Source organism: Spermophilus citellus, assembly GCF_964194105.1.
Source record: "Spermophilus citellus genome assembly, chromosome: 18".
Taxonomy (NCBI): Eukaryota; Metazoa; Chordata; class Mammalia; order Rodentia; family Sciuridae; genus Spermophilus; species Spermophilus citellus.
The window spans coordinates 631,279-703,367 of NC_138200.1; the positions used below are offsets into that span (position 1 = coordinate 631,279).

At 43.5% G+C, this 72,089-nt stretch overlaps 3 protein-coding genes across 3 annotated transcripts; all 3 read right to left on the bottom strand.

Annotated features, from left to right (window-relative positions):
- Window positions 1–257: 257 nt before the first annotated feature.
- LOC308637299 (uncharacterized protein) lies at window positions 258–20,713 on the bottom strand (the record flags this gene model as incomplete). Its single annotated transcript, XM_081273615.1, has 6 exons — window positions 258–1,135; window positions 3,914–4,035; window positions 4,176–4,330; window positions 4,623–4,718; window positions 11,692–11,845; window positions 20,702–20,713. 6 exons carry the CDS (start codon window positions 20,711–20,713, stop codon window positions 1,030–1,032), a joined length of 645 nt encoding a protein of 214 aa, XP_081129741.1. The 3' UTR covers window positions 258–1,029.
- An 8,872-nt stretch (window positions 20,714–29,585) lies between these two features.
- On the bottom strand, window positions 29,586–35,673 carry ZIK1 (zinc finger protein interacting with K protein 1; the record flags this gene model as incomplete). Its single annotated transcript, XM_081273616.1, has 4 exons — window positions 29,586–30,877; window positions 32,681–32,807; window positions 34,894–34,932; window positions 35,437–35,673. The coding sequence occupies 4 exons, from the start codon at window positions 35,671–35,673 to the stop codon at window positions 29,628–29,630; spliced, it is 1,653 nt and encodes a 550-aa protein (XP_081129742.1). The 3' UTR covers window positions 29,586–29,627.
- Window positions 35,674–41,138: 5,465 nt separating this feature from the next.
- Window positions 41,139–42,033, bottom strand: VN1R1 (vomeronasal 1 receptor 1; the record flags this gene model as incomplete). Its single annotated transcript, XM_081273617.1, is given in 3 exon segments — window positions 41,139–41,365; window positions 41,368–41,853; window positions 41,856–42,033. Coding segments are annotated over 3 exon segments (891 nt in total).
- Window positions 42,034–72,089: the final 30,056 nt, after the last annotated feature.

Below are 72,089 nucleotides of genomic sequence, written 5' to 3' on the forward strand. Positions count from 1 at the left end.
GGAACCACCATTTGACCCAGCTGTCCCTCTCCTCGGACTATACCCAAAGGACTTAAAAACAGCACACTACAGGGACACAGCCACATCAATGTTTATAGCAGCACAATTCACAATAGTTAAACTGTGGAGCCAACCTAAGTGTCCTTCAGTAGATGAATGGATAAAGAAAATGTCACACACACACACGAATATTATTCAGCAATAAAAGAGAATAAAATCATGGCATTTGCAGGTAAATGGATGGAGTTGGAGAATATACTGCTAAGTAAAGTTAGCTGATCCCAAAAAACCAAATGCTGAAAGTTTTCTCTGATTTAAGAATGCTGGTTCATAATGTACTTAGGGGTTCATGGGAGGATTAGGTGAACTCTAGATAGGGCAAAGGGGAGAGAGGGGAAAGGGGAAAAGAGGGGACATGGGATACAAAGGACAGTGGAATGAGGTGGACATCATTACCCTAAGTACATGTATGAAGACCCAAATGGGTGACGCTACTTCGTGTACAATCAGAGATATGAAAGATTGTGCTCTATACATGTGATATGAATTGCAATGCATTCTACTGTCATATTTAACAAGTAAAAATTTAAGAAGTTCCATAGGCCTGTATTATACATGCACAAAATGCAAATATCAAATATAACAATGATAAGAAGACACCAAAGAGCAAAGTTACTTTAAAGTTGAATTTACTGAATGCTTGAGTGTCTCCATGTTAGGATGGCAAGAGAAGATCCTTAATGTAGTTGGAATGAAATGAAGTGTAATTATTAATTCCTAGAAATAGCCAACAAAATTGCATCTGTCTGAAAATGCCAGGTACGGAGTGGAGATGATACACGTCTTGTGAACAGTGTGCTTCCTACAGAGATGACATCCTCCATGTTGTACTGTGGTTTGCTAACTGACAGGCGAATAAAAATGTGACACTTCTGTAAGGTGCCCAGACTCTGGGTAAGCCCAGAGGGACAGTGGAAGCAGCAGAGATGTGGGTGCTGAGGTCTGGGTGACACTGGGTGAATTCACTGGTCACAGAGACCTCAGCAGGATCTTCTGAAATGGAAACCACAGGTATCTGATTTTTCTGCTTCTTATGCACATAATTATGAGAATGGCCTCCTGGTGCTCCTGTCCTCTGAGAAAGAAAAATAGCGTCTTGCTCTGCCACCGGCACTGGTGCATCCAACAGAGAAAGTAACTGTCATCTCCCTCTAAACCCGGAGTCATAGATGTAAACAGGCACATCCCGTGAATGTCCTCAACTCTGTGGAAACAGTCCTCACAATTCTCTCTACATTCTGGGAGAAGTGACAGCTTCCTAGTGAGCACCCTGAGACTGCCCTGGGAAATGGAGCGCTGGTGAGTTCTGAGACAGTCAGGGGCTTGGTGGGAGGAAGCACCGTCAACCGTGGGCAAGAGCCTGGGAAGGGGGCTCAGGGGCATCTCACCATGGGCTCCCTCCAGCCAGCCTCAGCCAGCGGGAGGGCCCTCCCATTGTGTGCACTCAGCCCCTGCTGCTCCTGGGCCCCAGAAGGGAGGAGACCCCTGCAGACTGCAGCCTTGCCCAGACTCCAGGACACTGTGCTTGCCCTCTGCACAGTGTGGGCCTGCAAGAAAGGAACTCACCTGGGTAGACGGTCTGCCTGTGTGGTGCTGGCCCAGGCAGGTGGAGGGCCAGAGGGACACAAGGCAGGTGCACAGACCTGGGGGAGGCAGCAACCTCTCCCACCTCAGCCCTGAGAGAGCAGACTGAGCTGCTCAGGCCCAGGGCTGACAGCCTCCGCTCAGGAGTCGGGTCATCCTGGTAGACGCTCGCTCCTTCAGCAAGCAGGGGGAGCCTGTAGCTGAGTCCTGGGCATCCGCAGAGGGGCAGGCTGCAGGTGTGCAGTGCTCTCCTCCCCTGGGAGCCAGGGCAGAGTGGGAGTCCAGGGAGAGGGTGTGGACAAATGGACACTGACCAGGCCTTCTATAGAGACAGAAGACTGACCCCATCCTGCAGTCCAAGTAGCCAACCCCAACTGCAGAAACAGGAGGCCAGACGCCTGCTGTACTTGGACATTAGGACACATTCCTTCAATCTCTTTCTCACTCTAGGACCAACCAGAGCTGAAGATGCTGAGAGCACCCAGCTTCCTTGTGTCTACTGACTGGCTCAGAGCGCCCATGCCAACAGCCCTCCCCTTTCCACGGAGGGCCTCTCGCTTCCGGCAGGACTCCACTTGTGTGCCAAACACATGAGGATGGGGACTCCCTCACCTAGTGTCTAGTCACCTTTCTCACACCCGCGACTACAAGACCCGACCAGAGCAACCGCAGAGGAGGAAAAGTCCATTTGGGGGCTCACGGTTGCAGAGGTCTCAGTCCCTAGAAGGCCAGCTCCCTCCGTCGGGGCTCGAGGTGAGGCAGGGCATCATGGTGGAGGAGAGCGGCTGAGGGAAGCCCCGCACGTCAGGGTGACCAGGAGGCAGAGACGCCCCGCTCCAGACACAAACATCTACCCCAAAGGCAGGACCCTGAAGGCCACCTCCTCCAGCCTCACCCTTGGCCCCAGTCACCACTCTGTTAACCCCACGGGGGTGAATTCACTGAGTGGGTTGAGGCCCCCACCAGCCAATCATTTCTCCTCTAAGCCTTGCATTGTGTCGCCGTGAGCCTCTGGGGGACACCTCACATCCGAACCCAACACCTGCTAAACTGTATAAATGCCTCTGCTTGCTTTCCTTTGGGTGGTCTGTTTCCTGCGCTCTAAACGGATGGATTGGTGTGGTTTGGTCACTTTGGCAAATACTGGAGAAAACCACCAAGAGGAGGAAACACTTATTTTAGCTCATGGCTGCAGGGGGCTCGCAGGCTCCATTGCTTCGGAGGTGAGCCACAACCTTGCAGTGGAGGGGAGAGCGCAAGGCCCGAGGGCCAGGACACCTTTCCAGGGCAGGACCTGTGACCCACCTCCTCTAGCCGTGCTCACTGTACACCAAAGCGGCCCCAGAGGGCCTCCGTTCTTGGACAGTGAGTCCTCGCATAACGAGTTGTCCCCTAACTTTGAGCAGCGAGGAATTTGCCTCGCCCTGGGCCTCCGCCCCCTCACCCCCAGTTCCCCCAGTCTCACCCCCTGCGCCCCCCTCGACCCCAGCCTCTCCCCCCCTTGCCCCCTGCCCCCCCAGCCTCGTCCCCTTCCCCCTTGCCCCCCCTTCCCCCCCCCCCCCCCGGCCCGCCTGGGCCTTGCAGGCTCCCCGCTGTGTCCAGGAAGGCCTTTCAGACCCCTGCAAGCAGGCATCTTCCCAATCTGCTGCGTCCTGGGGACTCCCATTCGCAATGTCTTCTTGACTCTAGGAAACTCCACTCAATGTAAGCGTCTGCGTCTTCTCTTGCTGTTATTGATTCAGAGAGGATAAGGCTCCTCTAAGTGAAGACAAGTAGGAGGCTCTATCCGAAATGAGGGTAAAACCCGTGGGTGACACCGCAGATCAGCACAGAATCAGGAGCATGGGCCAGGGGACCTGTGTTGAGCTTAGGAGATCACACCTGTTGGGACACCTGATGTGACAAAAGAGGTCCTTCAGAGAAAGAGGTGGGGCCGACTTTTCAAAGTACTCTTCTAGGTCAATGAGGCCATTACGGGACAGTGTGACAGACCCCCATCTTAGCCCGCGGGAGCTGGGCCCTCCTGAACCACAGACCCTGCTCTCAGGTGTGCGGACCAGAATCCAAGATCACCACCACAGTCCAGCGTGGGTTGGGTCGTGACCTCGGGTAACAGGGGAGCAGACATTTTAGGACACTGGTATCCTGAGGGTGGAGCCCGCAGACCTAAGCATGAGTGTGACGGAGAAGCAAATGCGACATCTACAGTGAAAGAAGGTTGACCACGGGGAGTGACCTTTAAAGCGAGGGCTCGGGGAAGGGTCCTTACCTGAGAGCGCACTCCAGCCGCCAGGGAAAGGTCGTCCGTGGTGGGAAACCATCCTGGTTCCCCTGGGTCTGGGAGGAGACTGACTGCCAGGAGGGGGCTGGGCGGGGCTGCGCCGGTGCAGCCTGGTGGGGACACCCAGGGGTGCACACCCGTCTCAGCTCCAGGAACGCTCACTTGAATTGTGCATTTTATGGTGTCTGAGTTTTATATGAAAATGGACTGTGAAGAGACACTGAATTCTAAGATACCAACACCAAATTACCTGAGAGTGTGCTGACTTGATGTGCCTTGAAATGAAGGCAACGCGAGGTGGGTCTATGACCCCCGGACCTTGTCTGCCACAGCAGCAAGCGTCCCACAGACTCTGGCAGCGGTTGGACTCAAGTATTTCAAATACTGGAAAATCAATACTCAATACTGGAAAATAAAGGATGCAATTTTTTTCTTAAATTTTCACCTGGTGGCCAGAGAGAGGTTGTTTGGCACTGTCTGCATCTCAAGTGGCCTCCAGAGGCACAGGAGAGACCCCACGATTCTCTTTTTAACACAGCATTTACCGGGTTTTCCTGTAGCTTTCTTTATAGTGTGTAAGTCCCCGGTGCGTAGTTAGAATCCCCGTCCCTGGCCGAACACTTCCTGTGTGATGGAATCGGGACACTGTCTTGTGGGCTCTGCTTAGTCGGGGGCACAGTAAATGCCTGGGACTCACCGGGCTGTTGCACATCTCGCCTGTGTCCATAGCTGTTGAGGATCCTACGGCAACTTGTCAGCTTCTCCTGCCGTTGAGCTCTCCGGCTGCTTCGGGCTGGGGAGCCACGACAACGCCCCCGTCAAGCACCGTTGGTCTCCCTGACAAGTTCTTGTCCCTGTTCTGATTCACAGGGGGAAATCTCTATCTAGGCCAGGGATTCTCAAGACTCTTGATGTCAGGCCATCATCTCACCACCCCTGCTCAGCTGGGACAGTCCCTAAGCCTGGAGTCCACGGAGAAGATTCAAACCAGCGAATCCCAAGCCTGCGGCCAACCTGGCTGCTCCCCTGCTACCTCTGCTCCAGTGCCTCCCTTGCAGGGTCCCCGAGGCTGCCTGGGCTTTCTTCTTGGGATCTGTGCACACAGAACTTCCTCACAGCTATTTCTGTGTCTACAGTCTTACCTGATTAGAACAAACCCCCATGGAGACCAGAGAACTGTGGACACACCACCTCCAAGGTGGAAGAGAAAGGCGCTCACTTCCAGGGGCAGGCCCCGCGGTCAGGCAGCTGGCTGCCCTCTGAACTCAGGCTTCTCACAGCAGAAGAATTCCCATTAATGATGCCAAAGCCTTTGTGGGAGAAAAGTCATTGTCCTATGGAAAACCCATGTAGATGGAGTGAAAATGGGGAATATCGATCTTTTTTTCCTAAATAGCAGTTTAGTATCAAAGGCACTTCTGTTTTTATCATGATAAATTTTATATACACAGTATGATTAAATACACAATGCAATTTCTAAAAGAGTGTATCAGCTAAAATTGCCCCAGTTTGACACATTCCCCCCTTGTTAGTCTTTACTGCACATGTGCAAGCACTCACATGCACTGCACCCCACTTCTCCACTGAAATCACATTATGCACAGCATGCTCCACACATCCGTTGCATGGAGCCACACTGTGTGCTGCTTCTGAGTTCATGATTTTAAATGCTGTCAATAGGACAATCTTCACTTCTAGCTTGTTTATACTTCCAACTAATCTCAGAGAGACACTTCCGAAAGTTGAATTAAAAAAAAAAACCAAAACACAAGTAGCCTCAGTGCCTAGATACAGACTGCTCTGCGTGCTTCCATTCATCTTCTGTTGTCCCCAGAACATCATCAATGGATTTGTCCAAGATGTAAGATCTCACAAGTTTGATATTAATAAAACCAAGATTCAGAAAATATAAAGTACCCACTTATGTGTGTTGTATACACAACAATTCAATCTAGTTTTGGTGATTTTTTTTTTTGTACCAGGGTTTGAACTTAGGGCACTCAACCACTGAGCCACATCCCCAGCCCAATTTTTTATATTATTTACAGACAGAGTCTCACTGAATTGTTTAGCGCCTCACCATTGCTAAGGCTGACTTTGAACTTATGATCCTCTTGCCTCAGCCTCCTGAGCCACAGGGATTACAGACGTGCGCCAGCTATGGGCTTAGTTTTGGTGATTTTAATATAATCATCTAAAGAATAGCAAGAACCAGGCGCTATGGCCACACCTATAACCCCAGTGACTTGGGAGGCCCAGGCAGGAGGATTGCAAGTTCAAGGCCAGTCTCAGCAACTTAGTGAGGCCTTGTCTCAAAATAAATAATAAAAGGGTTGGGGATTTGGCTCAGTGTAGAGTGCCCCTGGGTTCAGTCATCAGTATTGGGGGGAAAAAAAAGAAAGGCAAGAAATTGATCATAAAAAATAAGAAGAGCAGTATATCTAGGGAACAGAAATGGGTAGATGGGGATCACACAAAATCATAAAACACGTCCTTCTTTGGGCAGGAGCTGGTAAATAAATTAGTGTTGTTTTACTATTAATCTACATACATTATTTATAACTTTAACGTTACCTGGAAGTGTGGCCAGTTCAAATGAAGCATTGGTCATTAAATTGAATTTAGGCAGCCACAGTAAACTTGAGGCTGATGCATTGCACAGCACTGTCATGTGGCTCATGTTTTACTGTATTTACAGGAAAAGTGATTTCGGAAATGCCATCGGAAAAGCAGCTGTTTTAGAGCTGGGGACGTAGCTCGTGGTAGAGTGCTTGTCTAGCGTTCACCAGGGTCTGGGTTCCATCCCCAGCACCACAGTCAAAAAGCATGTGTTCTAAGAGAACGTACCACGAAGGGGAGTGACATGTGACATACAAAAGGAAAATGCAGGGAGAAGTCAGTCACAAAGCACCAGCACGAGGAAGCAGAGCATCAAAAGGAAGGAAATTCGGCATGAATTGAAAACCTTACTGAAGCGGTGCCTCCCAAGAGGAGCCGTGGAGCCCAGGCTCCACAGGACAGGGCAGGTGGCAGGACAGGGCAAGCGGTAGCGGTGGGCTCTGCCAGGGCTCCTGGGGGGAAGGGCTGGCAGGAGCACGCGCTTTGCCGCCCGGCGAGGCTTGGCCACCTGCTCTCGCACCTGGCTGGCCCTGCTGTCCAGGCGCTCCTGTCTGGGGATTCCCTCACCGCCCCATGGAGCTATCCCGCAGCTCTAGTCCTGCCACCAGGAGTGCGAGGCTCACCCCAAAGATGGCCTGCACCTGTCCTTCCTCAGACCCACATCCCTGCTTCTTTCGCTCAGCTACCGGGGCCTTTCGTGTGTGGACCTCCACCAGGGCTCCAGGTTCTGGCCAAAAACCTGGATAGTTCTCTAGGCCTGGACCCTGCCTGGTTCAAATTCTTAGCAGGAGCGAGCATTGTGACGCCACTCTATCACTTTAGCTGCTATAACCAGGCAACCTAAGGTTCATTTACTGTCACATAGGGATGGCCTTGGAGCCATGGGCGGAGCCCAACTCCTGGGCAGAGACAGGCCTCCTAGAGGTCTCCCCAGGTCAAGGGGCCCAGTGCGGCTCTCTCCTGCTCTGGCTGCCTGGCATCCGCTGTCCATCTCTGCCCCAGAGCCACTTCTCCAGACCAGTTTATCGTGATCCTGGGCAGCTGGTGTGGGCCAGCCCCAGGTATTTCTTAGTAACATGTGCCATCTACCCTGATTCTACAGAACAGAGGGCAGGCAGCATTAGATGGGCACAGAGGCCAGAATGGGGAAGGGCACCTGGGAACGAGTCACCTAGGCAGGGAGCAGCATGTGGGAGGTACACGGGGCCTTCAAAGTATGGAACTCAAGAGGGTGGGTGGCCTGGGGCGGCAGGGTCTCCATGCAATGTACATGGGGCTCTGTCAGGAAGTACCCAGTCAGGTAGAGGTCAGGGTGTTGCACTGGACAGTCGGAACACTATAGGCAGACTCCTGCTGCCACTCCTGCTTGTCCCCTCCTGTCCCTCACCCACTTCTGACTGTGGCAGAGCAGCCCACTCAAGCCCTTACCACAGCTCAGGCAGAGGTGGCTCTTGGGCTTCCCATTTCTCTTCGCACGTCCTTGTTCATCCAAGGTCATGGCGGGGCTGCTACGTCCAGTGCTTTTCTAACTTACTGATGCTCCTGTTCTCCTATCCAAGTCCACATGTGGCACCTGCATAAGTTATGTACAGGTATCCTGGGTGGCAATGGCTGTTTGGAAGATCTGAAGTGCTTCAGGGAGTAAAGGACACAGCACTAACTTCAATGCAAATGACACACGAGGGACATCAGCCATCAGTGGAATGTGGAAGAATTACCCAAGAACCACTAAAGAGGAGGAAATAAAGACCAAAAGGATTGAACTGATACAGGGAACAAAATAAGTAAGGGTCTTTTCCCTACAGAGAGAAACTGGACACCAGAGAATAAAACTGTCCCAATCTGCAAGTGTCCCTTTGTTACAAACCCATATTTAGAAGTTCATCCCATGAAAAACCAATGTCTGAGAAACATGAATTGGGAAGAATTAACATCAAAGCTGAATGGAGAACTTCTCCACCCACACCTTGTCCCACAGAAAGCTGGAGGTCCCCACATAGGCAGGGCTTAATTCTGTTCTCGATCCATTCTAGAAAATGAAAAGACCCCCAAGGTTAAAGGTGGCTTAAATCATAAGGCCTTTATTATTACAAACCAGAGCAACATGAGGAAGTACTTTTCCAGGCTAGGTGACTTGGGAGGCTGAAAACATCCATTGAAACTTCAAGTAAAAGCTGGGCACAGTGACATGTGCTTGTGATCCCAACTACGTGAGGGCTGAGGCCTCAGAATCATTTGAGCCCATGAGTTCAAGGCCAGATTTTATGTAAGATCAACAATGTCCATCATGAAAGAAAACATCTGAAAGCCACCAGAGATGGGTCACATTCACACCCTCTAGTCGCACAAAAGGGAACGAGGACCCTCTGAACTCCAATGTCCCATGGCTCACCCTGGGCATTGGAGAGAGTACAAGTGCTACTGTCCCTGAAGATGTTGGGTAACTAAGCTGGAGCAGTTGAGATGAGTTCAGGTATGAGTTCTGGCAGAAACTTGAGGTGGTCAGGAAGTGCAACACAGACCTGGAAAGCCACTGAATACCTGGCAAACAAGGTGTGTCCCTGTGTGAATGTTCATGTGAGGCCTGACATCTCACTGACGAATCCTGCTGTGTGAACAGCTCAGCTAAAGCCTGCCCGCCGCATGTATTTTCTGGTGCCGAATGAGGTGGGAGCTTAAGCTGTAGGCCTTCCCACACTCACTGCACTCATAGGGCCTTTCTCCCGTGTGCACTTTCTGATGCCGAACTAGGTGGGAGGTCCTGATGAAGTCTTTCCCACATTTACTGCACACAAAAGGCCTTTCCCCTGTGTGAACCCTCTGGTGTGCAATAAAGTCAGAGCTCCGACTAAAGAACTTGCCACATTCAGTGCACTCAAAAGGCTTAGTCTCAGTGTGAATTCGCTGATGTTTAATAAGAGTGTATTTGTGGCCAAAGGATTTCCCACAATCACTGCAATCATAAGGATTTTCCCCTGTATGGATGCTTTCATGCTGAACAAGTGTGGATTTGTGTCTGAAGACTTTCCCACAATCATTGCACTTGTAAGGCCTTGCTCCGTTGTGCACTCTCTGGTGTACAATTAGGTTAGAGTGATGGCTAAAATATTTTCCACATTCACCACACTTATAAGGCATTTCTCCTGTGTGGATTCTCTTGTGCTGAGTAAGATTGTCTTTTCGACTAAAGGCTTTTCCACATTCACTGCACTCATACGGTCTTTCTCCAGTGTGGATCCTCTGGTGCTGGACCAGTGTAGCTTTTCGACTAAAGGCTTTCCCACACTCGCTGCACTCATAAGGCTTTTCCCCACTATGGATCCTCTGGTGCTGGACAAGTGTATCTTTGCGACTGAAAGCTTTCCCACATTCACTGCACTTGTAATGCATTTGTCCCACATGCAGGATCTCCCTGCTTGCAGTTCTCTGGGCTCTGACTTCCTCTTGTTATGGGTGATCTTTTGTTGGCAATGGCCCAAGCTAGCCTGGAAGTTCTTCTGCTCCACCTCACATTTAAAGGGGTTTTCTAATAAGTGAGCTCTTCACAAACTCTGCAGTTCTTCACCAATGAAGTCTTGCCTTCATCTCTTTGTGAAGGTTTCTCTACACTATAAGGCTTTAAGTTCCAGTTAAAGTCTGTAATGAACGACAACTGTCTCCCATATACCCCTCATGTGTAAGTCTGAAGTCCACAGTGTGTTCCTTCCAGGAACAAAATATGTTTCAAGATGGGGCCACATAAACCACAAGGGTGAGCTGCTTGCGTGGACGCACCTAGTAGATGTAGAAGTGCTATCATGCAATACTCCTACAGAAATGCTCTGCTTCCATCCTTCACTCTGCACCAACACCCTGAAAGCAGAAAAATACTGCTGACACACAAGATGACTTTGGTAGAGGGGGCAATCCATCACAACTGTGAGTCTAGTACACTCAGGGTTAAGTCTATAGGACTATTGGCTGGATGGGGCTCAGATTTGAAAGTCTGCTGTATAGGGACCTAAAGTTTACAGAATGGAGAAGGCCTCACAAGGAACAAAGACAGGATGATGTAGCACAGGCAGAAAAGGTCAGCAGGCTACAACCTCATCCTCTGCAAATGGCTTTCAGCAAGGCCTTGGCTGGTTGTTGGTGACAGATAAACACTATGCAGGAATGCATGTCTCTGCCCAGGAAATCTATTAAAAACAAAGGATGGGGGTGCAAGGACTACTGAAGGGTATCTGCACATCTCATGCGTTCATGTATGTTGGAAAGTACTGCAGAGAGAGGGGTAGAAACAGCCCTGGGTCTGAAATAAGAAATGACAAGTGTCCAGAACAGGGAGGCAAAGACTGAAATGAGGCATGGCCTCTGGCTTTGGAATCAAATCATGGCAAATTCCTGGTACCAACACAACACAGCACGGAAGTCGTGCCTTCCCCACCAGGGAACCATCAGTGTCGGTCCAAGCCTCTCCTGCTGTGGGAGCGTCCTAACCTCTGAGGAACCCAGGGTTCTCTCTCTCATGACAGTAGGCAACCTCAAAGGATCTGGAGGATACAAGTCACCGGGGAAGATGGGACAGGGAACTCAAAGCACTGGCTCTGAGTAGCCCACCAAAGAAACGAACATAACAAAATAAAAATGTCTTGCTGGTACTACCAGTAGGGTCCACAAATGGCGACATGGCACAGGTGGACCCAACGAAAGGTCAACTAGACAAAGGTGGCAGAAGCTGGAGCCCAGAGGTGTCAAGACAAGAGACTCGCCAAGGACTGGTGGGATGCACAGGGCTGACCGCCTGACCCCCAGGTCCCCCTGGAGCAGCTGCAGAGGAGTTAGGGAGCACACGGAGCGGGGCGACCAGAAACCCCGCTGGGAAGTGGCACCAGAGAACCCAGGCGACGGGCTCGGGGAGAAGGGCGCTGCCTACAGCGCCAGCCCCGGCGAGGCCGCCGCGGCACCAGCGTCCTCACCGCCCTCCCCAAGTCGGATCCCCGGGGCGGCAGCCTCGCCCGCGGGCCAGCGGCTCCACCCTCCAGCCCGACACCCCGCGCCCGCCTGGGCCGCGTCGCCCCCGGGTGCGCCACCAGGGCGCGGGGGACCGGCTCGGCTCCGAGGGCACAGCAAACCCGCAACGCCCGACCAGCCATCCGCCTGCTCACCCGTGGGTTCGCGCCCGCGGCTCGCCGTCCCACGACGCCGCGGCTCCTCGCCCCACGCTCGGCCGCACTCCGGCCCGGCGCTCCGCCCGCGAGCCGTGGTGAGGGGAGCGCAGCGCCCACCCACTCTGCGGCGGGGACAGCGTCCCCTCCTGGTCTCCGGCGTCCGTCAGCGCGGAACCGGCCCGGCGCTGCAGAGCCCCGCCTCCCACGGTCGCGCTGGGCGCCCCACAAGATGTCCGCGAGGAAGATGCCGGATGTCCCGCCCACACGCCCCACGCGCGCACGGAAGTGACTTTACAGCACCGGCTCCGCAGCGCCTCCTGGGTAATGTAGTCTCCAGAAAGTTAGCGTCCCCAGAGACGCCGGGCGGGGCGGGGCCTCGCTGCTATTAAAGGGCCCACACCCCGAAAGCACCGAGTGCTTCCAGCCAGGATCCCAGAAATGCCGGGAGGCAAATTCTTTCAGATGTTCCCCAAATGGGCATGCCACATGAAATGTGACTCGGAGTCCATTCATAGTCCATCCGTGTTTTTTGTGGAAATATGCGAAGAGGAAAGCTTTAAGTCATGTTGTTACAGCCGTAAAGTGGAAGAATGGGCCGCAGACCGCCACCTGGGGCAGACTTCGTGCTCCCGAATGGACTGAAGTGTAGCTCTTCCACTGCTTCCTCGGAGAAGACTCACCACAGGGAAGGGGCCACTGGGCTACCCTGGAGCGGGGGTGGAGGAGGGCCTTTCCTGTCTGCAGAGTCAGGTTGCTGATCCACCAAGGGGGCAGCTTTCACCCGAGTGCTGATTCCCAGCCCGAGGTACAGGCATTTCCTTTTAGTGATATTCCGCCTGTCCGCAAAAAAGGAGACCATGATAGAGCCCCTGTGCCTGGACAGGCTGACGAGGCCCTAGAGGCCGCACAGAGCTGAGGTGTGAACCTGGAAGTGCAGTTTGGGAATACCATCATCCTCTCATTTGTTCGCTGGGAGGTGATTCTTGACCCCTGCAATTACAGGGGCAGTATTTGAATTGAAAGTTGAGATGACTTAAGGAGAAGAGGAGGAGATTTGTGAATTGTTTAAATTACTAAAAGTTCATCTTAATTCCACAGCTTTCACAGATACATGCAGAAATGCCTCTAGTTAAATGAATATGTGATAGGTGAGAACAGTTAAGATGTCTGCAAAATCTTGTATGGCCAGGCTATATGGGCAATGACCAAACAGACTCCATTTTACCCTGAGACCCCATATCATGTAAGATAAGGCTTCTCCCATGGGAAAGCCCCCCCTCTGTACCCATTACTAATTGCCTAGCATACCATACTTAGCAACACAAAATAGCAATTCTTATACAATGTAAAATCATTCTCTTTGGTTCCCCTTTTCCTTGGGCAGTGTACCTTGTTGGAAAATCATTAGTAGCCATTCTTTAACTGGTACTCAACTGGGGTCATTTTGATCCATTTCTCTTTTGATTATGATTATGGAAAAATCCCATGAGAAATACTGAATGAGAATGAAAATATGATTAAGGACATTGCAATTTTTTGCTAATGGCTTTATTCAGCTTGCTTGCTTATTAGTTGCTATGCCAACCTGGATGTGGTTTTTCTGGTTTCCTAAAATGTTTCCTGCAGAGACACTGTGGCCCTTTAGGGAGCAGTCCTGACTAGTTGGACAATAAAGACTCTTCAATTTGGACAAAACTGGGATTTGGTGTCTTCTGAGTGACCTCCCCCATAAAAATCTGAGCAGCAGGTACTGAAGTCTGAGAAGGGAGAAATGCAGAGCTGTGCTGGACCTTGCCCAAGCATGATTTAGTTATCCAAATACATTTTCCCCATTATTCAAACCCTTGAGTGCTACTTACTCAGAGGGAGTATTAAGGCATTTATGACCTACTGCTTGGGTGGTGAAGATGAACTTGGTGCTGGAGTAGTGTGTTTATACATGGCCCCAACAAATGTTCATTGAACACTGCTGCATTTCAGGTACTCTTACAGGCATGAAACAAACCGGAAAACAAAGACTCCAGCTATCAAGGAGCTAACACTGTATTCCAGGAACACAGAGGAATAAATACAAAATCAGGTGCCGAATCCTATGTAATATTAGAATGTGGTCAGCACAATGGAAAAGAGGAGATGAAGGCATAAGAGGAGCAGGGATGAGCTCTTATGCCTATTTGGGCTGATGGGAGGGCGGTACACTGTCTGAATGTTATGAATGGTTGGTTGGATCCAAGATGGGGGCTGCTTTGAAAGGAAAGGAAATAAAATATTATTACAAGACAAAAGTGGCCCCTGCCTCCTCAACCCATCTTCAGTCCCATCAGAGCACAGAAAACTTTTAAGGGGCATCTGTCATGGTCTACTGAGATTGCATTCAAAAGCAATGGCAAATTCCAGCATTCAGCTTTCTGTACAAATGCTGTGTGCTTTCAGAGCAGATGGGGCATCACTCGATTAGCAGGGAGGTAATTAGGGATTTGTAAAATAGGACAAAAAGCCCCTACACAAAGTGGACAGAGGTGTCTCAGCTTGGTACAAATCCCACCCCATAGTGGTGGTGAGGTTAATATGACCCTAAAGGAACCTGCAGCCTCTGCTGATGCGCTTGGCCGTGACTCTTATTTCTGAAGCTACTCTGTGTCCCTGGTGCTCCTTGTGGGAACTCTCTTTGAACCACTGCTTAGTGACTAACTCGGAAAAAGAGTTTTTAATAGAAAGGTGACTCTCTACTCTTTATTTCTTCTAGGAATCACGTCAGAAGGCTCCGTTTTCGCCCAGCACTTGTTTTGCGATATGGTGTGCTAGAGCCTTCTCTGTTGTGGATTTTCATCTGTGCACTCCATCTGTTTCCTTATCTGTTATCTCTGTGTTTTTCTTCTTAGGCATAATTCTGAGTCAGGATATTTCACCGGACCTTTCCTCTTCCTTTACTCTTTTAAATTCTCTTCTTTATTCATTTCTGTCTGACTCTCTCTTACTCTATATTTGTTAATTTTTAACATGTGTTGTCAACTTGAATATCATTTTTGTAGAGTGATTTATACAACTGACTAAAAACCAAGTCATAGTTATTTTTGTATAGATGCATCAGCAGTACTTTCCAGGGTCTAAAATTTTTTTCCCTCATTCCCTCTTTTCCTGGAAGATTCATACCATGTTGTTTGAGCTCTTTCTCATGTGGAGTTTGCACTTGGCCAATATGGTCTTCATCCTCCCTCCTCCCTTCTCTCTTTTTTCTAATTGATAAGTACTAATTGCATATGTTTTGGGGGCATGATGTGATAATTCAATACATATAAACCTGGGTAATCAGTATTTCCTCTTTTTTTCTCTGTCTTTTCTTTGTAAGTTGGGGGAGTTCCTATCACTTTACCTAATGTCTTTCTGACATTAGGTATTTTCACATTGTATATTTTTACAAATGTGGTGTGAAGTGAAATTGTTTTTCTCCTTGTGAGGTCAACCTCTCCCAAATCATTTCACATGAATCTTGAATTTATAAGATTCTCTAAGGAATGTGAACAGAAGTGCTTGAATCAAGACATCCTGTGATCTACAGGGTAAGTCACTTGGCTTTACTGGCACTTCAGGAAGAAAAGGAGATATTGCAGGTGTGCTTCAGTCGGGAGAATTAATAGAAGCTTGGGTATTTTTTCTTTGAGCTCAAATCTCACTTAGTTTGGTCTTTGATGGAGACTTTTTTGGTTGACTCTGTGGTACTAAATCTCTATTTGATTCCTTAACTCACTTATGAAATTGGTCTCTCTTTCAGAGTCAACAGAGCAGACTAGTCTTTTCTATTCAAATTAAAATAAGCCATTTATCCTAAGCACCCTGATACAGAGTGAACTTTCTGTTCCTTGGAGACTCACACACCTCTCTGAAAGTGTCATTAACACATTGTGTGTTTTACAATAATTACAATTATTAACATTGTATATTTTTACAAATGTGCTGTGAACTGAAAGGACAATGAGTTGGTTTTTTAATCACCTAATATAGGAATTCGAACTAATTGAGGTAAAAGGTGAATTGCTTTAGATTTCTCCCAGAAACAATGGTCTGAACTTGAACAGATTCATCATTTAAACGTTTCCATTCTCTAAAACACCTGGCCATCAATCCACAAAAAGGCAAGTCCATAAAAGACAAAGGCTGAGGAAGTGCCCCAGACTGAAGGAGGCTGAGAGATAAATCACAAAATGTGAGAGGCTGTAACGGGTCCCCAGTCAGTAAAGAAGACACTATAAAGGGAATATTTTAACCAACTAGTGGAAACAGAATATAATGTATATTAGATGACAGTGTTTATTGAAGCTAATCTAACTAAATTTGACTTTAAAAAAAACATGTGGCTGTGAAGAATAATGTCCTGGTCTGAGGAGATAAATTTTAAAGTATAGACGGGACGTTGGTAACACATAAACAGTAGGTAAACCCAGGGAATGGAACATATTGGTGTCAATTAAACAATTATTAGGACAGAACCATTTTTCTTTCTTCTGCAATTGTGTTTGGAATTTATTTGAGGGTATACTACTTGCCACAGATATTTTTGGACTCAGTAGTTGTAAACATAGTGGTCACTCCTTAAGTGACGTAAGGGTCCTTTCCCAGTGGAATGGGGAGGGGTGCATTTGTCAGTGTACTCTATTTATGGCTACTTTATGAGAACTAAAAGAAATATCCAAACAAACAGGAAGAAAGCACAGTTCATCTAATCACATTGTTAGCACTGAAATCCACCCATACTACATCAAGATCTATATTTTTAAGACTCCCTCAGCCCCTTCCCCTCTACTTCCATCCTCCATCACAAAGAACAATAGAAGTAATCACATGACAACTCCCCAACTTTCTGCCTCAGAATCTACAAAGTCACCCCTCACTGAGGCATTTCTTCCTTATTTTCTGCCCAGAATGAAAGCGATGTCCCTTTTGCAGCCCTGGGACTGACTCCATGTCCATGAAAGAAGTGCTCTCCCTTCTGAGCCCGGCACCCCACACCTCTACCCACTCTTCCAGTTCGAGGACATGTGCTTGGCTCCTCCTTTTCAAGAGTAACAATTCCTTGGTATGTGGCTCCCAAAAGATTCTGGAATTTGTAACCTTTTCCTAGTCCCTAAAGGGAAACTTCTTTAAAGAAAGGCTACTTTCTCTCCTCCATCTTAATAATTTGCTTACCCTCAACTTACGTAGTAGCTCACTGCACACCAGGGTAATGTGGCGACGTGTCAAGTAACTCCCACAGCCTGGACACCAATGCTTCCCGCCAGTTGTCATGTTCTCTATGTGCGTAGTCCACCTTTTAGCACATTTCTCCTTTTTATCTCCGGATCAAGTCTGCTCCTCATTGGAACTGCATCTTTGGGAAGGTTCCATCCATTCTCTCTTCTTATCTTAACCAATCATCATCAGGATTCCAAAAACTACAGGGAAGTGTTTCCCTAGTGCTGACCCCCATCAGGGAAAGATCAGAACTGACCCGTGCTCATGTCTCCTTGTAATTTTCAGTCCCACGCCTGTTCCTGCTCTTTTCAGGCTCCTGTGAATTCTGTCTGGCAATTAAGTGACTGAAGGTGTACTTTCCTTCCGCGGAGGTCACTGTGGACTAGTCACTCTGTGGGAATCACAGGAGATGCCTACTGTGTCTACACATTAGGTCCTCTTCACACATCTATTTCCTGGTGGAATGCTTCACCTGGCTCATTTCCCCCTCTGGGGTATCTGTCTTCTGATTATCATAATTTTTCTAAGATGATCTTTTATTCTATTCAAGTTTGGGTTTGCACATTTTTACATTTCTACATGTATGTGATTATATTAACTGCACATTTATTTTACTCCTTGCTTCTATTTTTCTTTAATTCTTTAATGTGAGCAGATATACACACATTTTAGGGGAGCCTTTCTTTTTTTTGAATGCTTGCCCCCACTCCCATGATTCTAGGCACGTTCTCTACATTCCCTGTGATCCCTTTTATCAAACTTATGGCATACCTCTTTATATGAATTTAAGTGCTAATTTCTCATTTAATAAAATGGGTTAATTTATATTATTGCTAGCTTACTTGCAGTACTCCATTGTATTTCACATAATCTCGGTGTATCAATGTATTACATTTATGTCAGTCACATGTTGTTTTGGGTCCTACTTACAATCCCAAGTAACCATAGAATAAGCATTTTTGTACATCTTTATACAGGGACGCTTTTATTCTAATGAATAGATTTTTCTAAAATTACTTGGAAGTAACTGTGCATCTGTAACAGATGTCCACATGTTGTGCTCTAACACTGAGTAGCACCTTTTCCCACATTCCACCCAGAAAATGCATTATGGCACTTTAAGGTTTTGCCCCAGAATCGTATTAAGCCAACATGCATTTATAGGTTATTAAAAAAACTAGCGGATCTTTCAGGTGTTTCTCATCAAGGTTTGTTTTTCTGTGACTTGTCCGCTTCTCTGCCTCTTTTCTATTGTACTGGGTTCTACTTATGATTCCAAGTAACTAGACCAAAACTGGAGCAAAAGCTACATTCTTCCTCAGCAGCATACAAAGTTGGGGTCCCCACAAAATTGTTTACTATTACAAGCTACCAAAATCCTTTTTTAACTTCAATCTATACCACAGTGAAAAGAACTTCCCAAACTAAAGAAACTCGTGCAAAAAAAAAAGGCTTTATTATTGCACAAACAAGTGCAATGTTCAATAGGCAGCTCCTAGTTTGGAAACTTGAAAGTTAAAAAATGTCACAACTATCACCTAAGTCCAAATATTTGTTGAAAAGGTGGAGTTTTCTCTGCAAGTTGGCAGCAGAGTTCTGATTGAATCCTTTGAGCCAAAAGAGGGTTAGATACATGTCACAATAGGTCAGAAAGAAGAGAATAAGAACTTTCCTAACAACTCAGACTATTCATGATTTCTTCCAACAAATGGAAGAGTATAGAGGTCTGATTCCCTGAGCACAGAGAGATGGAAAACAATGTACACTCGGTGGATCTGCCTGATTAGAATAACATGGCTTCAGTCACAGAAACTGTCAGTGACATTAATATTAAGATCCCTGGGCAAGTTTTAAAAATATGACACAGCTACTCGTGCTTCTCATGTACCTGAATCTTATGAGGAATCCTTGGATGCTGGAAAACACCATATCCCAATACACACACAGCTGAGGAAGACTCCCCACAAAGTTTCCTCCAGGGTCATTATACTTACCTGGGCTTATTTCTCATTTAATAAAATGGGTTAATTTATATTATTGCTATCTTTCTTGCAGTACTCCATTGTATTTCACATAATCTCAGTGTATTTATGTAATACATGAATATTGAAAATGGTAAAAAGCACAATCCCTAAATACTTAAGGCCTCCATCCTATGTAAAATCTCAGTGCTATATAAGGTCAGATCTGCTGCTAAAAGATTCACCATATTCATTATCTATGAATCTTCCTGTTTTAAGGAGGCGATATCTTCAACTAAAGACTTTCTGACCAGGCACAGTGTGGCACCTTGGTGGGGTGGGAGGCTGGGGCAGGAGGAGGGTAAGTTTAAGTCAGCTTAGACGACTTAGTGAGTCCCTATCTCAAAATTTAAAAGGGCGGGGAGTGCAGTCTGGTGGTGGAGCACTTGCCTAGCATGCATGTGTGTAGCATGCATGTGTGATGTCTTGGGTTTGATCCCCAGTACTACCAAATAAACAGACAAAAATAAAATTAAAAAACTTCCCATCTTCACGACTTGGTAAGGCCTTTTTAATGTGAGGACTCCCTGAGGTCAAATATGGTAGCTTTTGTGGCTAGAAGATTTCTCACATTCATAAGGCCTTTCTCCAATGTGAACTCTTTAATGTTGAATGAGAATAGATTTCTGGCCTAGGGATTTTCCATGCAATGTATTCATAAGGCCTCCCTCCAGCATGAACTCTTTGGTGTTGAATGAGGACACATTTACCCTTGAAAGATTTCCCACACTCAATACATGTATATGGCTTTGATCCAGACAGAGGGAACTCTCCAGTGTTGACTGGGGTTGGATGTGTACATACATAATGTCCCATGTTCACTGCACTCATAAGGACTTCCTTGAGTGTGACCTCTTTGATGTTCTGTGAGGATATTTTTTTCCTGAAAGATTTCCACACTCACTGCACTAGTGTGGGTTTGCTCCAGTGTGAAATCTCCAGTGTTGACTCAAGTGGAACTGATTCTTCATAGGGTCTTTCTCCAATGTGAATTTTCTTTTGCTGATCAAACTGGATCTGCAGCTTGAGACTTTCCCACTTTTGCTAAACTCACGGAGACCTCCAGCACATTTTCTTGCTAACTATTTTCCTTCCTTCACCCAGTTGGTCATGCCTTTTTTCTCCATTAAAGAGCTCTGCACCCTTAAGGCTGCTGCTCTCCCCTTATAACAGGATGGCTTGCTGGTGTAGAAGGCCTGAGGTGACTGGGAAGTTCTTTCCAATCTCCTCACAGGTGAAGGGTTTCCCAGAAACATAGAGTGCAGTCTGTCACAAACAAGGGCTTGTCCATGCCCAGTATGAGGGGTTTATCTTCACAATAATGCTTTAGAAGTTGCAGGTTTGCATTGATCAGGAGCCTCTTGAAGTTCTACCCAAATATGATTTCTGCCAAGAGTATGTTGCTTGGAGCTCAGCCAGGTGCAAAATGTGTTCCAAGGCAGGGAATACACTTCACAGGCATGAGATTTCTGGGTGGATGAGCCTGCCTTTGAAGTACCGATTTGTGACATTCTTCCTATAGAAAGCTCTGTTTAGAAGGTGTCTCCTTATCCTTGGCTCCTATGCCACTGAACTAGACCCCCAGGCATAAGGACTGTTTTCTGATCATAGGAACCTGACCTATGTCCCATGTTTGGATGTCTACACCACAGGACACACTTAAACCTTGATGGTTTCCTGACTTCATCTGTAACTTCTGATCTCTAGCTGCTATTCCTTTATGGCCTTCATGAGCCACTTCTTTTTCTCCACTGTACCTTCTGCAACATTGTCCTACATATAAGTATATTCATCTTTAGGCCCTCAATACTGAGACTCTTGGGTAAGTATCACACTCCTGTGGGGACAAGTGCATGGAGTACTGCATACATGGCATATGCTAAGGGCATCTGAGTGGCAAACCACTCCCCTGTGCTAGGCATGTGAGCAGCAAACCACTCACCCCCTAGGCACAGCCCTGGGTGTGAGGCCCTGTGCTGCAGTCCCTGTGCTTGCTCCATGGCCCACTCCTCAATTGGTCACTGCAAGGACAGTTGGCAGAAATTGCATTGGTGGCTGCCTGTCATCTGCTTAGCTACTGCCTGAGTACATATACATGGTAACTGTGCAATAAAATCAGACCTCTTCCGGCTGGGTCTCTGGAGGTCTTGATTGGCGACTGCAGCCGTACTGTCTTCTACCCTGTTCTGGGGACCTCCTCGCTGGATGAGTGAGAGCCCACACACTCCCTCTTCTTTTTTTTTTAAAGAGAGAGTGAGAGGGGGGGAGAGAGAGAGAGAGAGAGAGAGAGAGAGAGTGAGAGAAGAGAGAGAGAGAATTTTAATATTTATTTTTTAGTTCTCGGCGGACGCAACATCTTTGTTGGTATGTGGTGCTGAGGATCGAACCCGGGCCGCACGCATGCCAGTCGAGCGCGCTACCGCTTGAGCCACATCCCCAGCCCACACTCCCTCTTCTTATGCACACCAGTCTTCCTACCGCACCTCTCCCACAAAGACCCAATCCCACAGTGACCTCTACCCTGCCACTTAGAGGCCTCTCCGTGGGCTCCTACATGCCATCAGCATGAGATAACCACAAAGTGCTTGCAGATTCAAAGAGAATACAGTACGAATCAATCCACAATGGTTCTGTTGCCCAAATCCTAGTGAAGACCTCCCAACCTGAATCTGCTCCTCACTTCAACCTCAGCCACACAGAGCTATCTGTGAATCTCAGATACCCATGGCCCATTCCAATCTGCATTGCACTTAGAAATAAATGCCTGCCTTACCTTCTAACCCAGTGGCCCTCTACTCCAGGACCAGTGACTCTCCCAAATGACCATCTGGGCCTTAAAAATAATCTACTCACATGACTGAAACTTCCCACTCAAGAGTCATAAGAAAAATCCCAGTAATATCACATTAACTCTAGTCCTGACCTCCACATCATCATGTCTGAATGAATCCTGAGACTCCTCAGAAGCATTGGCAACATGATAGGTCATCCTCTCTCCTCTACATGGCCACAACCCCTTCTCTGCCCCACCTGTGTTTGGGATTTCTGCAGGCCCATTAGGGTATCCAAGTATGAGACACAGTTGTGGCTTCTATCCATACCCTTCCTGCCCTTCTATTAACACGATTATCATGATCAGGAATTCCTCTGCAAAGTGTGACTCATACTTTTCTAGGCTGGGTGTCCTCCCAAATTTCTTATGTTGAAGCACTGACACAATAAAGTCTAATACAAGAGTATTAGGAGGGGGGACTTTGGGTGGTGATTAGATTCAGAACAGGTCAAGAGAGTGGGGCCTTCAAGGTGGATTAGTACACTTACAGGAAGAGGAAGAGACACGTTTTGTTTTCTCCACAGGCTCCCACCCAGAAAAGGCACAACAAAAAGGCAGTGGTTCCAGCCAGGAAGCAGGCCCTACTCAGAAACTGAAGGTGCTGGCATGTTCATCTTAGACTTCCCTGTCTCCAGAACTGCGAGAAAAAATTTAATTGGGCCAACAGTGTTTTATTTTGTATTCAGTCCAAAGACACAACTCCATCCTGTTCTTGTACTGTCCCTGACTCTTTGTAAATTTCTCTATCTTGACCCCCTTCACAGAACTTGACCCCCAAGTTCTGTGTGTCTGTCTTCCCCTGATTCTTCTATGCATTTGTTCCCTAAAACACATACCTTTAATGTAGACAAGATAAAACTGATATCCTGAATGAAAATTTATCATACTAATTCCCCATCCCAGTACATGGAACTTCAAGCTCCTAAATCCAAAAATTTGCAGTCACCTTTTATTTTCCCCCCTCTTGTACTCAAATAATAATAAAAAATTCGATCAGACCTACTAAAAAAATCTAAAAATCAACCTTCTACCACACCCATGGCTACCACACTGCTGTCCTCACCTGGACTACTGCAGTAGCCTCCTCCTCGTCTTGCTACCACTTCCCTCAGACCTGGTCTTCTCCAAGCTTAGTCACAGGAAATCTGAAGAGATCTAGAGGAGGCTACCTACCTCCTCTGTTCCAACCCTCCCATTGCTTCTATCACCTCCAAAATACTCATAAAATTTATCAGGGAAGGTGAACGCCTGTAATCCCAGCAGCTTGGGAGGCTAAGGAAGGAGGATCTTAAGTTCAAAGCCAATCTCCGCAACTTAGCAAGGCACTTAGCAACTCAGCAAGACCCTGTCTCTAATACAATATAATAAATGGGGCTGGAGATGTGGCTCAGTAGTTGAGCACCCTTGATTCAAGCCCTACCCAGTACAAAAAAAAAAAAGTATCCGAGAGCCATTCTAGACCAACTCTTGCCCCTGCTCTCAGTTCTGAGTAAGAAAGGAGATTCCAATTTACCTGGCCCAGTTCAGTCTCACCGACAAGCATCTGCAAATACTTGTACCTATACTTGGAATAACTTCTATATCTCATTTCATTGTCAGCAGGAATGATCTGTAAAAACCCCAGCCTGAACTCGGATATGTTTAAGGTCCTAAGGCTCAATGACTGCAAGAAAATCAGGGAAAAGACCTAGGTCCCAGAGATCACTGGGAGGCATCCAAACCAGTGATGTTCTGGACACTCTCCACTTACCTTTGTATAGTCTAAGCACTTCTGTACCAGTGGCAATCTGTGGGAATTCTGAGATACAAGTTAGCACAGTGGTGCTCCAAAGGCTCTGATATCCCTACTTCTCTGCCCAGCGCTGGAGCCAGAGTACATGGAATGACCAAATTATCTCTGGGCTTTGGTCCATGCTTCTGACTTTCACCCACTATATGACCCTGTAGGAGGGGTGAATCCCTCTGTGCTTACTGTCATTACCCCTCCAAGCTGTTCCTCTGGGCAGCTTTTGTGGGACAAGGCCCACGACAGGCCTTTTCCCTCCCTTGCTTTCAACCCAGGCTCCCGGTGTTCTAAAACAGTACCACCGGGCCACTGAAGGCGATTCTCACGCCATCCCCGAGGACCGTGAAGCACCAGGGCCCTGCCTTCCATCTGTCCATGGTGCCCTGGGCCCTGCAGTCACCTTTCTAGTGTGGTTGACTCCAATTTCCTAAACCAAGACCAACCAACAGAAGCACCCTGCACCTCGCCCTCAGTGGCTGGTGGCAGAGGCGGTGCACAGTGGGGACCAAGGGCCCGTGGGTCTTCTCTAATAGGACTTTTTTCACTTCTTACCTGACGTCCACTGGCCTACTTGTATATGACTTAATTTTAAGAGATTTAGATGAAAGATTACCACATTTTTTCCATTTCAAATTTCTCTTATTGTACTTCATTCTACACAATGGGCTGCTTTCTCAAAAATTGCCTGTTTGCCCAATATTTTATGACTTAATGTAATTTGTATAGGTACTAAAATGTTATGAAAATTCCTATTATAGTTCCTTTATGATTATTTTATGATCCTGTTTTGCTTTTTAATTTTTGAAGAGACCCATAAAAATACATTTTTACTTTAAACTTGAGCACCAATTTGTAATGACTTACACACTCGTTTATTTAAAAAGAAAATAATCCTTTTTAATATTTTAGTGCATTTATTTTTCTTCTTTTGCCAGCTTGTAAGTTTGGCATGAGATATAAGCTGTGAGTTTCATCTCAATTTGCGATTCATTTTATTTCCAAGCTGATAATCAACTCAACAATGCAGTCCCCAGGGATGTCACAAACACTCTAGGAAGGGGAATCTTCCCCTAAGGCTGTGATACTTATCTAGGAATAGTATTCACTCACTAAACTGGCATTTGCTGCAACAATGGCAGCTGAGATGTTGGATTTCCAAGTATGGAATATGGACAGATGAACATAGAGTTTGGACTTGATTATCTCATATTGCTGGGAAATCATTATGTCACCTGTTAGTGCAGTGACACTGTCTACAAGAGGTCTGGAGACTATCTGAGAAAGACTATCTGTGGAGTGAAGCAAATTACAACGAATACAGATTAATAGGATTACCCAGTGAGAAAGGTAGGTGAGAATCCTGAGAACATGAGTCTTGATTGGTGGTAACTAAGAAACACAGTTCTAAGAACATAGTTGAGCCCACCATATGTTGAAAATTTTGTTAACAAGAAATTGATACGTATATGGTCACCCTGAATATTTAGTCTTCCACACAAAATAGATAACCAACTCCATCTGGGAAACTGGAGATTAATTGTCTAGATGGTAGTAACCATTCTCTAACGTACTTAATTAGGGTCATTTTGACCCACTTCCCTTCTGCTTGCTTGATGCTATGCCAACCTGGAAAGCCCCATTGGAAATACTTATGTACCCATCGCATTGCCTCGTTAACTGCCCAATGCAGCTTCTGTACCTCCTTGCTTGCAGCTGCATCAACCAGATGTGTTTTTTGCAGTTTTTGCCTTCAAATATCCTAAAAAGATGAGGCTCAAGACTGTTTCCTGCAGAGACAACTTGGTCCTGCAGGGAGCAGTGCTGGCTGATCAGAATAAAGACTCTTCAATTTGGACATAACTCGGACTTGCTGTGTTTTCTGAGCAACCTGCCCCACAACACTCCAAAATTCAGTACCTGAGATATTTTGTTTCCATGAAGGCCTATGGCGTGCTGGCAAATTGCGGAATATGAAGATAATCCTTAAAGTATAGAGTGTCTTATCTTTTAGATAGGCCTATCTGAATAGATAGGCCAAAAGGGGGAAAAAAGACTGCACAGGTGTGTCACTATTACATACTTACCTGTGGAATCAGACTTCAATCAAACCTCTTATTAATATCTGTGGCAGTGCTGGGTATAATGGCACATGACTGTAATGCCAGCAACTTAGAGACTGAGGCAGGAGGACTGCAAATTTGAGATGACCAATTTAGTGAAATCGTATCTCAAAATAAAATTTAAAAGGGCTTGGGATGTAGATCAGTGATAGAGCACCCCTGGATTCAATACCTAGTAACAAACAAAACAAAACAAAAAACCCTACAAGATCAATGATAGTTAATTTTGGTTGTAGCTTGACTAAATCAAGAGATGCTTAGAGAATTAGTAAAGCACATTTCTGACTGTGTTTGTGTGAGTTTTTCCAGAAACAATTGTCTTGTGGGTCAGCCAACTGAGGGGAAAGACCCACCCTGATATGAGAAGCACAATCTAATAGGCTAGGGGCCCAGATAGGACAAAAAGCAGACAAAGGGGGAAGTTCCCATATGTGCAAGCTTGTTTTTTCTTAAGCACATGCTGCTGCTGCTGCTGCTGCTGCTGATTTTGGCTGCTGCCTCACCCGTGAACATCAGATTACAATTCTTCAGTCTTTGAACTCAAACTCCCATCAGTGACTCTCCAGGGGGCTTTCAGGCCTTCAACTTCTGGCTGGGTCTGCAACATTAATTCATCCCCTTTGTGGGGGTTCCGGTTTCTTGGACTGGATAGCTACTGTTTTCCCCACCTCTCCAGCCTGTCAATAGCCTTTGTGGGATGATCCAGCACCTATCATGTAAGACAATCTAACAAATTCCCTCTTTTATTTTGGTTCTCTTCATCTAATTAAATATCTAGTGCAAAGGGTATATAGAGAGTTAGTATGTTTAGTGACATCAGAAAAATGCAAAATAACCAAATACAGAATGTGGGAAATTTTGATGAACAAAAGACCCAGAAATCTCAATAAATGAACAATGTTTTAAACCCTAATGGTATTTGTAGATAGTAGGGATTTACGAAACTACTAAAATTATGTATGTAAAAGTCATATATAATTAACTGAAATCAAACAAATATGTCTTAAGGAGCAAGTCAATTTTGTAGGAAACTGAAAAAAAAAACCCTGAGTACTGACATAAAAACAGGAATTATACACTTTGAATATGCATAGTTTATTGTATGACAATTACACATCAAGCTACCTTGAAAAATCTAAGGTGATACTCAAAAGTTGTTACTTTCTAATTATTTTACTGTTTTACACCTGTATATTTGTGACTACTATATCAGTATGATGAGAATAAAACATAATTATGTGCTATTGCATATCTCTTCCCAACTCTATGTTCAGTGACATCATTTTAGAACTTGAATTGGCCATGGTGAGAGTATTTTACTAGGGTAATTGACAAATTCTAAAAAGAGGGTTTGCTGTTACTAATAATGCACAAAATGCTTAAAACATAGTGTCTGTGACTGCGGTTTACTGTAAGTTCCTGCACTGTGAATAGGCAAAAAAATTTGAGAAAATATTTTTCCAACATTCAAAAACAATTTCCTATTTAGCAAAGACCCTCATTTACTGAAGAATGAATAAGTTCCAACATGTTCTTGTGATACATGTCTATTTGTTAATGGAAACTACATCACCAACACACATTTTAAAATAGGCAAAAAGATAGCCTTTTTTAAAAAGAAGATACATAAGTGGCAAACAAAACATGCCCAACATTATGAAACATCAGAAAAATGCAATTAAAACTACAGTGAGATGCCATAATACATTAAAACAGCTCAAATTTAAAAGACTAATCATTTCAAGTACTGGCTAGAAGGTGGAAGGACAGAAATGTTCACATATTGTTGGTGGGAGTTCAGTGAGTACAATATGTCTAGATCAGTTTGACAGTTTTTTTAAATGCAAAACACTACTCTGAATTATTTTCACAGGAGAAATGAACCACATTTGCACATTAAGAATCCTATGCCTGTATTCACAGTAGCTTTGTTTTTAACATCCCCAAACAGGAAATGATCCAACTGCCCATTAAGTGATGGGAACATAGCTCAGTTGGTAGAGTGCTTACCTTGCATGCACAAGGCCCTGGGTTCAATCCCCAGCACAAATAAATAAATAAATAAATAAATAAATAGACAGAAAATAAACAATGCATATCCATAGAACTGAATATGACTCAGCAACAAAAAGGATGAACTGTTCATATAAGCAGTAGTGATGATTCTTAAAATAATCATGTAGCAAAAAATGTGTAATTGCATTCATAAAATACCTCATTCACAAGTTATTGTCATGTGAATAAAAGTAAATTACTGGATACTTGCAAACCTGAGGAATACGGGGAGATAATATGGTATGAGGTAAATTGTAGATATATTTATGACCACTATAATGGTTTCAGGAATTTATGAGACAAAACTTTTCAAATTATACACCATAAACATCAGTTATTCCAAGTAACTATATATAAATAAGTTTATAAAAAGTGATTCCAAAACCAAATTCAAAGCCTAAACTATTTTTCTGGTAATAACCCATGTTGATTCCACTATCTCCGTCCTCATGCATGGGAAAGGGCAGCTCTATATTGGTGCAGTCAGGAATGCTGTTGTGATACCAAACAACAGAACACTGACAGGATCACCAGAGCTAGAACCCTGGACTGTAGGGTCACCATGATCTCCTTATTTTCCTGCTTCTACAGCAATGCACTTCAGGTGAACAACCCAGAAAGACAACGTGAATCCCAAAACCCTTTATTTTCCTTGACAATGACCACAGCTATTGGGCATACACAGACCTCTAGGTCCTGTGAATGCTCAGTCACTGGAAGATATGTGGATGCACCTTTGCAAGAGGCACATTTCATGCGGTTTACTGTAAGTTCCTTCTCCACACCCAGTATTTATGATTTCTAAACCAATTAAGGTTCACAGCTGGCTCCAGCCATCATATGAGTGACACCAATCTATGAAATGGAATGATTGGTATCAGGGCAGATGGCTTCTTGTAAAGCCCTGTGAACATTTTCTCCTCCACATGTGCATTGCAAAACAACATCCTCTGGGAACAAGAGAGTGAATTCATTCTATTCACCCAATCACAGAAACCTGTCACAACAGCTGGCCTCTCCCCAGGTAGACCTATAGGCTCATAGAAAATTGTGACCATCCAAGCCACAAATCAGGGCAAAATTCCTGCATTATTTCCCATGTTGTCTAGGGCAGCAATACAAACCAGCCTGAAAGCAAAATGAGAACTGTCATTTTACTGTCCCTGAAGAACAGGTGACCCATGAAAGCTGTCCATCCTTTCAAATAGCACAAAGTGTCTTCCAGCCTCCCGACACAGTAAACTCAACCCCATAATTAAAGGTAGCTTTAACAATAAGGCATTTATTAGCACACAATCAAGACTAATGCAAGGCAGGTAGTTACCATTTGGTAAATAGAAGGCTGAAAAAAATTAACCCAACTGTCATGTGAGACTGAAAAAACAACTTTTGATGAAGAAAATCAGCCATTCCTGAAAGCCTCCAGCAGACTAGGTTTTCATGGTAAAAACTAGGTTATATGTGTGCTTTAATCAGTCAGAAAAGGGAAAGAACTCTCCTTGAAGGCCCAGGTTGTTCAAGACTTCCTCCAGGGAATAAGCATTCGCCTTCCCTCACATGCTCCAGTGACCGATGGACACTGTGCAAAGTGGCCGAGGAAGATGCCTTCTACCAGAGAAAGTGGCAGTGACTTAACTCTTGACATGGCCCCCATCAGTTGAGAAGTGCATGGAGCTCCTGGAAGGCTCACTCATCACGTACACACGGGGACACTGCCCTCAGTGGGTAGTAGGAAGTATGTTAACTTTAGGCAGGTGGTTCCTTCACAAAGCCTCTCTGAAAAAGATGACACTGCCTACAGGTCTAAGGCCTTTCTCAAGTGTGGGCCTTCAGGAGCTGTTAAACCTTGGGCTGAAAACTTCTCCGTATTTGTTGCTTTCATGATGCCCCTACATGTTGTGACATTTTTGGTGGTGAATGAGGCTAGAACACTGACTAAAGGAATTCCCACATGTGTCACACTCATAAGGCCTTTCTCCAGTGTGAACTACCTGATGTTGAATGAGGCCAGACTTTTGGCTAAAGGATTTTCCACACTGGTTACACTCATAGGGTCTCGCTCCAGTGTGAATTCTCCGGTGTTGAATAAGGATGGAGCTTTGACTAAAGGATTTCCCACATTCGCCACATTTATAAGGCCTTTCTCCAGTGTGAACTCTCTGGTGTTTAATGAGTGTAGCTTTTTGGCTAAAGGATTTCCCACACTGACCACACTCATAAGGCTTTGCTCCAGTGTGAATTCTGCGGTGCTGATTAAGAATGGCACTTTGACTAAAGCAATTCCCACACTCACCACACTTATAAGGTCTTTCTCCAGTGTGAACTCTCTGGTGTTTAACAAGGGTGGCTTTTTGGCTAAAGGATTTCCCACACTGACTGCACTCATAAGGCCTTGCTCCAGTATGAATTTTCTGGTGGTCAACAAGGCTGGAGTTTTGTCTAAATAATTTTCCACATTCACTGCACTCATAAGGCCTTTCTCCAGTGTGAATTCTCCGGTGATCATTCAGGTGGGAGGTTTGGCTGAAGAATTTCCCACATTCACTGCACTCCCAAGGCCTTTCTCCAGTGTGTACCCTCTGGTGCTGATCAAGTGAGTACTTGCCACGGAAGGTTTTCCCACACTTGCTGCACTCATAAAGCTTTTTACCAGTGGTAACTTTGGGGCGGTGAACAAGAGTGTGCTTGTGGCTGACAGGATTCCCACATTCTCTTGACTGATGACTTTTATGACTATGACTGTCCTCCCCACCCTTGGAGGTATTATTGGGCTTTTCACTACTGGGAAATGCTGGGGATTTGACAAGGCTCCACATGGCTGGGAGGTCCTTCTCAACCTCCCAACTGGCAAAGGGCTTCCTTGACATGCGGACATAGGATTTTTCAACGTCCCTCATCAAGAGCTTCTTTGTACTGTGATGCTTTTGGTGCTGGTGAAGATCTGCATATGTCCCAATTCTGAATTTCTGCCCAGGTAGATCATCCAGGTGCAAAATGTCCTGCAGAATTGGGAAACATTTTTCACAGAGGTAAGTCTTCTGCATGGATGAACCTGCCTTAGAAGTCCTGACCTGTGAAACTGCTACTGAAACCTTCTGCTCAGAAGGTATCTCTTCATCCTCTGTTCCATGCCCACAACCTGAAAGCAGAGAATTGCTAATGAAATGTATGATGACTATGTGTGAAGGAGGAGGCACCATCATGCACACTCTAACAATGATTCCAAGATTTTTTCTATGAATAAGAGATATAGGGACAGGTTGAGGAAGGGGCTATATGGCAATATGATGTCTCTCAAAGTCACAGAATTGGGGAGGCCTTACCAGTTGAAGATTACAAAGATGGATGGGTCATAAGGAGAAGTAGTCTTCAACTCACTCCTCTGCAAACAGCCTTAAGCTGCTTTAACACTGTGGTCATATCTCTAGAACTCACCACACAGCCTTCAGCAGGATGCTGTTTGCTAGTAACAGGTACGTGCCATACAGATGGTGGGTTGACTCCAAGCCCAGGAAAATCCACACAAAACTGCGTGGCAAGTATTCAGGTAAATGTAATGTATGTGTACATTTTATCAGCGTGTGTGAGACAGTGCTGGAAAACACTGAATAGAGCAGTATAAAAGAACAGATGAGACATGAAGACTAGAAAGATGTGGATGGATGGGTGCTGGAAGTTACATGAAATGAGAAATCAAAAAAGTTCATGGCTGGGTGCAGTGGTGCATGCCTGTAATCCCAATAGCTTGGGAGGCTGAGACAGGAGGATCATGAGTTCAAAGCTAGCCTCAGCAGAAGCAAGGTGCTAAGCAATTTAATGAGAACCTAAATAAAATACAAAATAGGTCTGGGGATGTGGCTCAGTGGTTAAGCCCCCCCGAGTTCAATCCCTGGTAAACCACCACCCTCCCACAAAAAATTGAGATGGGGCTGGGGATGTGGCTCAAGCGGTAGTGCGCTCGCCTGGCATGCGTGCGGCCCGGGTTCGAGCCTCAGCACCACATACCAACAAAGATGTTGTGTCCGCCGAGAACTAAAAAATAAATATTAAAAAAAAAAAAAAAAATTGAGATGGGGAAGAAAACATGGAAATGAAGTTTGGCTCGTGGTACCTGCACCAAAACAGTGGTGGACAGAGGACAGGTTCCTTTTATGATTTGAAAATAGCCTGGATGTTACGCTACTTTCTATGTGCCACACATCAGGCCCAGGCCTCTTCTGAAATCATGTTCACTCTATGAAGGAACCAGGTTTCTCCCCACACCCTAAGTACTATCACTACATGGGACCTTTTTAAAGCAGGGTCCACAAGAAAGAAAAGACACAACGTGCCAACAGAGATACAGATCATCTCAGGATACAACAGACCATAGGAGAGAAAAATAAAAATTATTTTAAAAAGGTGGATACGGGGACTGGGGCTGTAGCTCAGTGGCAGAATGCTTGCCTAGCATGTGTGACGCACTGGATTTGATCCTCAGCATCACATTAAAAAATAAAATAAATAAAATAAAATAAAAAAGGCATTCTGTCCATCTACAACTACAAAAAAAAAATGTGTGTGTGTGTGTGGGGGGTATGATAATAATAGCCCATGGTTCCAAGTATGGACTATGACAATGTCTGTTATGCCACAAGCAGTCACAAGAAAAGGTCAACTAGCAAAAGGTGAGGGGTGGGGGAGCTGTGAAAAAAGGTATCATGATTCTGGACATAGCCAGAGAGATGGCAAAAAGTTGAGATCCATTAGCCTGAATGCAAGATACTTAACTCCCAGACCACTCAGGGCACATGTGTTAGGGTGCAAACAGTGCACACAGCTCAGTGCTGGAGCACATATGCCAAGAAACTGGAGAATTTAACAGACTGTAAGGCCTGGAAAAGGTGAATCTGTTTGGGGGAAAAAGAAGACAGAGACACTAAGGTGAGTGTAAGAGCCTTACCCAGTGAGCTTGCAAGTACAAAGTTCTGCAGCATCACACTGAGGTACAAAAGCCTCTGAGCCTCATCAAGTAGTCTCCATTCTTCCTGTGAGAAGTAAATGGCCACGTCCTCAAAGGTCACACAGTCCTGCCATAATGGGGAAAGGTCACTCCACAATAAACTTCTCCTCTAGAATTCCAAGTTCATCCACTTGCTTGTCCATCCTGTTTGCCCTTCTTCCTACATTCCTATCTCAGAGGAATACCACATCCCAGTGCCTCTGAAGCTCACTGCCGTGGTCCCAGTATCACTGTGTCCTCCCATAGCCATCAGGAAGGTAGGCAGGAAGATACCATCTTCACTGTGGACTTGGCATGTAATGCAGTATCCCCTTCTCTTAGACCATTCCTCAGTGGTCCTCCGGATGGTGCCTCCAGAAACACGCAGCCCAGGATCCTGCCGGAAGGCCTGGCTGTCTGATTCTGCTCCTTGCTTCAATCTCAGCTACCCAGGATCACTTAAGGATTTCAAACAACTCTCGTCCTCTATCTCTACTGATTTTGATGTCCACTTACCAGTCATAGCTTTCCTTTTACTCTTAACCCTCAAACTCAAGTGACCAAAGTATCTCAGAGTCTCAATGACATTCTACCCCAGACCCAGTGACACTCACAGATGATCACTGTGCCCCCAAACTTAGCTATCTGCTTGAGTGGACAATCCTGGTGAGCCTGTAGCATGGTGAATGAGCACTAGACTGAGTATCTTCAATTGTGCTGCTGTAACAAAACACTACTACTCATTGGGTAGCTTATTAACAACAGGAATTTCTCACAGATCTGGAGGCTGAATTCAGGGTGCCATCATGGTCAGGTTCTGGTGAGAGTCCTCTTTCAGGCTGTAGACTGCTGACTTCCCCCTTGTATCTCCACATAGTGAAAAGAGCACTAGCTATTCTCTGACCTCTTCTTAAAAGGGCATTCACTAATACCAGACACAAGGACTCCATCCTCATGATTTAATTACCTCTCACAAGCCTCAGCTCTAGGATTAGGATTAGGTCCCTCTGGGATTAGAATTTCAATGTATGAAATTTGGAGGGGAAGAAAAATTCAATCATGGCCTTGGTGTCATCTTCTAATTATTCCTGTTTCTGTAAGCATTCTGTCTCCCTTATGCCTTAGAAGCCTTAGCCACCTACCAGATAATCTATTTTGTCATGCCCTTCCATGGTCAATTCTCTCTCCACATCTGTTTATGATGCTTACCATGTCTACTCAGGTGTCCAAGTACAAGACCCAGGCACAGCTCCATTTTCCCTTGCCTGGGCTATGGACAGCACTACTATTATGACAAATATAATTCCTCCTAGTTATGGGTCAAACACTAACTATATCTTTTAGATGTCTCCATCTTAAACCATTCCCCAAATTCCAAACCGATGTGGCCAGAACTTGATGTCTCTACTAATTGTTAATCCAACATCTTAGATGTAAGTACCTAAAAACCAAAATTCTGATATCCCCAGTGAAATAAACCTTACTGGTAACTTTACAGTCCAGCTGATGGAGTTTCCATTCTTCCAGATACTAAACCCCAAAAGCCCGAAGTAAGGCCTCAATAGTATCTTTCTCTCTCCCCCTCTCTCTGCCTCAAAATCTGAAAATCCAGGCAGGCCTAATTAAGAAAATGAATCCAGAATCTTGCCACTTCTTTTACCTCCACAGTAGCCTTACTGGTTCAAGCCACTAACAGCACTTACCTAGAGTATTATGAAAGTGTCTTCCCTGGCCTTCCTATTGTGTCCCTCATACTGACGGAGTTCTCCATGGCATAACATGGAGGCTGATGAGACCAGCATCAGATCATCTTCTTTCCCTTCTCTAAAACTCCCACTGCTGCCATAAATTCTGACAGTCATCCAGCTCTGAATCCTGCCCTGCTACTTTTAGATCCTCTGAAATAGAAAAAGAAACCTGGAACTCCATGAACCAGCTCAGCTTCTCCTCCAAGCACATATGCATTAGGGGAAAGCTTTTCATATCTCTATAGGAACTACCTAAAATAACTCCCAAAGAGCATTAGGATCTTAGGCTTGGGTTTGTTAAAGGTCCTTTGGTCCAAGGAACGATGAGCATCAAGAGAAGGGATTCATTAAAAAAAAAAAAAAATCCTGGGGGAGGCGCAGGGCGGGTGTCAGGATCAGTGAAAGCCTGTGTCATGCACTACTCACCTGAGTGAGGTCCCTATGGGCTTCTGCACTCATGGAGACCTGTAGGAAGAGGGAGGTCATGAGAGGCAGGCGATCATGGCAGGGCTCCAGAGGCTCAGCCCCTGCGGTACTCGTTCCCAGCTGGAAGCCAGGTGACTTGAGGAGGCTTTCATTATATTGGAGCCTCAGTGCTAACTCGAGGAGCTCTCAGGCCTCGAACCCCTGCTTCAGTGTTATCACCCCTCCTTCTGGTCCTAACAGTGAGAAGCTTCTGGAAAAGCTTGAAGTCAGACTAGGTACCTCTTCCGTGCGCAGTTCTCCGTGGCTACCAACGACCTAAGGACAAAGGCAGAGCTCTCCGTCCTGCCATGACAGCGTTAATACGCCGCGTCACTCGACCCTCCTCGACAGGACACACGCCGGGCCTCAGGCGTAGTTTCCCGCTCCACCTCATTCACGGGCCGCGGCCGGGCTGGACAGAGCCTGGCCTGCGGCACCCGGGCAGAGCCCCTCATTCGGACACTGTGGGGAGGCGAGCACAGCGCGGCGGGGAGGACCACTTACCCGAGCCGGGCCGGCTTCGGCCATGGGCCTCTGCGCGTGCGACGGGGACACGGACAAAGTGGCCACCGCCCCTCGGACCCCTCCGTACGCCAGCCCAGCCTTGTCGCTTCCCGGAGGACAAAGCTCCGACAGCTCGGACAGATCCCCAGACCGCTCACACCCGCGCCGGCGGAGCCACGCCGGAAGTCCCGCCCACACAATGGCCCACGCCGGAAACACTCCTCTCTGGGCGCTCATTGGCTTAGCGGCTCCCTGGGGCAGGGCATTCTGGGTAACGTAGTGCCCAGGGCTCCAGGGAGACCTGCGAGCGGGAGGAGCTGGGGTGCTCTGCATCCAGCAGGCGCTCTGCAGGCAAGAGCTAGGCTTGAGCCTGCAGGGAGGACTTGAATACCGATGGAGCAGCAGGACAAGCCTTCTGGGCTAGCCCTGGCGATAACGGTGGGGACTTGGCCTCTGCGGCTACCGCTGGTTACAGCTTGCAGGGACTGTCCTCTAGGCCCGTACGTGTTCCCATGCTTCCTGCCTGCCCTCTGTTATGAGATGGTTGCTCCTCTGGAAGGCCTTCTAACCCCTGTCTCCCCACTGTTCATGGCAACTCATTATCCCCTTCCTCTCTGTCCCCTTGGAGGTGCCAGCTCAAATCACACATAGCAAGCATGTCTGCACACCTGTTAGCGGAGAGGCAGCCTGATAAAGCAGGTTGCAGGCTTTTCCTTACTAGCAGCCTGAGAAAACGGGATGCAGACTGTCTATACCATTTAATAGCCAGGAAAAGCAGAATATAGACTCTCTCCCATTTCTGCCCCTTGAGCCCCCAAGTAAGTTGTTCCAATACATCTTCTTAAATTTATTTTTCAGAGATGATATTACATAAGATACCTTAAGGATAATGCACAAGTGACCAAAAGATGGAAATTTACTTCATTATTGTTAGGTGCATTATTGTTAGGCTGAGTAAGCTATCTGCAGGGCATGCCAAACAAAGTTAGCTGCAGGATGACCTGGCCGCTCAAACCCTCTGTCTGGTTCTTTATCACCTGTTTGCTTCAAGCCCAAACGCTCAAGCCCCTGCTCAAGGCCGAGCACTTAACCCCCTTGTGTGCCAACAAGGCAGCTTGCCAACCCAGAGACCCTGTTAGATTTAGGCAGCATAGCAGAAGGGCTATAAAAGCCTTCCCCAGCTGCCCCCTCCGACTTCTTTCCTTCTTTCTTTTCTCTTTGTTGCACTGCTGCAATAAAGATCTCTTGGTTGCTCCGAGTGTTGTGGTCACTTTTCTTTCAATTATAATACCAAAATCTTTACCTGAGCAAGAGCTGGAGCTCATTTCCATAACAAGGGACATAGGAAGGGGCACATTATCAGACTGTATCTGTGTAGGATTGTCCCTGCACTGTGCACATGATGAGCACCTTCCCTTTTCTGAATATGCATTCCCTGCCCAAATAAACTGCATCTCCCCCTGAGGGGATTTTTCTGAGGGGTATCCTTATTTGCTGCAAATAAACTTTATTCTGTGACAACTATTCTTGGTGTTCTGTTCTGATTTAGATCCCAGGGAGACAGAACCATTGAGTTCAGTGGCACAGCAGGTGAAGAATTAGCAGAATGTCTTGGGTAACACAGGAGATTAAGGATAGCCTCTTTCAGAAAACCCACTCTGTGAGGTGCCCACAAGACCCTTGTTTCTAGGATTCAGCACTTAGTGGAGGGTTCCTGCCACAGACTGGGAGGCCAGCAGGGCCACAAAGTGTTCATATAAAAGTAAGGTAGCAAACAACAAACCAAACAAGTTGAAAAGAACATAAAAATAATGTTAAAGAAGGGTGAAGATCTTATAAAGTCAATATGCATTCAATGCAGGATGTGGTCTACATTGGGAGAAACAGATTTTGGAATAAAGTAAGAAATACATATTCAAGGGAGAAGGTCTGCCGTCTTCAGATGGATAGACAGCCATAACCAAAGTTTTTTTTCTTTTTTAACTCTCTTTTTCAAGTCAATTTGTCTGAGTTTACTTTTAATGTGCAGACAGACCTTCCACCCAAGGGAGCCATTTCCTTTGATCAAAATTCTATGTACCATAAAATGAGGGATGGTTTATATGATCCAAAGGCCAACACAATCCTTCAGATTGTAGAAACTAGCCCATACCAAAATTTTCATCCTTGCCTACCTTGATTTTGTCTGGAAACCCATTAGAGGCTCTGGCCCTGTCCTTTACCTGCTCTTGTTTTTGCCTTCGGACCCCTCTTGTGATTCCCTAGACATGAACCCCATTTGAGCCTAAATTACCACACATCCTCCTCTAACAAGTGACTGCACATCATTCTGTTGCTGCTTGGCCTTTTTACCAATGGTCTGGGTGCATTCCATGGTTTACAATCTGGAGTCCCAAATTCCTCAAGTAACTTACTGTTTAAACCAACCATGAGAGCTACATTATTCTGACTCTGTATCAAGAATACTGAAACTCCATGTCCCTGATGCCATTTCCCCAGACTAAGGCTTCATTTTTGAAGATGATGTTGCCGTTTACACTATAAATAACACTACCCTGAACATTAAAGCCTCCACCCCAAGGGATTTTCCTGGTCTGCCTTTCTATGCATGAATTGAACACAGTAAATATTTGCTATCTGTCTTTAATGCCAGGGATTCTATTGTGTTTCTGAGCTTACTGTGTGCTTAGCAATACTCTGATTATGCTATTTTCTCTGTGACTGTAGTCCTCCAGAATTGCAAAATGACCTCTTGCCTACATGACACACCATGATCACTCCTTCCCCTTGATTAACACAAATACCAGTAATCTTTATATATATATATATATATATATATATATATATATATATATATATATATATGTTCATAAATTGTCGGTTTATATCTTCTAACCACATATAAGATGGACCTGCCAGCTTGACCCTAGAGATGCACCAAGAAACTATTATATATCTCATTCCATCAATATACTTTCCAACTTTACCAACACATTGATAGAGATTTCAGCAACTTTAGATGCATTTTCTTTTATAATGCCATATTAATATGGACTCTAGTTATAGGATAATCTACAAGGACTCCATATAGTTTTAGTGTTCATCCTTTTTCACTCAACGGAAAGTGTTTATTATGCTGATTACAGAAACTGTGACCTATTCTTTAAAGTCCCCCATTATCATTTTCCCAGTGTTTCCAATAAATGAATTCATACAACCACATAAGCAATTATTCAGTGTTTTCTTAAGTTCTGTGCTTCTCTGTTAGGTGCCCATTAATCAGAGGAATGAACTAAAGGCTATTCTGCTGTCTCCGGAAAGTTAGCTACTATGGAGCTGCTTTTCATGTGCAGACTGCTGATCCAGGGCCATGGCTCCACCCACATCGTTGTCTAATTCTCATACAGCAAGCCAATATCACCTTGCTCTAAATCAAACCAGGTTCAAGAACCAGACAACTACAGAGAGCTCCAAATCCCAATACCTATGCAAGTGGTCAAACCATCTGTCATTACTCTATCACTCCTGAAGAAGACCCTAAATTGTGTGGCCTGGGAATTCCCTTTCCTCTCCTGTATCTCCTCTGCCCACCTGGTTATCAGACATGGAGGTGTGTACAAGGTGTGCAGTGTCATGGACTATAGTCAGGCTGTCATGCTCACCTTGCAACATGCCAACAAAATATTGCAGGAACAACAACGACAACAAAACAAGTGCTCAGGAGTGAATGGGGCTCTCCAAAACACCACCGGTCCCACTGTTAGTAGTGGCAGCTATGTAAGGATGGGCATGAATTCTGAACCTTTCTAGCAATCACATAAACCAGCTCAAAAAAGGAAGGAATACCAGTGGAGTTGCAGGATTCCTGATAGAGCTTTAAAAATACTTTTCAAAAATTATGCACCAAATTTAAGTTGGTAAAAGTTTGATTTGTAAATCAAGAGATAGAATCCCTTTTGAAATATAGACACAGTGTTCAGGAAAGTTGAATTTGAAAGAAAAGAAAGATCAACAGAAAAAGCCCAGGCAATATGAGTTTCCCATTAGATTACCTTTCCATACATGGTTTATACTTTATAAATGTGAGATAGAAAGCCATAAACCATATCCTGAGTTTAAATCTGAAATCAAAGAAAAAATGAAGGGTAAATTTGACTCACTGTTCCTTTAAAATAAATAGGAAATAATTACAGAAAATGTGTATTTTATTTTAAAAACAAGATATAAATAAAAGTGTGATAATTTTGCAACATACATGAGCTCATAATATTGATATAAAATAAGAATTGGCATTTCACTGTATAATTGCAAATGTTTGCTAATGAACAAAAAAACGCAAGTAAGATGCTAGAATTTCAGACAATAAAAAATTAAATACATTTTTTAAAGCAGAGAAAAGCATGCTCAATTTTCTGGAGATAGAGTTTCAAACGTCAGATTTTATTCTATAAAATTTTGTGCATTGAGAATTTTCACTTTAGTAAAAATAGGCAAGAGACATTTTATAAGCAATTTAGATGCTTAATGTTATCCATTAGCAATTGAAGGTGCGTTTTCATTGAGGGCTAAGTAGTATACTATGCATTTGACGTAAACCACAATATCAAAGACTTACAGTGCTATTTTTAGAAACAAAACTACTTAAATTAAGTATCTAATGCTTTATATTTTGGTACTAGGGATTGAATGCAGGGGTGCTTTACCACTGAGTTACTTCCCAAGACACTCCACCTTTTTTTTTCCATTTTGAGACAGGGTCGCGAAGTTCTCCAGGTAGACCTGGAACCCACACTCCTGCCTCAGACTCCAGAGTAGCTGGGATTTCAGGCTGTGCCTCCACACACAGCACAGTAGTACCACTCAGTGAGGAGTCCTGATATTTTCAGTCTCTCAACTGAATCCCTTCTGCCCGTCATCTTAAACAGCCACTCAGATTTCCTCAGCTGTCCTAAGGGATGGCCCAGAGACTTCCCTGTCCCTCCTCTCCTGCTGACCTCCAAGCACCTGAACTCAGCCCACTCCCCTGAGGCTGGCAGTGCCTTCCTCACACTGCTCATGCAGTTCATTCCCCTGCCAAAAAGTGAGCTCAAAAATTATTGGGAAAACGATGTATGATCACTGTTGTTAATAATGCAGTTTGCATTTAAAAATTTCTAAAACAACAGATTTTTAAAAGATCCTCACCAGAAATAAGTTTGTGAGATGTTGGACATGATAACTAGGTGATTTAATCTTTATACAATGTGTAAATAGATCAGAACATCCCATAAATACACATAATAAATATTGGTCAATTAAAATAGATCAATTAAAAAACCGAGAGAAACATGAAAAAAGCCTTCAGTGAGTTTCTAAAAAAAAATGAAACTAAAAAACTTTCCTGGACATTAAACTCAGAAATTTCCTCCATTACATTCTTCTAAAATATCCTGGACAAACAAAACATATAAATGAAAAAATAAATAAAACATCCTGAACATTCTTTACTGAGAAACCTAAGGTTAGAATGATAAATCCTTGTTTCCTTATGGGCACAGTGTTCATGGTTAGTCGGGCGTAGAGCTGACAGTACAGAAGATATGGCCACCTCATTTGCCATGGTACCAGACAGTATTGACATAAGCGCTCTTCAAACATGAGCAGATGATGACATGGACATTCAAATACATCCAAGACAACAGACCGCTAGCCAGGCAGGTGGATTAGGAGACACCACGTGTCCTTGCTCTGCAGTGATAGAGGACCTGAGAGACGCGGGTGTCACTGACGATGAGCACAAAGGGGCTGAGTGCTGGGAAACAGGAGGACACCAGCACAGAGCTGGTCATGACCCACTGGCCTCTCCTGGGGGCAAGAGTCACCCAAATGGTCAAAACAGTGTCGACGGAATAAAAGGCAACCCAGGAGCTCACCAGGATCAGGACATGCGTGTGGCTCTGGCCTCATGAGAAGGTGGGGGGTAGAGGACGCAGCTGTGGATGTGCTGAACCTGCTGCCTGTGTCTGTGCAGGACAAGGACAATGGAGCCACTGGCCCAGGCCATGAGGACCAGACTCAACAAGTCGGGGGAGAGGTACCAGACAGTGTATAAGGTGCTGTGTCTCTCTGGCACTACCCAGGAACAGTACCCGTGATTCCCATCCACACTGAGATTTGTCTTATTCAATGGGCCATTCACTATTAAAGGCAGAAATGAATTTATCAAGAGATGCAGGGCCCAGCAGAGGAGACAGCAGAAGCCGATAAATCGTAGTGATCTCCTCTTGAGCGTGATCCACCTGCAAATTCTGGGGTTTAGCTTTAGGGCCTGGAAGCCATTGAACAGGCACAAAGTGCTGAAGGAGACACCAGTGCTCACTCTATAGAAATAGAAGACAAGGTGACATCTCGTGTCATCCAGGAAATGTTCCATCCCCGAGCTGCCAGAGTCGGAGGGACTCCTTTCGCAAAAAGAACAATGGAATTGGCCAGTACCACTTGATTGAGAATCACGTCTGTGGGTCTGAAGTGACGTCCAGTGAGCAAGGTGAAATTATAGAGACAAAGGAGGGAGAAGTTTCCCACGAATCCCACTCCTGTCTGAGTGAGGAGAACCATCCCCATATCCATGCTGAGCAGCTCACGTCAGCACCCGCAGGTCTGCTTGTACCTAGGGCAGGGGATGAAGAGATAAACCCATGAGATTAAGTGTGTCAGCATCAATACATCCCCCAATGTAATACTGACCACAAACTAAACACTCTCACAAAAACAGACCAAGACTTCATGCCCAGAAACTCAAAGACACCACCGTGAGACCTGTGCTGCCCAAAGCTGCAGTGTCCACCTCCAAGGGAAAGTGAGAGTGAGGAAGAGCCCTGTGCCCTGACTCAGGTTGTTTCAAAAATACATTTTACAGGGCAATGGCAAGACACGGGCATGTGCAGATGATCTCTTTCTATAAAAATGGATAGAAACATAGATATAGGGATGGCAGCTGAGAGGGAGGTGTGGTCGAAGCACATATCCCTGTCCACCTGGGCACTGTGGTACCTGCAGAATTTTCACAATTGGCCACTTGAAAGCCTCTACAAGATAGGAAAGGGAGTTTGAAACTCACTGGCGTACTAAAGATGCACAATAGGTCTACAGCTGTGAGGTAGACTACACAGAGGGGACGGAGAGAACAGCGATGTTTCAGAAGACCAAGCCTGACATGAGCCAGAGGACAGGGCTCAGGCTGCAGCGGAGTCTCCAGGTCTGCCTAGCTCACCCTGTGCTCCACACCTTCCTAGGACTGTGGGAGATTGTGAGTCCTCCCTGCCCTGAGAATTTCCACTAACCAGAGCCTGTGGACATTGAGGCTGTTCTGAGACACGACTGCAGACATTCACAGCCAGGAGGACTAAGGGTCCCCCACAACCCTAGGATGTGTGCAGACACAGGGGGATCTAAATAGACGCCCTGAGCCCTCATGAGGGGCGTGTGCTGCCCATCTACAGTTTCCCTGGCAAGAATAGAAATATCATCTTCTGCTTCATGAACAAATGGGGGTGGGTAAGTCAGAGAACAGATTAATAGTGGGTGAAAACAGCAGTTCAGCAATTCACAACCTGCTTACAAGCCGGGGTGCCAAGGGGGATACAGCCAGACTGGGGAACCTGGCGCCCACATTTCCTTTTGCTCGCTTTCCCTTCCTCCAGTTTCTCTTTCTCATCAGAGTGAGCCACACGTTTTTGCTGAGTAGCCTTTTTATCCCCAAATGGAAAACACAATCAGGCCTTTCCCCTAAGGGACGTTAATGTGACTCTAACAGAACAGAATTCTAAATGTACTCCTGCAGACTCCCTTGGGCTCCACATGCTGACCCGAGAAAGCACGGTGGCCACAGCATGGACCTGGAACCCGGGGACTGAGTGCCAGTGACATAGTGGCCGAGACCCCTCAGAGGCTCTGCAGGGTCTCCTCTGACACCCCTTTAGCAGAGAGTCCATTTGTGGGGGACACTGGTGCCACAGAAGGGACACTTAACAAGGAACGTATTCCTGCTCAGAGACTCCTGTGGACAAGATGAGAGAACACAGGCCTACCCAACAGGCATGGAGGACCTGCTGAGGGTGGCCCAGAGCGATAGGAGGAGCTGGCACGGAAAAGATGTGTGGAAAGCAGACTTGAGTGGGTTCCCTAACGTCCCAGAGTTCTGACCAATGTAAACCTCAGGATGAAAAAGTAATAAAAGACTAATCTGGTAGACTGCATGGATTCGTTTTATGGCTGATTAGAAGCATCGAGATACACATAAAATTTACAACTGTTCAAAGAAGGAAAAACCCCTGCTTACCTGACTGTGCGCTGTCTGCAGTGGTTCTGAGGCAGCATCCTGCAGGTTGGGCCTGGCAGGTGACAACGTTCAGGGACTCCGTGACCTCAGCGCCTTGCTGGGAAGTGTTTGTCATTTCACCTGCAGGTGCAGTGACAGTGCCAGCATGGGGACTGGAGATCACCTGGGCCCACACCTGGGGGCTGTCATGTCTCTGCAAGCCTGTCCCCCTGAGAAGCCCTTCAGGAGAGGGGAAACCAGTGGGACAGACCTCACCCTGGGACAAGCACTGACCCCCTGGGAGCCTGAGCAGAAAACACAGACCTGCTAAGTGAGGAGTGGAGCGCGCAGCCCTGTGGGTTTCAATCATGTCGATACCGTGGGCTTCAAAGTGTTATTGTCTTAATGCCTGAGAACTCCTAGGACACCCAGACTCACATCAGACAGCATGTGGTGAGTTTGGGGAAGCAACCACAGTGGTTCAAACAGGTGGGAGTACCACAAGGACTTATTCATTTGCTGCTTCAAGAATATTGATTTCCTAACCCACGTAGGTCAGGCACTTTTATGGGCACCAGGATATATCAGCACAGGTGACATTGCAACAGCTTTGTCCCCACATTCTGTCTGCTTTCCTTACTCACATGCACCCCAGTAATTAAGTTGCACAGTCTCTTGTCAGAAGCCGGTGGTTCCACTGGAGAGAGAAGGGTAGAAACTACATGCTGTGAAGGTGGGCTCGAGGGTGGGTCCCACACTGATCAGGATGCTCACAGGGGGATCCATTGTGATGGTGCTGTCACAGGAGTTGCCTTAGTGAGTTCAGGAGAAGAGGGTGGATTCCATTCCCATTCCCATTCTTGGTCCTTTTTTTGTCATAACTGAAAAAGTAGTTCTTATGTTAAAGCTTCGTCCCAGGGTTTCATAAACTGACTTCCAGACCACTCACATATAATCGAATCAAGCCTTTATTGAAGCACACCAGTGGTGGCTGACCAGAACATAAAGCTATTCCACTGATCAGCCCCGAACAACTGCAAGGGCACTCCTTACAAGCCTGAAAACTGCAAAAGGGATGTTCGGGGGTCCAGCCAATGCAAGCCAGCCAGGTTACAGAAGCAGGAGAGTGCAGTCAGGCGGAGGGAAGCCTAACCAATCACAGTTAGCTCAGTTACCCCAGTTACAGAAACAGAGCCCCATTACCCTAGTTACAGAAACAATGCCCCATTAGGTAGTTCCGTGTTCTTAAAAGTTTCTATAGCAAAAGGAAAAGAACATCTTGCCCCAGTCATGACTCTTCTACTTGGCAAGGTTGTTTTACAGGATGAAGTCATAAAACAAAATGCAGTCACATTTGCTCCTACTATCACATTCCCCACTGGTTTTAGTAGGTTTGATGTCAATCTTGCACATCATTAGGCCTCAGTTTTTGTTCCATCCTTCTGTGTCTAAGGGACTATACTGGGCTTGCAAGACCATAACTCTGACCTCACCTACATTCCTGTGTATATGGTTTAGGAGGGTTTTTAAGAGGCAGGGTCCTACAGTAATCCCAATCAGGAGAAGGACTAGGGGCCCAACTACGGCTGAAATGATGGTAGTCAACCAAGGGGACCATGAGAATAGGTTTTGGAACCAATGGCCTGAAGTTTCTAGTGCTTCATCTCTTTCCTTTAACCTGTTTCTCACAAGCGCCAAACTGTCCTTTATTATCCCAGAATGGTTTGCATAGAAACAAGTTTCTCCTCGAGCCATACAAAGTCCTCCTTGTTTCAGAAAGAGACCATCTAGACCTCATCTGTTTTGTAAGACTCTTTCTGTCAGAGAGTCTAGTGAAACCTTTAGTTTGGAGACTGACCTTTCTAGTTTTTCTAAATCTATATATATTTGATGGCTAAGGGACTTCCCAAACCAGCCAGGAGGGGAACTAAAATGGGGGCAGCCAGTCTCTGTTGATAAATCAGTGGGCTCTGGCCTTTTAATAAGTCCAGGTGTTCTTTTCCTTTTATTCCATCAAAATAGTAGGTTACATAGTTCAGAGTTATTGACAGGTTGGAGATTTAGGCAAGGAATTCGAAGTGGGACCCAGGAAGCACAATTTTTGGTGAACAGGGAGTTGTCCCACTTATAAGTTGGGTTGTGGAAGCAAGTGTCTCTTTATGGGAGATCACCCAGGGTGATCTTGGGAGTAGTTTCCCAGGTACATCTTCCTGAGCTAGACATATTGGCGAACATCTATGTTGACCTTAATTTTTCCTCTAATATTAGGGACCTCCAACTGCTGTAAGGTGTTGGGGTTTGAGTCTGCAGAGTTTAGCTCCTCAGGCCTGACTTTTTGCAAGAGCTGTGGCTGTGATTTAGGTCAGCTGAGGCAAACCTCAGTTAGGAGGAGGAAAAGTTCTCTTCCCCTTATCACAAGTCACAAGCTCTGCAAGGTTTGGCCAAGAGGAAGAAGCTTCCTGCATACTGGACCTGGGAACAGTACATTCGGGGATTAGATAATGTCTACAAAGAACTTTGGGAGGGTACTTATCAAATGAACAGGAACAATCTGAATTTAGCTCTGTGTACCCGCTGAGGCATGATATTTGGGCAATGTGGGTAAAGTGTTAATTGCTTGCTTTGTTAGAAGAAAAATATAAAAGGAACTTGCAAATAAACCTCAGCATGCAGTTGCAATTGCTGCCTTGGCTCTGCATCCCCTGTGTCCCGGTTATTTCGCGACCCTTACCCAGGGACCCGAACGCTCTAGACGTTCACAGTAAGGGAAAAGGGCGATGACCGTTCTTGCTACTTCCAGCTGAAAGGGGGTGATGTGCAGTGGGCAAGCAGTTTGGAGTCCCTTTTTAGAAACTGAGTGGGTCAAGGAGTCCATGGTAAAAATCTGGTTCAGGAAGAACAGGATGTAAATTCACCTGGGGTGGGCACTTCTATGAGAGAAACAAAGAGACCTGAGTACTGAAGTAAGATTAATACAAAATAGCAGTTGTAGCATCTGGAACCTGTCCATGAATATCATGAAAATGGCAGAAATTAATACTTGTTTACCAGGAGGTGGAAGACCTGAGAAAATGTCCCCATAACAAGGCCTAACAAAGCCTAATAAGGCACTTTTTTAGGGAACATAAATTTTTAACATTGTAAGAATTATCAGGAATGTAGACACAACATTTATTTAAATTAGTTAATGTCATCTGATTTTTGAAAAAAAAATACCTTTTTGGCATGACCTCTGTGTTCAGTAAAGATCCTTTTGTTACTTAGGGCTATATAATTATATTAATAAACATTGATTACATCTACCTATGTAGGAAGTTAGGAAGATCTGTAGGCTTTAAACTGACTAAAAACTTTGGCAGTTTTTTATTGATAGTTATCAGGCATTTTTGGCTAAGAATTGTTCTTTGTTGCCTCCAGTTTTACTTATTTTTGGGGATGCTCACACTAGTGTACATTTTAAGTTACATTAAAATAACTGTTGTTTCTTTTTAAAGGTCCAGGAATGGCTGTGCTTTGGTTTTAACTGTTTTGCTGGGTGTTTAAGACTAAACTGGTCAAACTGACCTTGTTCCTATCTATTGATAAGAGTCAGCTGAGTTTCCTTGGAGGACATTCTTGGGGAACTTGTGAGCAGCACTTTGGCTCTGTTAGTGTCATCTGAATTAGGATGGGTCAAGGTCTGGCTGACCATATGGCTTCCCTTGGAAGCATCAGGCATGTCTCCCTTTTCAGTGACCGTCCCCTTTTGCAGCATGGACACTCATTGGCTTTCTGTTCTCCAGGGGTCTCATTAATCTCCCTTATCGGGAGGTTATGTGGCCTGGAGTTGCAAAGCTTTCCCCCTGTCCTGGGTTCAGGCTGACTCAGAGGGAAAGAGCCAAATATTGGTTTCTTTGGCCCCTTTATTTTAACCTTAATATTTAAATTTGGCCTTAAACATCCAGCCAGTCAGTTTTACCAGTTTTAAAGTAAGAATGCTGGGCTTTAACTTTAATGTTTATAACTTTTACAGTTAATTTTTACATAACACAATATCCTTATTTTATGTATTAATTTACGTAATGCTGAAGACCTGCCTGAAGGCAGAGGATGACACCTTAGCATCTACTGTGATCCAATCATTGTATGCAACAAAGCAGCTTGCAGATCCAGAGACCCCATTAGATTTTTGGCTATAAAAACTCTCTCTTGCCAGGTCCTCCTCTCTTGCTCTCTCCTTTTTCTCTCACTTTCCCTGTCTCTCATTTTCCCTTTCACTTTTTTCCTCTCTCTTTCCTTCTCTCTCTCTCTCTCTCTCTCTCTCTCTCTCTCTCTTGCACTTTCCTTTCTCTCTCTATTTTCCATTCTCTCTCTTTCTTTTCTCTCTCTCTCTCTCTCTCTCTCTCTCTCTCTCTCTCTCTCGTGTTAATCAGACATTGTCACAGTAAAGGTCTCTTTCTTGGTTGCTCTAAGTGTAGTGGTCACAGTTTTTTAGTTATAATGAAAATACCAAGTGAAATTAACAATAGTAAAAACATATTTTGCTTGTATATAATTTTGAACTTTGCCTGAGTTATACATTATATTTTTTATTTGAGATCACAGTGATCTTTCCAATAAAATTAATCTTTGAATATAACTTTAAATTAGCTGAAATCTGGCCTACTTTGAAGTTATTCTGACATGTTGTAAGGTGAGAGACAGAGCCTTATCTCAGGTAAGGCAGAGCTCTTCACAATCTTAGGTAAAGTGTTTTAGTTCTAAAGTTGATCTTTGTCTTTTTTTAGTATCATTTTATAAAGTTTACATATATTGTTTTCTGACTTTGCATGAATGTTAGTAGTACAATATGACATACATCTGAAACATTAATTAAGGAAAGGCTGAGAGCCCTTAACATTTTTTATGTGGAAAAGTGGCAAAATGTTTCATAATATTTAACCTTTAAAAAATTAGGCTTTCATTACTTTTTAAAATATCTTTAAATTTTTATATTTTAGTATAAAAGGTAACATAAGATTTGGTTACTAAACATCAAATAATATAAATCCCCAATAAAATCTATTATCTTTATAAGTTTAAATTACCATTACAGACAATTTTAGTTTGGAGAATACCCACTTGATAAAATGTTCTTTAAACCTTTTTCCTTAAAGACTTGTATACCTGAAAGATATGAACACATTTAATCTGTAAAGAAGAGTAATGTACCACACTTTTATTGATGTTTTTATATTAACCAAGGTTAGCTTTTAAAGGAAAATCTAGACTTTGTAATGTAGGACAATATTTTAAAATAACAGTTGCTGTTTAGCCACAGATGTACAAACCTTAGTTTCTACAAGATTACTTGTTCTAGGGGATAAAACTTAACAGACATATGTAACTAATATTTTTAGAAGTTTTTGTCATTTTAACATATACATATATGAAATCATTATTATTTGTCCTTAGGGAACAACCTTGAATAGTTTTAAATATTTGTGTTACATATATAACCAACTTAGTTACATTTAAACCTTTTAATATTTGTCTTTTATTTATAGACCTTTATATTACTTAATTAGACCCTTTTGTTGTTTACTTAAATGCATTATAATTATACTTTATCACAGAAAGACTTTTTACCTGGAAACGTTTTTCATTAAATATATTTTTATATTTAGAACATTTTAATAAATTTTTAACCCATTGATTTTTTGTCTTTACCTTGAAATAACCCTTATAAACTTTTGAGTTTAGATAAATTCATCCATTTTAATAAGATGAAATATTTGTTTCTTACAGTACCTTAATTGAAATATAGTTGAAACCTCTTGACTCCTTGTATGTAGAATTATACCTGTGGGGACTTTGTAATTTAGAGTAACCTTGTTTTATAATAACACAAAATAATTTCAAATTTCTTTTTTAGTTTACCAATTTGTGAAAACACCAACATTGTTTAAGCATTTTACTGTTGAGAGCCACAGCCAAAGGGGCCCCAGCAAACTTCCAGCTGCCGGCTGATGATTGGTTCATAGCGGCCCCAGCAACATCTAGCTGATTGGCTCCTCTGCGGTGATGTTCATTGGGCTGTTTCCCTGCCCTTCAGACTGCCAGCTGATGATTGGCTCACAGTGGCCCCAGCAACATCCAGCTGATTGGCTCCTCCACGGAGCTGCTCATTGGGGGACTTCTTTGGCTCTGCCCACGCAACCCAGCCAATCGGCCTCAAGAGCAGGAGGATTGTGGGAGGTGGAGAGGTTTGTGTGGGGGTGAGAGGCTTGTGGGAAGCCAGTGGTGGCAGTTGGGCTCTGAGGGTTTTTTCCTGAGGAACTGTTTTGTTTGTCATTTGTAGTTCTAAAAATAAAGTTTGTTTCTTTTGACAAGTGGCTCCTGAATTGTGCCCAGCCAGACTGTGGCATTTGGTGGCTCGCAGGGGGAGCGACTGAGGGTAAGTAAACTGCTCGCCCCTGAGGGCAGGGCGAGAGGATGGGTAGCCATTCTAAGTTTCCTCTTTTGTTTTGCTTCATTTTTGTTTTAAGTTGCCTGTCCCTGGAGATGAGTGAGACGGAAGAAAAACCGCTCACATCTGAGGAAAAACTATTTGCGTCTGAGGAACAGATAGGGAGAAAGGACGGATGCACATGTCAGGAGGATAGAAAGGCTATAATGAATTTTTATTGTTCCCTTTTTATTTCATTCTGTCTCGGTTTTGTTTATTGTTATCTTGTTGGGTTGTATTATAGTAGAAATACGGGAACAGAAATTAGTAAAAAACAAACCAAAAGAGTGTTAAGTAAATTGTTAGAGGAAGGAGGCTTCCCAGTAAAATCAAGAGCAGTCAGGGCATACGTTGATACAATACAACAATGTAGCCCATGGCTTTTTAAGGAGGAGTTGTTAGATATATCACAATGGAACCATCATGGTGAAGATTTAAAAAGAATAGAAAAGAACAACCCAGGGACTCTGCCAGTTGGCACATTGCCATTGTGGACGTTTGTATCTGGTTTGCTTAGTCCAAAGCCTTCAGTTCAGACAAAGGTAGAGGAAGGAGAAGACATATTGATTCAAATAAAATAGAAGGTCTTTCAAGCTAGTGAGACAGAGGAAGGAAGTTTAGAGCAGAAAAAGCCATCAGGGGAAAAGTTACAACAGGAGACTGCTAATAACACCTTTCTATCAGAGAGCGTAAGTGTCCAACCATCAGCACCACCTCTACAGGAGACTGCTACTAACAGCATTCTATCACCAGAGGGCATAAGTGTCCAATCAACAGCACCACCTCCATATGCTAGGAGACTCCCAACCCCCGCAGTTGATAGTTGGGATCCTGAGACAGGATCTCAAGTATGCCCTGTATTTGAGGTAGGAGGACAGCGAATTTACCAGGGTTTAAATTTCAAAACAGTGAAGGAGCTAAAAGAGGCTGTAACAACCTATGGTCCTCAAGCACCCTTCACTGTAAGCTTGGTCGAATCCATTACCAACTTAAACATGACGCCAGCAGATTGGGCTAATATTTGTAAAGCTGTGCTAAATGGAGAACAATACCTGTTATGGAAGGTTGCCAATGAGGAATTTTGCAAGGAGACGGCTAGGCAAAATGCAGCAGCTGGTTATCCTCAGAGAAATCTAGATATGTTGTTAGGAAAGGGACCTTATGAGGATCGGCAGCAACAAATTGCATATGATCCTGGTGTATATTTACAAATTGCTGTAGATGCAGTTAAGGCATGGAAGACTTTACAAGGACATGGAGGTTTACAAGGTCAATTATCTAAGATAATACAAGGAGCTAATGAACCTTACGTTGAATTTGTAGATAGGCTTATTCAAACAGCTACCAGAGTTTTTGGGAATACAGAACAAGCAATGCCATTAATAAAACAACTGGCTTATGACCAAGCGAATCGTTGGTGCAGAGATATCATTAGACCATGGAAACAGGAAGATTTAAACACATATATTAAATTATGTAGAGACATTAATGAACAAGAACAAGTCATAGCAGCTGCAGTAAAACAGGCTTTAGATGCCAGAGACATTAATGAACAAGGGCAAATTGTGGCAGCTGCAGTAAAACAGGCTTTATATGCCAGGCCAAGAACATGCTACAATTGTCAACAAACAGGACATTTTAAAAGGAATTGCCCCATAGGAGGAGGGTTTAACAAAACTAGGTATCAAAGGAGTAGAATACCGGGTATTTGCCCATGATGCCGTAGAGAGAGACATTGGGCTAATGAATGCCGTTCTCAAACCACCATAGAGGGTACTCCATTACATTGGGATAATGAATGCCGTTCTCAAACCACCATAGAGGGTACTCCATTATCAAAAAACGAACAAGGACCAAGTGTTTATCCACGATATCATGGAGAAAGGCATCGGGCTCTGTTGCCAAAAAAATGGACAGGGGGCCCCAATGCTCCGGGGCCCCAAGCCACAAATATACGGAGCACTGGAGGAACCCAGCAACCCCATCAGGGTAGTGACCAGGACACATTGTCCATCAGATCCCTCATCAGACAAACCAGAGGGAGCACAGGATTGGACATCTGCGCCTCCGCCAGATCAGTACTAACTCCAGAGATGGGAGTTCAAATCATTCCCACAGGGAATGATTTTAAAATGTCCCATTTGTTGACAATTGTAGCATGTTCACAGGGGTAAAAGGACCTCTTCCCAAAGGAACAGTAGGCTTATTATTGGGACGCAGCTCTTCTACTTTAAAAGGACTTTTGATAAGTCCTGGGGTAATTGTCCTGATTATGAAGGTGAAATAAAAATTATAGCCAGTTCTCCAAAGGGTATATCAGTAATTTCACCAGGAGATAGAATAGCACAGTTACTAATAATACCAAGCCTACATGATAAATTTTCCAGTCATGCTGTAGAAAGAGGTTCCAGGGGATTAGGCTCCACAGGTGTAGATTGGGCTATGCTTTCTTTAAATTTAGATTCTCGCCCCATGCTAAAACTAAATATTCAAGGACATGAATTTAATGGGCTACTGGATACAGGTGCAGACCTTAGCATCATCTCTCATCAAGAATGGCCAAAACATTGGCCATTACAACAAGCCACTCAAACGCTTCGAGGCCTAGGAGTGGCAACTAATCCCGATAGAAGCGCAATGGTATTAGATTGGAAGGATCCTGAAGGATGTGAAGGAACTATACAGCCATATGTATTGGATCATCTTCCCATAAATTTATGGGGACGAGATGTCTTAGATCAATTAGGTTTGACATTAACAAATAATATCAATCAAAATGTACCCACTATTATGGCTAGACAAGGTTTTAGGAAAGGAAAAAGATTAGAAAAACAAGAACAAGGTATAGCAGCACCAATACAAATAGATCAAGGAACAGACAGACATGGGTTGGATTTTCACAAAGGGCCACTGAGACAATAAAAATTACATGGAAATCAGAAAGACCAGTATGGGTTCCTCAGTGGCCTTGACTAAAGAAAAGATACAAGTAGCCCATGAGCTGGTCAAACAACAATTAGCGGAAGGACATATACAACCTTCTGTATCTCCCCATAATACTCCCATTTTTGTCATCAAAAAGAAATCTGGTAAATGGAGATTATTGCAAGATTGAAGAGCCATTAATAATGAAATGGTCATTATGGGACCTGCTCAATCGGGGATTCCTCAATTGTCTGCTTTGCCAAAAACTTGGTATGTTTTAGTTATAGATATTAAAGATTTTTTTTTTCAATTCCAATTCATCCTGAGGATAGTCCACGTTTTGCATTTACTATCCCTGCACTAAATCATGAAGGTCCTGATCAGAGATATGAGTGGAAAGTACTCCCTCAAGGGATGGCTAACAGCCCAACTATGTGTCAAATTTATGTTAACAAAGTAATCCAGCCACTTAGAAATCAAAATCCTGAACTACAAATATTTCACTATATGGATGATGTATTATTAGCACACAAAGCTAAAAACACATTGCTAGAATGTTATGCCACACTTACAAATTTATTAAAAAATTATAATCTAGAGATAGCAATAGATAAAGTACAATTAAATTTTCCAATTAATTATTTAGGAGTTCTATTATCCTCAACCATGGTCCGTCCACCAAAAATTCAAATACGAGTAGATCAACTCAAATCACTTAATGACTTTCAAAAGTTATTAGGAGACATAAATTGGATAAGGCCTTATCTAGGTATTCCAACAGGAGAATTGGTACCTTTATTTGATATCCTAAAAGGTCCATCAGATCCAAATTCACCCCGAATGTTAACGCCTGATGCCGCAGTCTTGGCTGGGCACAGAATCACGAGCCACCACACAGCTTTGTAGATTCAAACAGCAAATCTCTACTCACACCGGCCTCCACACACGTTCTGGGGCAATCCCAGTTCTGCTGCCACCCAATTCACCTACTCCACGAGGCTTTTTTCCCCAAATGCTCTCTGAATCTCACGAGAACTCAACGGGAGCTCAGGCAGCAGGAACGCCCTAATTCCAGCAGCAATAATCCTCAACATCGAACTTCCCTAAAACCCAAGGTCTTAAACTGGGAACGCCCTAAACCCAAGGAGCAGGATACTTCTTCAAACTGCAGGACACACCCTAATCCTGGATCCTCCCTGGTCGTTGAGCAGGGTCACCTTTCTCAAACACACATGCAAGGTCAACAGCGAAATTAACATGGGGTACGCTGGCAAGGAAATTTCAATGCATCATTCCTACTTGGTAATGGCCCTCAGCATCTCCCCCCTTCTGATTAATTAAACAACAAGCAATGTGGCTTAAGGACTGTGCCTGGTAGGTTGTCCAATTCAACATATGGTTCTTACCCGTCATGGGAAAACTGACCTTTAGGCGTCAGCCTCCTGTCTTAGGTTGAATCCACTGCAATCAGATCAACCCGTCACTGACTACCGGTCCAGCATTTAGCCATGCTTGTGGATAGGCCTGTGCACCAGTGGGGGGGGTGAGGTTCTTGCCTCACCTCTGTTGGCCCCCAAATTTAGCCTTGGTGCCAGTGGGGGGGTGAGGTTCTTTGCCTCACCTCTGTTGGCCCCCAAATTTTAGACCATCACTAGTAGAAGGGAGGAGGATACAGAAATGCCACGACACCAAGCCAATTGACGGCTCCTTTGGAAAAATTGCGTCACTGGTGACACCATCAGCAAAGATATGCCAGCACTACCACAATTAACGTGGGGTGCGCTGGCAAGGAAATTGCATCACTGGTGACACCATCAGCAAAGATATGCCAGCATTACCACAATTAACATGGGGTGCGCTGGCAAGGAAATTGCATCACTGGTGACACCATCAGCAAAGATATGCCAGCAGTACCACAATTCTCTGCATCAGACGATATTTCACAATGCATGCAACTGATATATAGTCCAGGCAAGTTCTGCAGGCAGTTCAAATCGGAGGAGTCTATCAATATGTCCATTTCCTCCCAAAGTAAATCAAGTCCTTGATTGAGCATTACTTGTTGAGTTATATTCATTGATGCATCAGTTTATACAGTTTACTGTGATGGCTATCATAGAAGCTGTAGTTTGGTTTTCTTAGTCTTCACCGGCACTGGGATGGAGATGGGAATTCTGGCAATGATGCTAAAGAGACATTATCCTGAACAGAATTATTAAATATAATGAAAAGGAAAGGTGAAAGTAAACAAACAGATCTGTTAACCTCCTTAAAAAACAATCCTTAACAGCTGTTTACCTAATTTAAATTAGTAAGCAAACAGATCTGTTAACCACCTTTAAAAACAATCATTAACAGCTGTTTACCTAATTTAAATTAAACCATTTAAATCACGTGAATAAAAAAAAATTCGGATCCATTTTATCATGAGCGCTCCTCATATATGAAATACAGACATACACACATATAGACATACAACACAAACAGTGCACACATAACATACAACACATAAGACAATAAAGGCCTTGTAGTTTTACCTAGGTGAAATCTCCATTGCAATGTTTAAAAACTCTAGTCAAAAAATAAAACTGATCAGAAAAACATTAACCTAGGTTTGTGTGAGCTCAAAAAATAAAATAGAACTTTATGATGTGGGAAAAATGCAATAATAAAATAGATATTGAAAAAAACACCTTGGTTAATCACTGTTGCAGATGTAAGAATAGCCAAGCTGGAGCTCTGGATATCAGCTGTTATGGATTTGAGTCAAATCATCTTCTTTTTCTGTAGAAATTGCTTTAGTTAATCTCTCTGGAATCCAAATCGGCTGCTGTTCTCCCTGTGGAAACACACAAAGGGAACCCCGATTCCAGACAATAACTGGATCAGGGCCTTTCCATTGTCCTGTTAGAATATCTTTCCAAAGTACCTTAGGCTTATGTACATTTTTCGGGTACATATGTCTTTCCGAAGCACTAAGTCCTGATGAATCCAAATTTAAAAAGTTTAGAGTAAAAAGGGTTATTTTAAGTTTATCTTTGGGGGATATATACCCCTTACCAATTCCATCTTTTTGCTTTAATAAGTACATTTTAATAGTTTGATGATCTCTTTCAACTATGCCTTGTCCCTGGGGATTGTATGGGATTCCTGTTATATGAGTAATACCAAATGATGAGCAAAATTGTTTAAAAGAGGCAGATGTATAACCAGGACCGTTATCAGTTTTTAACTGTTTAGGAACACCCACAGTGGCAAAATTTTGTAAGCAATGAGCTATAACATCTTTAGTTTTTTCTCCGGCATGAAGGGAGCCCATCAAAAATCCAGAAGAAGTATCAACTGTAACATGCAAATATTTTAATTTTCCAAATTCTGGCAAGTGTGTGACGTCCATCTGCCAAATATGGTTAGGTATCAGTCCTCTAGGATTGACTCCAAGATTAACTTGTGGTAAAAAGGTCACACAATTTTGACATTGTTTTATTATATGCCTGGCTTGTTCCTCAGTTATTTTAAAATGCTTTTGTAAAGTATTAGCATTAACATGAAACCTTTTATGAAATTTGTAGCTTCTTCTAATGTAGAGAAAATATGTACGTCATGTGTAGTTTTATCTGCTAAATCATTGCCCAAACTAAGGGCTCCAGGCAATCCTGTATGTGCCCTAATATGTCCTATAAAGAATGGATCTTTTCTGTCCCATATTAGACTTTGTATAATGGAAAACAAAGAAAAAACAGTAGAGGAAGGGGAAATCCTACCAGCATCTTCAAGGGACATAATAGCATTAACTATATATTGACTATCAGAAAATAAATTAAATACAGAATCTTTGAACATCACAAAAGCTTGTAATACTGCATTAAGCTCTACCTTTTGAGCTGATTGTTTGGGTACTAAAAATGTAAAAGTTTGATCAGGTGTAACTATTGCTGCTGTACCATTATTAGACCCATCAGTGAATATATTTGGAGCATTCATGATAGGTGTTTTCCTTGTTATTTTTGGAAAAACTACAGGATGCTTAGACCAAAAAGACAACAAAGGATTCGATGGCAAATGATTACCAAATGAAACATTAGATTTACACATGATTATTGCCCAAGTATTTATCTCATTAGCTAACTCATCAATTTGATCCATAGTATATGGAGTAATAATTTTATTGGGAGAAATTCCAAACACTCCCTTTGCTGCTCTTATTCCTTTGAGTATTAATTGTCCTACAGCCTCAGGATACCTAGTAAGAATAGTGTTAGGAGAATAAGATAAATGTATCCACAATAATGGACCCTCTTGCCAAAATACTCCTGTAGGAATATTTTTTGTTGTTAGTACAATAAATAATAAAGGCAAACTTATATCAATTCTATCTAGATGCATATTTTCCATATATGTTTCAATAATTTTTAATGCCTTTCTAGCTTTAGAAGTTAACATTCGGGGTGAATTTGGATCTGATGGACTGTTTAGAATATCAAATAAAGGTCCCAACTCTCCTGTTGGTATGCCTAGATAAGGCCTTATCCAATTTATGTCTCCCAATAACTTTTGAAAATCGTTGAGTGATTTGAGTTGATCTACTCGTATTTGAATTTTCGGTGGACAGACCATGGTTGAGGATAATAGAACTCCTAAATAATTAATTGGAAAATTTAATTGTACTTTATCTATTGCTATCTCTAGATTATAATTTTTTAATAAGTTCGTAAGTGTGGCATAACATTCCAGCAATATGTTTTTATCTTTATGTGCTAATAATACATCATCCATATAGTGAAATATTTTTAGTTCAGGATTTTGATTTCTAAGTGGCTGGATTGCTTTATTAACATAGATTTGACACATAGTTGGACTGTTAGCCATTCCTTGAGGGAGTACTTTCCACTCATATCTCTCATCAGGACCTTCATGATTTAATGCAGGGATAGTAAATGCAAAACGTGGACTATCCTTGGGATGAATTGGAATCGAAAAAAAAACAATCTTTAATATCTATGGCTAAAACATGCCACGTTTTTGGTAAAGCAGACAATTGAGGAATCCCTGATTGAGCAGGTCCCATAATAACCATCTCATTATTAATGGCTCTTAAATCTTGCAATAATCTCCATTTACCCGATTTCTTTTTGATGACGAAAATGGGAGTATTATGGGGAGATACGGAAGGTTGTAAATGTCCTTCCGCTAATTGTTGTTTGACCAGATCATGGGCTACTTGTATCTTTTCTTTAGTCAAGGGCCACTGAGGAACCCACACTGGTCTTTCTGATTTCCAAGTAATTTTGATTGTCTCAGTGGCCCTTTGTGAAAATCCGACCCATGTCTGTCTGTTCCTTGATCTAATTGAATTGGTGCTGCTAAACCTTGTTCTTGTTTTCCTAATCTTTTTTCTTTCTTAACACCTTGTCTAGTCCTAGTAGTGGGCGCATTATAATTGATGTTATTTGTTAACATCAAACCTAGTTGATCCAGGACATCTCCTCCCCATAAATTAATAGGAAGGTGATCCAAAACATATGGTTGTATAGTTCCTTCACATCCTTCAGGATCCTTCCAATCTAATACCATAGAACTTCTATGGGGATTAGTCGCCACTCCTAGGCCTCGAAGCGTTTGAGTGGCTTGTTGTAATGGCCAATGTTTTGGCCATTCTTGACGAGATATGATGCTAAGGTCAGCACCTGTGTCCAGTAGCCCATTAAACTCGTGACCTTGAATATTTAGTTTTAGCATCGGGCGAGAATCTAAATTTAAAGACAACATAGCCCAATCTACACCTGTGGAGCCTAATCCCTTAGAACCTCTTTCTACATTATGACTACAGAACTTATTATGTAGGCTGGGTATTATTAACAACTGTGCTATTCTATCTCCAGGTGAAATTACTGATATACCTCCTGGAGAACTAGCTATAATTTTTATTTCACCTACATAATCGGGATCAATTACCCCAGGACTTATCATAAGTCCTTTTAATGTAGATGAACTACGTCCCAATAATAAGCCTACTGTTCCTTGGGGAAGAGGTCCTTTTACTCCTGTAGGAATGATTTGAACTCCCATCTCTGGAGTTAATACTGCTCTGGCAGAGGCACAGATGTCCAACCCTGTGCTCCCTCGGGTTTGTCTGATGAGGGATTTAATGGACAATGTGTCCTGGGCACCACCCTGATGGTGTTGCTGGGTTCCTCCACTGCCCCGTATATTTGTGGTTGTGGGCCCCGGAGCATTGGGCCCCTCAGTCCATTTTTTGGCAATGAAGCCTGATGCCTTTCTCCACGATATCATGGGTAAATACCTGATCCTTGTCCATTTTTTGATAACGGAGTACCTTCTATGGTGGTTTGAGAACGGCATTCATTAGCCCAATGTCTCCCTCTACGGCATCGTGGGCAAATACCCGGTATTCTATTCCTTTGATTTCTAGTTTTGTTAAAACCTCCTCTTATAGGGCAACTCCATTTAAAATGTCCTGTTTGTTCGCAATTATAGCATGTTTCTGGCCTGGCATCTAAAGCCTGTTGTACTGCAGCTGCCAAGACTTGCCCTTGTTCATTAATATCTCTACATAGTTTAATATATGTATTTAGGTCTTCATGTCTCCATGATCTAATAACCTCTCTGCAGCAACGATTCGCTTGGTCATAAGCAAGTTGTTTTATTAATGGCATTGCTTTATCTGTATCCCCAAAAATTTTGGCGGCTGTTTGAATAAGCCTATCTACAAAGTCAGCGTAAGGTTCATTAGGTCTCTGTATTACCTTAGATAGCTGACCTTGTAAATCTCCATGTCCTTGTAAAGTCTTCCATGCCCTAACTGCGTCTGCAGCAATTTGTGCATATATAGCAGGATCATATTCAATTTGTTGCCGTTGACCCTCATAAGGTCCTTTTCCTAAAAGCATATCTAGATTTATTTGAGGGTAACTGGCTGCTGCATTTCGCCTAGCTGTCTCCGTGCAAAATTCCTCATTGGCAACTTTCCATAACAAATATTGTCCTCCATTTAGCACAGATTTACACATGCTAGCCCAATCTGCTGGCATCATGTCCAAGTTAGTAAAGGATTCGACCATGCTTACCGTGAAGGGAGCTTGGGGACCGTAGGTTGTTACAGCCTCCTTTAACTGCTTCACTGTTTTAAAATCTAAAGCACGGTGAATTCGCTGCCCTCCTACCTGTTCAAGTACAGGGCATGCTAGTCTTTGAGGTCCTGTGTCAGGATCCCACTTATCAACTATGGGGTTTGAGGGCCACTCAGCTGTTTCCATCGGTGAGGCTGTTGGTTGAATTACGCCCTCTGGTAATAAAACGGAGTTAGTAACAGCCTCTTGTTGTGGCCTTTTTCCTAATAACCCCTTTTCCTTTAAATTTTCTTCCTCTGTCTGACTAGCTCGAGAGACCTTCTCTTTTGCTTGATCTAAAATGTCTTTCTCCATGGTCTGAATCTCTAACACTTTGCTTAACACCTTTTCGGTTTCTTTTTTACTAATTTCTAATCTTCTATAAAAATAATGCAACCCAATAAGATAACACAAAACAAAACCGCAACTGAATGAAACAAAAACTGAATAAAAATTCGCTGTATCAATTTTCTCTTTCTCCAGGCTGACAAACTTCAAACCTTGAGCCATCCATTTTTCCCAGTTTGCCTGAGAAATTTCTAGGGACAGGCAACTTGAAATAAAAACAAAATAAATCACAACAAGAACACATTGTTTTTTGAAATGGTCACCCATTCTCAGGGGCGAGCAATTACACTTACCTCCAAGTTTCAGACGCTCCGCGTATGGGCCACCAAATGCCGCAGTCTTGGCTGGGCACAGAATCACGAGCCACCACACAGCTTTGTAGATTCAAACAGCAAATCTCTACTCACACCGGCCTCCACACACGTTCTGGGGCAATCCCAGTTCTGCTGCCACCCAATTCACCTACTCCACGAGGCTTTTTTCCCCAAATGCTCTCTGAATCTCACGAGAACTCAACGGGAGCTCAGGCAGCAGGAACGCCCTAATTCCAGCAGCAATAATCCTCAACATCGAACTTCCCTAAAACCCAAGGTCTTAAACTGGGAACGCCCTAAACCCAAGGAGCGGGATACTTCCTCAAACTGCAGGACACACCCTAATCCTGGATCCTCCCTGGTCGTTGAGCAGGGTCACCTTTCTCAAACACACATGCAAGGTCAACAGCGAAATTAACATGGGGTACGCTGGCAAGGAAATTTCGATGCGTCATTCCTACTTGGTAATGGCCCTCAGCAGCCTGAAGCAAGAAAGGCATTAAAATTCATTGAAACATATATGGAAAATATGCATTTGGATAGAATTGATATAAGATTGCCTTTATTATTTATTGTACTACCAACAAAAAATATTCCTACAGGAGTATTTTGGCAAGAAGGTCCATTATTATGGATACATTTATCTTATTCTCCTAACACTATTCTTACTAGGTTTCCTGAGGCTGTAGGACAATTAATACTCAAAGGAATAAAAACAGCAAAGGGAGTATTTGGAATTTCTCCCAATAAAATTATTACTCCATATACTATGAATCAAATTGATGAATTAGCTAATTAGTTAAATACTTGGGCAATAATCATGTGCAAATCTAATGTTTCATTTGATAACCACTTACCATCGAATCCTTTATTGTCTTTTTGGTCATTGCATCCTGTAATTTTTCCAAAAATGACAAGAAAAACACCTATCATGAATGCTCCAAATATATTCACTGATGGGTCAAATAATGGTACAGCAGCAATAGTTACACCTGATCAAACTTTTACATTTTTAGTACCCAAACAATCAGCTCAAAAGGTAGAGCTTAATGCAGTATTACAAGCTTTTGTGATGTTCAAAGATTGTGTATTTAATTTATTTTCTGACAGTCAATATATAGTTAATGCTATTAATTCCCTTGAAGATGCTGGTAGGATTTCCCCTTCTTCTACTGTTTTCTCTTTGTTTTCCACTATACAAAGTTTAATCTGGGACAGAAAAGATCCATTCTTTATAGGACATATCAGGGCACATACAGGATTGCCTGGAGCCCTTAGTTTGGGCAATGATTTAGCAGATAAAACTACACATGACATACATATTTTCTCTACACTAGAAGAAGCTATAAATTTTCATAAAAGGTTCCAGGTCAATGCTAATACTTTACAAAAGCATTTTAAAATAACTAAGGAACAAGCTAGACAAATAATAAAACAATGTCAAAATTGTGTGACTTTTTTACCACAAATTAATCTTGGAGTCAATCCTAGAGGATTGATACCTAACCATATTTGGCAGATGGACGTCACACACTTGCCAGAATTTGGAAAATTAAAATATTTGCATGTTACAGTTGATACTTCTTCTGGATTTTTGATGGGCTCCCTTCATGCCGGAGAAAAAACTAAAGATGTTATAGCTCATTGCTTACAAAATTTTGCCACTGTGGGCATTCCAAAACAGTTAAAAACAGATAATGCCCCTGTTTATACTTCTACCTCTTTTAAACAATTTTGCTCATCATTTGGCATTACTCATATAACAGGAATCCCATACAATCCACAAGAACAAGGCATAGTTGAAAGAGCTCATCAAACTATTAAAATGTACTTATTAAAGCAAAAAGATGGAATTGGGAAGGGGTATATATTCCCCAAAGATAAACTTAAAATAACCCTTTTTACTCTAAACTTTTTAAATTTGGATTCATCAGGACTTAGTGCTGCAGAAAGGCATATGTGTCCAGAAAATGTACATAAGCCCAAGGTACTTTGGAAAGATATTCTAACAGGACAATGGAAAGGTCCTGACCCAGTAATTGTCTGGAGTCAGGGGTCTGTTTGTGTGTTTCCACAGGAAGAACAGCAGCCGATTTGGATTCCAGAGAGATTAACCAAGGTCCTGACCCAATGATTGTCTGGAGTCGGGGGCCTGTTTGTGTGTTTCCACAGGAAGAACAGCAGCCGATTTGGATTCCAGAGAGATTAACTAAAGCGATTTCTACAGACCAAAAAGAAGATGATTTGGCTCAAATCCATAACAGCTGATATCCAAAACTCCAGTTTGGCTATTCTTAAATCTGCAACAGAACCAGGATGCTTTTTTCAATATCTATTTTATTATTGCCTTTCCCATATCATGAAGTTCTATTTTGTTTTTTGAGCTCATACGGACGTAGGTTAATGTTTTGGTGATCAGTTCTATTTTTTTTTTTTTTGACTATAGAGTTTTTAAACATTGCAATGGAGGTTTCACCTGTAAAAAGTTATAAGGCCTTTACTATTATGTGTTGTATGTATTATATTATGTGTGCACACTTGTGTTTTGTGTTATATGTTTGAATGTACGTATGTCCATATATCATATATGATGAGCGCTCATGAAAAAATGGATCCAAATATTTTTTTTATTCACGTGATTTAAATGGTTTAATTTAAATTGGGTAAATAACTGTTAAGAATTGTTTTAATATGTAAACAAAAAAGAAGGTTAACAGATCTGTTTGTTTACTTTCACCTTTCCTTTTCATTATATTTAATAATTCTCTTCAAGATAATGTAAATTGTTAAGAAAATTGTTTTCTTTTCTCTTCAAGATAATGTAAATTGTTAAGAAAATTGTTTTCTTTTAGTGCCTTCTGGAATGTTACATAATTTTTTTCTTTAGCCATTATTGCTAGAATTCCTATCTTCATCCCAGTGCCGGTGAAGACAAAGATAAAACTAATCTACAGTTTCTGCAATAGCCATCACTGAACTGCTTGCAGAACTTGCCTAAACTATGTGTCACTTGTATGCATTGTGAACTCACTTGTATGCATTGTGAACTATCTGTTGGTGCAGCGACTTGTGGTAGTGTTGGAGTATTTTTACTGATGATGTCATCAGTTGTACAATTTTTCCAACAAGAGCCGTCAATTGGCTTGGTGTATCTTCCTCCCTTCTGCTTGTCATGACAAAGACCTCTCCACAGGTGTGGTTGTATACTGAACCGGTAGTCAATGATGGGTAAGATCCAATTACAATGGTACCAACCTAAGACAGGAGGCTGATGCCCTGAAGTCAGCTCATCCGAAGACGGGTAAGGACCATATGTAGTATTGGACAACCTAAGGCAGGCACGGTCCCTAAGCCACATGCTTGTTGTTTAAACAGAGAGGGGGAGATGTTGAGAGCCACAGCCAAAGGGGCCCCAGCAAACTTCCAGCTGCCAGCAAACTTCCAGCTGCCGGCTGATGATTGGTTCATAGCGGCCCCAGCAACATCTAGCTGATTGGCTCCTCTGCGGTGATGTTCATTGGGCTGTTTCCCTGCCCTTCAGACTGCCAGCTGATGATTGGCTCACAGCGGCCCCAGCAACATCTAGCTGATTGGCTCCTCCACGGAGCTGCTCATTGGGGGACTTCTTTGGCTCTGCCCACGCAACCCAGCCAATCGGCCTCAAGAGCAGGAGGATTGTGGGAGGTGGAGAGGTTTGTGTGGGGGTGAGAGGCTTGTGGGAAGCCAGTGGTGGCAGTTGGGCTCTGAGGGTTTTTTCCTGAGGAGCTGTTTTGTTTGTCATTTGTAGTTCTAAAAATAAAGTTAGTTTCTTTTGACAAGTGGCTCGTAAATTGTGCCCAGCCAGACTGTGGCATTTTACCTTTTGGAATTTAAGGAGTTAAAAGTACTTCATATTATATTTAACAGTCAGCATTTTTAACTTTATACCAATTAGATGTCTCCAACAAACACATCCATGATTAATTTTATATACGTTTAGATAAAATTTATGTATCTTTTTTAAACAAGGTATCAGACAAGTGCATTGAATAGTATTAGTAATCTTTTTTTGTTGAATAAAAATTTTAGAGACAATGGATATCAGACACTTTATATACATTAACATTTTAACAGCTGTTTAACCATCTAGAAACAAAACTGTGCATTAGTAACTTTAAAGACATTTGTACTTTTATTTATTTTTCCAATTTAAATTGAACCTTTTAAATTATATCAACCAAAAGTATTTGGATCAATTTTTTAAAAAAATTAATTTATGAGCTCATATGTCAAGTTTTTGTACCAAATATATGTAGACATGGCAATACCTATAGACAGACAGTACACCGGTGCACCCACACAAAGCAATCAGACACACAAAAGCCTTGTAGCTTATTTTTTTTAAAGCCTATTAAATTTTGAGTTAACCCTTGTAAATTGGCCTTAGAATAAAGCAGAGTGTCATCAGAAAAACATATTAACCTAGGCACATGGGATCAAAATTATGAGTTTAACAAATATAGAATTTTAAAAGTTTTTTGACCTTTTTCCTGAGGTGGTCCTGTTCATGAAAGCTGAAAAGAGTTGAGGGAACATAGACCAACGAAGGGGGCTTATTTCTCCCTGGAGGAACTTCCCAAAGACGCAGCTTCATTGGTCTCCTAGGGAGAGTCCCCCAGGTTGGGGTCCCAGTCTAAACTGGTTTTTCTGGTTTCTTGAATAGCGGCCACCAACTTTTAGCCTGACATTGAAAAATCTTTAGACCATTTTTTTTAGTAGTTGGGAGTTATTTATGTTTGCAAATGCTGAGAGACAAAAGCCAAATTTCTAGGCAAAATTATACTTTTTGTTATACAATTTAGGAATAATAATTTTATAAAACACTTTAGTTTTAATCTGTCCTCTATAGGAAGTGACATGATTTACCCAGTTGGCCACCTGGCCCAGGTCCTAAATGAAGACAATCTCTAGAATGCTTTTTTCTTTTTACCTTTAGCTTTTACTTTTGACAATTCTTTTTACTCCTGTTGGTAGCACTTTACATTTTAATGCAAGCTGTAGTGAGCACAGTTAAAACCGTTTTAACCATTTTTTTCCCATTAGAAACAAACTGAGGTAGAAATTAACCAGAACACAAAGGGAACAAACAAAAACAAACCAACAGACAAAGTCCTGAAAAGTGTTAAGAAAACAAGTTAAAGGGGTCCAGGTGGAGATCTCTGTAGCGCTTCCTTGTCCCATGATGTCGGTGGAGCGAAGGAGTCCTGATGAAAGAAGAGCGGTTATGAGAACAAGAAAAGGGCCCACACACAACACTCAGATAGACAAACAGGACAAACGGCCGGCGAACAGACCCGGGACGAATGACAAACAGCAGAACAGACACAGGACAAGCAACAATCGCTGAGGTCACACAGGGAGACCTCTAATGGGGCAGAGACCCCGCAAACAGAACAAACGGCCAGCGAACTGACACTGGACAAATGACCAACAGCAGAAGACACTGGAGAAATGACAAAGAGCAGAACAGACACAGGACACGCAACAATCACTGAGGTCACCCAGAGAGACCTCTAATGGGGCAGAGACCACGTCTCGTCCTGCCCCCAGACAGATGAGGCCTCCCAGGGAGGCCTCCAGTGGGCCCCAGATACAGACAGATGAGGTCACACAGGGAGACCTCCAGGGAGACAGTGACAACATCTTGTCCTGTCCTGGGGAAGGTGTAAGCGACTGCGCCCAATCTGACCTTTTCCCCGAGAAGAGTCAACTCACCAGAACTGACAGCCAGCAGGAGGCTTTCCAGAGCGTCCTAGGACGGGTTGGACTCGTCCTCAGAGTAAGGCTGAGGAACATTTCTCAGGAGCTCCCCTCTACTCTGGGGCCGAGGCCCAAAGGCCCATCGTTGGAGGCAAATTTGGCGTGAGGGTAGGGAAGAAATGGATCCCAGATGAGCCCCCAAATGTTATAATTAAAGCTTCATCCCAGGATTTCATAAACTGACTTCCAGACCACTTACATATAATCGAATCAAGCCTTTATCAAAGCACACCAGTGGCGGCTGACCAGAACATAAAGCTGTTCCCCTGATCAGCCCCAAACAATTGCAAGGGCGCTCCTTACAAGCCTGAAAACCTCAAAAGGGATGTTCGGAGGTCCAGCCAATGCAAGCCAGCCAGGTTACAGAAGCAGGAGAGTGCAGTCAGGCGGAGGGAAGCCTAACCAATCACAGTTAGCTCAGTTACCCCAGTTACAGAAACAGAGCCCCATTAGGTAGTTCCATGTTCTTTAAGGTTTCTATAGCAAAAGGAGAAGAACATCTTGCCCCAGTCATGACTCTTCTACTTGGCAAGGTTGTTTTACAGGATGAAGTCACAAAACACTTAGTCTAATGTTCAAGGACAATATGGACAATTATGGTCCTCCTTCATTCCTGACTTAGACGAACTAATTTAATAATGTATCTCACTTTGGTATGTATTATAGGTTTTCTTTATTTCTTTTAGTGAGACTTTTTTCATTCTACCATATTCTGACTTATTGTGAAATATATATACACAGATATATACATATATGCATATTTTACCGTGTCTTAGTCCATTTTGTGATGCTTTAAGAGAATGCTACTGACCAGGTAATTTTTAAAGAACAGAAATCTGCTTCTCACAATTCTGAAGCATTAAAGTTTAAGGTCAGGTGATCAGAGGTTCTGTTTTCTGGTGAGGGCTGCACTCTGCTTCCAAGTTGGTTCCTTGGGTGCTGTGTCTTCTGAAGGGGAAGATCGCTGCACCCTTACATGGCAGACGGAAGAAGGACGAAAGGACTAACACTCCCTTCACAAGCAAGCCCTTATTAAGAGCACGCATGATCCCTTTAGTGAGACTTGTTAGCAATTTAAGGGAGATACTTTCTACTCTTAGTTTGTTTATATCCATTATAAAGGTGAGATTATATTACTATAGAACATGTATTATGTTACTATGATATGTAATTATCGTACACAATTATATATTAATATATTATCTGAACAACTGAACTTAATAGGAAAGTATTTTTGCTATTTATCCGTGTTAGGGCTTCAGTTCCTAGACCACTGTGGATACCAAAATGGACAGATGCTCCAAGTCCCAAATACAAAATGGTGTAGCACTTACATAGATCCTCAATGCAACATGCTGTATATTTGGAATCACCCCTATATTATTCATAATACCTAATGCAATGAATGCTATGCGATACTTGCTATACTTACTGCTTAGGGAAGCATGCCAAGAAAAACCTGTGTACACGTTCCCTACAGACACAGTTATTTTCTAAAGTGATGTGACCTCTGGTGGCACTCCAGCAGGAGCAAGGGGACGTCTGTGTATGAGAATAGTGGCTATGTTATTTCTGCTCAGGTTGACCTTTCATGTCTTGACTTGATGCTTACGAGTTTTCCTTTGTATTTAGGGAATAGTTGGTGATATTTTGAACTGTGTAAAGATCCTGGTCATACCAGTGTGACTCCCACACTTTTAGCCACCATGATGATTTCTGACTCAGCCCACATTCATGAGTGGACAGTGTTCCATGAGGTAGACTTTTCCATCCTATCAGTTTCCATTTGGGGCCTTCTACATTTCATCATTCTATTGATGTGGATTTGTGAACTTTTAAATGTCCAATTTGGTGTAATGGCATTTCTCTTATTTACTCTGATGATCACGCTTCCCCAGATAAGACAGTGGTTTTCTCCCAGTTGGTTTCTTGGTGTTTGATCATGTCACCATTTTCCTTGGCGCTTCCTCTGGAGACAACAAACAAAAAGTAGACCTTACAGAGGCATCTTACTGTAAGGTCCTTACTCTGATCAGGAAGCAGCCCTTTGTTCCCCACAGAATTTTGCTACCTCTTACTGCAGGATGGTATTGAGAAGCTTTGGTTCAGTCCTTAGATGGTTTGATTCTGTTGGTGAGTCATGTCTTCAAGGTCTCTCAGAATCTGATGAAACCAGGTTCACAAATGCCATCTCTGCAAAGCACAAGCAAAGCCATGGCCAGAGATAAGTGGTTTTGACAGCAGTGTGTTAAGGAAAATGAACAAGCTGTAAGTACGTGAAGATTACTAGGTCCAACACCCAATACCAGTTAAGTCTCACAGTGTTCATGAGGCGATGTATTTCCATTTGCCAGTTCATTTACCAAATTTATTACCAAAATTAATCAATATGCACTTCCATGAATAATCTTGGACACTCCTTCACCATAGAAGTTTGGGAGTCTCTTCTCATGCCTCCCGAATCTCTGGACCACCTAGGATGACAAGACATCCAACGGCTCAGAGGCAAGAGGCTGCCCTTCTCACTGCTGTGTTATCCATTAAAACAATACAAGGGCTGGGGCACTGAAGTCTTCCTGTGATCCTAGCTACTTGAGAGTGTGAGGCAGAAGGATTGCAAGTTCAAGGCCAGCCTGGGAAACTTATAAACATGCTGTCTCAAGAATGAAAAATAATAAATAAACCATGGAGCTGGGTGTGGTGGTACACACCTGTAATCCCAGTGACTTGTGTGGCTGAGACAGGAGATTGTAAGTTGAAGGCCAGCCTCAGAAATTTAGGTAGGCCCTAAGTAAGTTAGTGAGACCCCAATTAGGTAGGCCCTAAGCAAGTTAGTGAGAACCTGTCTCAAAATACAAAAAACTTAAAAGGAGTTGGGGATGTGGCTTAGTTACCTAGTGCCCATGTGTTCACTCTTCAGTGCCAAAATAATAATAATAATAATAATAATAATAATAATAATAATAATAATAATCTGGCAATTCACTCCAGTCATAGGGAGACCCTGCATTCAAGTCTCAGTATCACACCCACATAAAAAACAAATGACTGCCTGTCTACTGGAATCTCTTGAAGATATGGGTTCTCACATAACTTCAGCCTTTGACTCTTCATAGCAGCTTCTCAGCATACTTAGGCACTCAGCAAACTACTGAGACCCCTTAAGACAGGATGAAGACAAACAAGATAATAATCTAACTGTAGGAAAGTGTGGACAGATGCCATGGTGGTGAAGGTCACCCTTCCCTTGTCCCCCAGAGATCCTGGATGAAAACCTGGGATTCACTGATAAACAGCACTGGGATTCCATGGATTATGCCGATTAACTTCCAACATGATGGAGCTCTCTGAAATGTTGTGGCTTTCCATCCCTTGGTCAGAATATCCTAGGATAATAATGTCCTATTTATTCTACTATTCTTCCTACCCACACGTCTCCTCCTTTCCTTTCATTCCCTTCTGCCTCATTCTTCAGGCCTCTGAACCAACAAGCAAAGACAGGAGTTACCATGATGACCAGGGGCGTTGGTCTTGACTCACAAGAGACACTGGACTATTAGACCGGAGGTATGGAAGAGTAAGTCCCATTGGGCTTCTTTATATTAATGTGCCTGGTTAAGGGCGATGAGAAACTGTGGCAACGTCAGCAGGCAGGATTAGGAATCACCTGAACAATTCAGAACTGGAGCTGTTGGTCACACTATGAGGTCAATAGCTTTAGCACCACAGATACTTGCAGAAGCCAAAGAAAACATGGAGTGCATTGTGGAGGCAAGAAGTTTCAACTAACTTCTGCAACTGGGCGGCCTTTGTTTACCAAAGTGACAAATGTAGTTGTCATGAGTTTTTACTCCTTATGTTGCCTTGAGTGTGTGTGTGTGTGTGTGTGTGTGTGTGTGTTTTGCAAATACCTGTGTTTTCTTTCCTCTCTTATTCCCTTATCATGTAGCATAAGGTGCACTGACTTAGTATTGTAGCTGTCAGTATTGTTAAAATGTCACTCAAAGCTCTACCTCCTCCTGGGAAAAGAGGTAGGGCATTTTGCCTTGTATCTTGTTGAAGGAATTACAAGCTTGTGACTGGCTTTATTTTGGATATTAAGTTTGGTTTAGGGAGAGGAGAATGGGAGCCACTTTGACAATGTTTGGACAGACGATGGTGAGTTTTGTGTGTTAACTTGACAGTGCCACAGGATGCCCAGATATTTGGTCAGACAATCAGGTTGTGGACGAATGAGTTAACATTTGAATAAGTAAAGAAAAATGCCCTTCCCAGTGTTGGTGGGCCTTGATCAGTTGAAGGCCTGAGGGGAACATGAACACAAACCCTCCCCGGGCTAAATGGGAACACCTCCTCATGACGGCCCTGCCTTGTACATGAGCTCTTTCCTTCCTTTGGACTCAAACAGAAACACTGGCTCTCTCAGTCTTCATCCTGCTGCCATTCACAATGAACACTCCCCCACACATGGTTTTCTTGCAGATGGCAGATCTTTGGACTTGTCACTCCCCGTAGTTTCATGAGCCAATTCCTTATAATAAATAAATAATTAAACTTCCAGACACATACACAGAGACTCACACACTGTTGGTTCTGTTTCTCTGGGGAATACTGACAATATTGGGGCTTTTACAATGCTCCTTCCACTGTCTTTTTCTTCCCACATTAAAGTACAGCCTCTGTAACAATTATCATTGTGTAAAAACTGCATGCATTTCCCAGTGGCACATCCTATTGAAATAAGCAAACAGGAACTTCAGAGTGGATCAACCAGCAAACACCAGCTGAAGCCAGTGACCAAGGTTAATATCGGTAGTCCTAAATATGAGCACCTTGTCTCTCCAAGATGGTCCACTGGGAAAGGTGCATTTCTTCTGGAGCATTCTGGAAAATATGCATAATCTCAACCTATCCATGACAAAAATGTCATATATCCCAACTTGAAAGACCTTCTACAAATCACTGGACCATTGTTCTTCAAAAGAATGAGAAGTTAAAGTGTCAAAAAAGCCAGTGAAAACCAACAAATTGCATGAACTTGAGACTAAGGAGCATCCTGGTTGGATTCGGGACCAGAAAAAGGACATTAGTGGAAACCTGAGGAACTCTAAAGAGAGTTTATAGTTCATGTCAGGTGTTGTATCAAGACTAATTTCCTACTTCTGATTATTGTTGATGGCACATAAAATATTAACTTTAGAGCAAACTGGTGAAGTACATACAAAAATCTCTCTATACTATATCTTGCAACTTTACTATAAGTCTAACATTATTTTAAATTTTAACAAATACCATAAAATGAGAGCTAAATAGTTGGTGGATATGTTGATTAGCTTGGTTTAATCATTACATATGGTATACATATATAGCAA